The sequence below is a fragment of the Amblyomma mixtum genome, chromosome 1 (genome assembly GCF_055824585.1).
Source record: "Amblyomma mixtum isolate Tamu chromosome 1, ASM5582458v1, whole genome shotgun sequence".
NCBI classification, from domain to species: domain Eukaryota; kingdom Metazoa; phylum Arthropoda; class Arachnida; order Ixodida; family Ixodidae; genus Amblyomma; species Amblyomma mixtum.
Window position 1 is genome coordinate 121,972,246 of NC_143012.1, and position 68,298 is coordinate 122,040,543.

Sequence of the window (68,298 nt, forward strand, 5' to 3'; positions counted from 1 at the left end):
ACGTGCATTTCACGCAGTTCTGGTGATATTACGTTTTTGAGTTCACACTCACGAACACTGGTAAAACGAAGTGTTCGATTCTAGTTTGTTTTGCTCTAAAACGACGTGCCACGTCGAGTTAAGCACGAATACGTGCATTTCGCGCAGTTCTGGAGATATTACGTTTTTGAGTTCACACTCACGAACACTGGTAAAACGAAGTGTTCGAATCTAGCTTGTTTTGCTCTAAAACGACGTGCCACGTCGAGTTAAGCACGAATTTCGCGCAGTTCTGGAGATATTACGTTTTCGAGTTCACACTCACGAACACTGGTAAAACGAAGTGTTCGAATCTAGTTTGTTTTGCTCCAAAACGACGTGCCACGTCGAGTTAAGCACGAATACGTGCATTTCACGCAGTTCTGGAGATATTACGTTTTTGAGTTCACACTCACGCACACTGGTAAAACGAAGTGTTCGAATCAAGCTTGTTTTGCTCTAAAACGACGTGCCACGTCGAGTTAAGCACGAATACATGCATTTCACGCAGTTCTGGAGATATTACGTTTTCGAGTTCACACTCACGAACACTGGTAAAACGAAGTGTTCGAATCTAGTTTGTTTTGCTCTAAAACGACGTGCCACGTCGAGTTAAGCACGAATACGTGCATTGCACGCAGTTCTGGAGATATTACGTTTTCGAGTTCACACTCACGAACACTGGTAAAACGAAGTGTTCGAATCTAGTTTGTTTTGCTCTAAAACGACGTGCCGCGTCGAGTTAAGCACGAATACGTGCATTTCACGCAGTTCTGGAGATATTACGTTTTCGAGTTCACACTCACGAACACTGGTAAAACGAAGTGTTCGAATCTAGTTTGTTTTGCTCCAAAACGACGTGCCACGTCGAGTTAAGCACGAATACGTGCATTTCACGCAGTTCTGGAGATATTACGTTTTCGAGTTCACACTCACGAACACTGGTAAAACGAAGTGTTCGAATCTAGCTTGTTTTGCTCTAAAACGACGTGCCACGTCGAGTTAAGCACGAATACGTGCATTTCACGCAGTTCTGGAGATATTACGTTTTTGAGTTCACACTCACGCACACTGGTAAAACGAAGTGTTCGAATCAAGCTTGTTTTGCTCTAAAACGACGTGCCATGTCGAGTTAAGCACGAATACATGCATTTCACGCAGTTCTGGAGATATTACGTTTTCGAGTTCACACTCACGAACACTGGTAAAACGAAGTGTTCGAATCTAGTTTGTTTTGCTCTAAAACGACGTGCCACGTCGAGTTAAGCACGAATACGTGCATTGCACGCAGTTCTGGAGATATTACGTTTTCGAGTTCACACTCACGAACACTGGTAAAACGAAGTGTTCGAATCTAGTTTGTTTTGCTCTAAAACGACGTGCCACGTCGAGTTAAGCACGAATACGTGCATTTCGCGCAGTTCTGGAGATATTACGTTTTCGAGTTCACACTCACGAACACTGGTAAAACGAAGTGTTCGAATCTAGCTTGTTTTGCTCTAAAACGACGTGCCACGTCGAGTTAAGCATGAATACGTGCATTTCACGCAGTTCTGGAGATATTACGTTTTTGAGTTCACACTCACGAACACTGGTAAAACGAAGTGTTCGAATCTAGTTTGTTTTGCTCTAAAACGACGTGCCACGTCGAGTTAAGCACGAATACGTGCATTTCACGCAGTTCTGGAGATATTACGTTTTTGAGTTCACACTCACGAACGCTGGTAAAACGAAGTGTTCGAATCTAGTTTGTTTTGCTCTAAAACGACGTGCCACGTCGAGTTAAGCACGAATACGTGCATTTCGCGCAGTTCTGGAGATATTACGTTTTCGAGTTCACACTCACGAACACTGGTAAAACGAAGTGTTCGAATCTAGCTTGTTTTGCTCTAAAACGACGTGCCACGTCGAGTTAAGCACGAATACGTGCATTTCACGCAGTTCTGGAGATATTACGTTTTTGAGTTCACACTCACGAACACTGGTAAAACGAAGTGTTCGAATCTAGTTTGTTTTGCTCTAAAACGACGTGCCACGTCGAGTTAAGCACGAATACGTGCATTTCACGCAGTTCTGGAGATATTACGTTTTTGAGTTCACACTCACGAATACTGGTAAAACGAAGTGTTCGAATCTAGTTTGTTTTGCTCTAAAACGACGTGCCACGTCGAGTTAAGCACGAATACGTGCATTTCACGCAGTTCTGGAGATATTACGTTTTTGAGTTCACACGAACACTGGTAAAACGAAGTGTTCGAATCTAGCTTGTTTTGCTCTAAAACGACGTGCCACGTCGAGTTAAGCACGAATACGTGCATTTCGCGCAGTTCTGGAGATATTACGTTTTCGAGTTCACACTCACGAACACTGGTAAAACGAAGTGTTCGAATCTAGTTTGTTTTGCTCTAAAACGACGTGCCACGTCGAGTTAAGCACGAATACGTGCATTTCACGCAGTTCTGGAGATATTACGTTTTCGAGTTCACACTCACGAACACTGGTAAAACGAAGTGTTCGAATCTAGCTTGTTTTGCTCTAAAACGACGTGCCACGTCGAGTTAAGCACGCATACGTGCATTTCACGCAGTTCTGGAGATATTACGTTTTTGAGTTCACACTCACGCACACTGGTAAAACGAAGTGTTCGAATCAAGCTTGTTTTGCTCTAAAACGACGTGCCACGTCGAGTTAAGCACGAATACGTGCATTTCACGCAGTTCTGGAGATATTACGTCTTCGAGTTCACACGAACACTGGTAAAACGAAGTGTTCGATTCTAGTTTGTTTTGCTCTAAAACGACGTGCCACGTCGAGTTAAGCACGAATACGTGCATTTCGCGCAGTTCTGGAGATATTACGTTTTTGAGTTCACACTCACGAACACTGGTAAAACGAAGTGTTCGAATCTAGCTTGTTTTGCTCTAAAACGACGTGCCACGTCGAGTTAAGCACGAATTTCGCGCAGTTCTGGAGATATTACGTTTTCGAGTTCACACTCACGAACACTGGTAAAACGAAGTGTTCGAATCTAGTTTGTTTTGCTCCAAAACGACGTGCCACGTCGAGTTAAGCACGAATACGTGCATTTCACGCAGTTCTGGAGATATTACGTTTTTGAGTTCACACTCACGCACACTGGTAAAACGAAGTGTTCGAATCAAGCTTGTTTTGCTCTAAAACGACGTGCCACGTCGAGTTAAGCACGAATACATGCATTTCACGCAGTTCTGGAGATATTACGTTTTCGAGTTCACACTCACGAACACTGGTAAAACGAAGTGTTCGAATCTAGTTTGTTTTGCTCTAAAACGACGTGCCACGTCGAGTTAAGCACGAATACGTGCATTGCACGCAGTTCTGGAGATATTACGTTTTCGAGTTCACACTCACGAACACTGGTAAAACGAAGTGTTCGAATCTAGTTTGTTTTGCTCTAAAACGACGTGCCGCGTCGAGTTAAGCACGAATACGTGCATTTCACGCAGTTCTGGAGATATTACGTTTTCGAGTTCACACTCACGAACACTGGTAAAACGAAGTGTTCGAATCTAGTTTGTTTTGCTCCAAAACGACGTGCCACGTCGAGTTAAGCACGAATACGTGCATTTCACGCAGTTCTGGAGATATTACGTTTTCGAGTTCACACTCACGAACACTGGTAAAACGAAGTGTTCGAATCTAGCTTGTTTTGCTCTAAAACGACGTGCCACGTCGAGTTAAGCACGAATACGTGCATTTCACGCAGTTCTGGAGATATTACGTTTTTGAGTTCACACTCACGCACACTGGTAAAACGAAGTGTTCGAATCAAGCTTGTTTTGCTCTAAAACGACGTGCCATGTCGAGTTAAGCACGAATACATGCATTTCACGCAGTTCTGGAGATATTACGTTTTCGAGTTCACACTCACGAACACTGGTAAAACGAAGTGTTCGAATCTAGTTTGTTTTGCTCTAAAACGACGTGCCACGTCGAGTTAAGCACGAATACGTGCATTGCACGCAGTTCTGGAGATATTACGTTTTCGAGTTCACACTCACGAACACTGGTAAAACGAAGTGTTCGAATCTAGTTTGTTTTGCTCTAAAACGACGTGCCACGTCGAGTTAAGCACGAATACGTGCATTTCGCGCAGTTCTGGAGATATTACGTTTTCGAGTTCACACTCACGAACACTGGTAAAACGAAGTGTTCGAATCTAGCTTGTTTTGCTCTAAAACGACGTGCCACGTCGAGTTAAGCATGAATACGTGCATTTCACGCAGTTCTGGAGATATTACGTTTTTGAGTTCACACTCACGAACACTGGTAAAACGAAGTGTTCGAATCTAGTTTGTTTTGCTCTAAAACGACGTGCCACGTCGAGTTAAGCACGAATACGTGCATTTCACGCAGTTCTGGAGATATTACGTTTTTGAGTTCACACTCACGAACGCTGGTAAAACGAAGTGTTCGAATCTAGTTTGTTTTGCTCTAAAACGACGTGCCACGTCGAGTTAAGCACGAATACGTGCATTTCGCGCAGTTCTGGAGATATTACGTTTTCGAGTTCACACTCACGAACACTGGTAAAACGAAGTGTTCGAATCTAGCTTGTTTTGCTCTAAAACGACGTGCCACGTCGAGTTAAGCACGAATACGTGCATTTCACGCAGTTCTGGAGATATTACGTTTTTGAGTTCACACTCACGAACACTGGTAAAACGAAGTGTTCGAATCTAGTTTGTTTTGCTCTAAAACGACGTGCCACGTCGAGTTAAGCACGAATACGTGCATTTCACGCAGTTCTGGAGATATTACGTTTTTGAGTTCACACTCACGAATACTGGTAAAACGAAGTGTTCGAATCTAGTTTGTTTTGCTCTAAAACGACGTGCCACGTCGAGTTAAGCACGAATACGTGCATTTCACGCAGTTCTGGAGATATTACGTTTTTGAGTTCACACGAACACTGGTAAAACGAAGTGTTCGAATCTAGCTTGTTTTGCTCTAAAACGACGTGCCACGTCGAGTTAAGCACGAATACGTGCATTTCGCGCAGTTCTGGAGATATTACGTTTTCGAGTTCACACTCACGAACACTGGTAAAACGAAGTGTTCGAATCTAGTTTGTTTTGCTCTAAAACGACGTGCCACGTCGAGTTAAGCACGAATACGTGCATTTCACGCAGTTCTGGAGATATTACGTTTTCGAGTTCACACTCACGAACACTGGTAAAACGAAGTGTTCGAATCTAGCTTGTTTTGCTCTAAAACGACGTGCCACGTCGAGTTAAGCACGCATACGTGCATTTCACGCAGTTCTGGAGATATTACGTTTTTGAGTTCACACTCACGCACACTGGTAAAACGAAGTGTTCGAATCAAGCTTGTTTTGCTCTAAAACGACGTGCCACGTCGAGTTAAGCACGAATACGTGCATTTCACGCAGTTCTGGAGATATTACGTCTTCGAGTTCACACGAACACTGGTAAAACGAAGTGTTCGAATCTAGCTTGTTTTGCTCTAAAACGACGTGCCACGTCGAGTTAAGCACGAATACGTGCATTTCGCGCAGTTCTGGAGATATTACGTTTTCGAGTTCACACTCACGAACACTGGTAAAACGAAGTGTTCGAATCTAGTTTGTTTTGCTCTAAAACGACGTGCCACGTCGAGTTAAGCACGAATACGTGCATTTCACGCAGTTCTGGAGATATTACGTTTTCGAGTTCACACTCACGAACACTGGTAAAACGAAGTGTTCGAATCTAGCTTGTTTTGCTCTAAAACGACGTGCCACGTCGAGTTAAGCACGCATACGTGCATTTCACGCAGTTCTGGAGATATTACGTTTTTGAGTTCACACTCACGCACACTGGTAAAACGAAGTGTTCGAATCAAGCTTGTTTTGCTCTAAAACGACGTGCCACGTCGAGTTAAGCACGAATACGTGCATTTCACGCAGTTCTGGAGATATTACGTCTTCGAGTTCACACGAACACTGGTAAAACGAAGTGTTCGAATCTAGTTTGTTTTGCTCTAAAACGACGTGCCACGTCGAGTTAAGCACGAATACGTGCATTTCACGCAGTTCTGGAGATATTACGTTTTTGAGTTCACACTCACGAACACTGGTAAAACGAAGTGTTCGAATCTAGTTTGGTTTGCTCTAAAACGACGTGCCACGTCGAGTTAAGCACGAATACGTGCATTTCACGCAGTTCTGGAGATATTACGTTTTTGAGTTCACACTCACGAACACTGGTAAAACGAAGTGTTCGAATCTAGCTTGTTTTGCTCTAAAACGACGTGCCACGTCGAGTTAAGCACGAATACGTGCATTTCGCGCAGTTCTGGAGATATTACGTTTTTGAGTTCACGCTCACGAACACTGGTAAAACGAAGTGTTCGAATCTAGCTTGTTTTGCTCTAAAACGACGTGCCACGTCGAGTTAAGCACGAATACGTGCATTTCGCGCAGTTCTGGAGATGTTACGTTTTCGAGTTCACACTCACGAACACTGGTAAAACGAAGTGTTCGAATCTAGTTTGTTTTGCTCTAAAACGACGTGCCACGTCGAGTTAAGCACGAATACGTGCATTTCGCGCAGTTCTGGAGATATTACGTTTTCGAGTTCACACTCACGAACACTGGTAAAACGAAGTGTTCGAATCTAGCTTGTTTTGCTCTAAAACGACGTGCCACGTCGAGTTAAGCACGAATACGTGCATTTCGCGCAGTTCTGGAGATATTACGTTTTTGAGTTCATACTCACGCACACTGGTAAAACGAAGTGTTCGAATCAAGCTTGTTTTGCTCTAAAACGACGTGCCACGTCGAGTTAAGCACGAATACGTGCATTTCACGCAGTTCTGGAGATATTACGTTTTCGAGTTCACTCTCACGAACACTGGTAAAACGAAGTGTTCGAATCTAGTTTGTTTTCTTCTAAAACGACGTGCCACGTCGAGTTAAGCACGAATACGTGCATTTCGCGCAGTTCTGGAGATATTACGTTTTTGAGTTCACACTCACGAACACTGGTAAAACGAAGTGTTCGAATCTAGTTTGGTTTGCTCTAAAACGACGTGCCACGTCGAGTTAAGCACGAATACGTGCATTTCACGCAGTTCTGGAGATATTACGTTTTTGAGTTCACACTCACGAACACTGGTAAAACGAAGTGTTCGAATCTAGTTTGTTTTGCTCTAAAACGACGTGCCACGTCGAGTTAAGCACGAACTGCGCGAACTGCATTTCGCGCAGTTCTGGAGATATTACGTTTTCGAGTTCACACTCACGAACACTGGTAAAACGAAGTGTTCGAATCAAGCTTGTTTTGCTCTAAAACGACGTGCCACGTCGAGTTAAGCACGAATACGTGCATTTCGCGCAGTTCTGGAGATATTACGTTTTTGAGTTCACGCTCACGAACACTGGTAAAACGAAGTGTTCGAATCTAGTTTGTTTTGCTCTAAAACGACGTGCCACGTCGAGTTAAGCACGAATACGTGCATTTCGCGCAGTTCTGGAGATATTACGTTTTCGAGTTCACACTCACGAACACTGGTAAAACGAAGTGTTCGAATCTAGCTTGTTTTGCTCTAAAACGACGTGCCACGTCGAGTTAAGCACGAATACGTGCATTTCACGCAGTTCTGGAGATATTACGTTTTCGAGTTCACACTCACGAACACTGGTAAAACGAAGTGTTCGAATCTAGTTTGTTTTGCTCTAAAACGACGTGCCACGTCGAGTTAAGCACGAATACGTGCATTTCACGCAGTTCTGGAGATATTACGTTTTCGAGTTCACACTCACGAACACTGGTAAAACGAAGTGTTCGAATCTAGCTTGTTTTGCTCTAAAACGACGTGCCACGTCGAGTTAAGCACGAATACGTGCATTTCGCGCAGTTCTGGAGATATTACGTTTTCGAGTTCACACTCACGAACACTGGTAAAACGAAGTGTTCGAATCTAGCTTGTTTTGCTCTAAAACGACGTGCCACGTCGAGTTAAGCACGAATACGTGCATTTCGCGCAGTTCTGGAGATATTACGTTTTCGAGTTCACACTCACGAACACTGGTAAAACGAAGTGTTCGAATCTAGCTTGTTTTGCTCTAAAACGACGTGCCACGTCGAGTTAAGCACGAATACGTGCATTTCGCGCAGTTCTGGAGATAGTACGTTTTCGAGTTCACACTCACGAACACTGGTAAAACGAAGTGTTCGAATCTAGTTTGTTTTGCTCTAAAACGACGTGCCACGTCGAGTTAAGCACGAATACGTGCATTTCGCGCAGTTCTGGAGATATTACGTTTTCGAGTTCACACTCACGAACACTGGTAAAACGAAGTGTTCGAATCTAGCTTGTTTTGCTCTAAAACGACGTGCCACGTCGAGTTAAGCACGAATACGTGCATTTCACGCAGTTCTGGAGATATTACGTTTTCGAGTTCACACTCACGAACACTGGTAAAACGAAGTGTTCGAATCTAGTTTGTTTTGCTCTAAAACGACGTGCCACGTCGAGTTAAGCACGAATACGTGCATTTCACGCAGTTCTGGAGATATTACGTTTTTGAGTTCACACTCACGAACACTGGTAAAACGAAGTGTTCGATTCTAGTTTGTTTTGCTCTAAAACGACGTGCCACGTCGAGTTAAGCACGAATACGTGCATTTCGCGCAGTTCTGGAGATATTACGTTTTTGAGTTCACACTCACGAACACTGGTAAAACGAAGTGTTCGAATCTAGCTTGTTTTGCTCTAAAACGACGTGCCACGTCGAGTTAAGCACGAATACGTGCATTTCGCGCAGTTCTGGAGATATTACGTTTTCGAGTTCACACTCACGAACACTGGTAAAACGAAGTGTTCGAATCTAGTTTGTTTTGCTCTAAAACGACGTGCCACGTCGAGTTAAGCACGAATACGTGCATTTCACGCAGTTCTGGAGATATTACGTTTTTGAGTTCACACTCACGAATACTGGTAAAACGAAGTGTTCGAATCTAGTTTGTTTTGCTCTAAAACGACGTGCCACGTCGAGTTAAGCACGAATACGTGCATTTCACGCAGTTCTGGAGATATTACGTTTTTGAGTTCACACGAACACTGGTAAAACGAAGTGTTCGAATCTAGCTTGTTTTGCTCTAAAACGACGTGCCACGTCGAGTTAAGCACGAATACGTGCATTTCGCGCAGTTCTGGAGATATTACGTTTTCGAGTTCACACTCACGAACACTGGTAAAACGAAGTGTTCGAATCTATTTTGTTTTGCTCTAAAACGACGTGCCACGTCGAGTTAAGCACGAATACGTGCATTTCACGCAGTTCTGGAGATATTACGTTTTCGAGTTCACACTCACGAACACTGGTAAAACGAAGTGTTCGAATCTAGCTTGTTTTGCTCTAAAACGACGTGCCACGTCGAGTTAAGCATGCATACGTGCATTTCACGCAGTTCTGGAGATATTACGTTTTTGAGTTCACACTCACGCACACTGGTAAAACGAAGTGTTCGAATCAAGCTTGTTTTGCTCTAAAACGACGTGCCACGTCGAGTTAAGCACGAATACGTGCATTTCACGCAGTTCTGGAGATATTACGTTTTCGAGTTCACACGAACACTGGTAAAACGAAGTGTTCGAATCTAGTTTGTTTTGCTCTAAAACGACGTGCCACGTCGAGTTAAGCACGAATACGTGCATTTCACGCAGTTCTGGAGATATTACGTTTTCGAGTTCACACTCACGAACACTGGTAAAACGAAGTGTTCGAATCTAGTTTGTTTTGCTCTAAAACGACGTGCCACGTCGAGTTAAGCACGAATACGTGCATTTCACGCAGTTCTGGAGATATTACGTTTTCGAGTTCACACTCACGAACACTGGTAAAACGAAGTGTTCGAATCTAGCTTGTTTTGCTCTAAAACGACGTGCCACGTCGAGTTAAGCACGAATACGTGCATTTCGCGCAGTTCTGGAGATATTACGTTTTCGAGTTCACACTCACGAACACTGGTAAAACGAAGTGTTCGAATCTAGCTTGTTTTGCTCTAAAACGACGTGCCACGTCGAGTTAAGCACGAATACGTGCATTTCGCGCAGTTCTGGAGATATTACGTTTTCGAGTTCACACTCACGAACACTGGTAAAACGAAGTGTTCGAATCTAGCTTGTTTTGCTCTAAAACGACGTGCCACGTCGAGTTAAGCACGAATACGTGCATTTCGCGCAGTTCTGGAGATAGTACGTTTTCGAGTTCACACTCACGAACACTGGTAAAACGAAGTGTTCGAATCTAGTTTGTTTTGCTCTAAAACGACGTGCCACGTCGAGTTAAGCACGAATACGTGCATTTCGCGCAGTTCTGGAGATATTACGTTTTCGAGTTCACACTCACGAACACTGGTAAAACGAAGTGTTCGAATCTAGCTTGTTTTGCTCTAAAACGACGTGCCACGTCGAGTTAAGCACGAATACGTGCATTTCACGCAGTTCTGGAGATATTACGTTTTCGAGTTCACACTCACGAACACTGGTAAAACGAAGTGTTCGAATCTAGTTTGTTTTGCTCTAAAACGACGTGCCACGTCGAGTTAAGCACGAATACGTGGATTTCACGCAGTTCTGGAGATATTACGTTTTTGAGTTCACACTCACGAACACTGGTAAAACGAAGTGTTCGATTCTAGTTTGTTTTGCTCTAAAACGACGTGCCACGTCGAGTTAAGCACGAATACGTGCATTTCACGCAGTTCTGGAGATATTACGTTTTCGAGTTCACACGAACACTGGTAAAACGAAGTGTTCGAATCTAGTTTGTTTTGCTCTAAAACGACGTGCCACGTCGAGTTAAGCACGAATACGTGCATTTCACGCAGTTCTGGAGATATTACGTTTTCGAGTTCACACTCACGAACACTGGTAAAACGAAGTGTTCGAATCTAGCTTGTTTTGCCCTAAAACGACGTGCCACGTCGAGTTAAGCACGAATACGTGCATTTCGCGCAGTTCTGGAGATATTACGTTTTCGAGTTCACACTCACGAACACTGGTAAAACGAAGTGCTCGAATCTAGCTTGTTTTGCTCTAAAACGACGTGCCACGTCGAGTTAAGCACGAATACGTGCATTTCGCGCAGTTCTGGAGATATTACGTTTTCGAGTTCACACTCACGAACACTGGTAAAACGAAGTGTTCGAATCTAGCTTGTTTTGCTCTAAAACGACGTGCCACGTCGAGTTAAGCACGAATACGTGCATTTCGCGCAGTTCTGGAGATAGTACGTTTTCGAGTTCACACTCACGAACACTGGTAAAACGAAGTGTTCGAATCTAGTTTGTTTTGCTCTAAAACGACGTGCCACGTCGAGTTAAGCACGAATACGTGCATTTCGCGCAGTTCTGGAGATATTACGTTTTCGAGCTCACACTCACGAACACTGGTAAAACGAAGTGTTCGAATCTAGCTTGTTTTGCTCTAAAACGACGTGTCACGTCGAGTTAAGCACGAATACGTGCATTTCACGCAGTTCTGGAGATATTACGTTTTCGAGTTCACACTCACGAACACTGGTAAAACGAAGTGTTCGAATCTAGTTTGTTTTGCTCTAAAACGACGTGCCACGTCGAGTTAAGCACGAATACGTGGATTTCACGCAGTTCTGGAGATATTACGTTTTTGAGTTCACACTCACGAACACTGGTAAAACGAAGTGTTCGTTTCTAGTTTGTTTTGCTCTAAAACGACGTGCCACGTCGAGTTAAGCACGAATACGTGCATTTCGCGCAGTTCTGGAGATATTACGTTTTTGAGTTCACACTCACGAACACTGGTAAAACGAAGTGTTCGAATCTAGCTTGTTTTGCTCTAAAACGACGTGCCACGTCGAGTTAAGCACGAATACGTGCATTTCGCGCAGTTCTGGAGATATTACGTTTTCGAGTTCACACTCACGAACACTGGTAAAACGAAGTGTTCGAATCTATTTTGTTTTGCTCTAAAACGACGTGCCACGTCGAGTTAAGCACGAATACGTGCATTTCGCGCAGTTCTGGAGATATTACGTTTTCGAGTTCACACTCACGAACACTGGTAAAACGAAGTGTTCGAATCTAGCTTGTTTTGCTCTAAAACGACGTGCCACGTCGAGTTAAGCACGAATACGTGCATTTCGCGCAGTTCTGGAGATAGTACGTTTTCGAGTTAACACTCACGAACACTGGTAAAACGAAGTGTTCGAATCTAGTTTGTTTTGCTCTAAAACGACGTGCCACGTCGAGTTAAGCACGAATACGTGCATTTCGCGCAGTTCTGGAGATATTACGTTTTCGAGTTCACACTCACGAACACTGGTAAAACGAAGTGTTCGAATCTAGCTTGTTTTGCTCTAAAACGACGTGCCACGTCGAGTTAAGCACGAATACGTGCATTTCACGCAGTTCTGGAGATATTACGTTTTCGAGTTCACACTCACGAACACTGGTAAAACGAAGTGTTCGAATCTAGTTTGTTTTGCTCTAAAACGACGTGCCACGTCGAGTTAAGCACGAATACGTGCATTTCATGCAGTTCTGGAGATATTTCGTTTTTGAGTTCACACTCACGAACACTGGTAAAACGAAGTGTTCGATTCTAGTTTGTTTTGCTCTAAAACGACGTGCCACGTCGAGTTAAGCACGAATACGTGCATTTCGCGCAGTTCTGGAGATATTACGTTTTTGAGTTCACACTCACGAACACTGGTAAAACGAAGTGTTCGAATCTAGCTTGTTTTGCTCTAAAACGACGTGCCACGTCGAGTTAAGCACGAATACGTGCATTTCGCGCAGTTCTGGAGATAGTACGTTTTCGAGTTAACACTCACGAACACTGGTAAAACGAAGTGTTCGAATCTAGTTTGTTTTGCTCTAAAACGACGTGCCACGTCGAGTTAAGCACGAATACGTGCATTTCGCGCAGTTCTGGAGATATTACGTTTTCGAGTTCACACTCACGAACACTGGTAAAACGAAGTGTTCGAATCTAGCTTGTTTTGCTCTAAAACGACGTGCCACGTCGAGTTAAGCACGAATACGTGCATTTCACGCAGTTCTGGAGATATTACGTTTTCGAGTTCAACTCACGAACACTGGTAAAACGAAGTGTTCGAATCTAGTTTGTTTTGCTCTAAAACGACGTGCCACGTCGAGTTAAGCACGAATACGTGCATTTCATGCAGTTCTGGAGATATTTCGTTTTTGAGTTCCGAACACTGGTAAAACGAAGTGTTCGAATCTAGTTCGTTTTGCTCTAAAACGACGTGCCACGTCGAGTTAAGCACGAATACGAGCATTTCACGCAGTTCTGGAGATATTACGTTTTTGAGTTCACACTCACGAACACTGGTAAAAAGAAGTGTTCGAATCTAGTTTGTTTTGCTCTAAAACGACGTGCCACGTCGAGTTAAGCACGAATACGTGCATTTCACGCAGTTCTGGAGATATTACGTTTTCGAGTTCACACTCACGAACACTGGTAAAACGAAGTGTTCGAATCTAGCTTGTTTTTCTCTAAAACGACGTGCTACGTCGAGTTAAGCACGAATACGTGCATTTCACGCAGTTCTGGAGATATTACGTTTTTGAGTTCACACTCACGAACACTGGTAAAACGAAGTGTGCGAATCTAGCTTGTTTTGCTCTAAAACGACGTGCCAAGTCGAGTTAAGCACGAATACGTGCATTTCACGCAGTTCTGGAGATATTACGTTTTTGAGTTCACAATCACGAACACTGGTAAAACGAAGTGTTCGAATCTAGCTTGTTTTGCTCTAAAACGACGTGCCACGTCGAGTTAAGCACGAATACGTGCATTTCACGCAGTTCTGGAGATATTACGTTTTCGAGTTCACACTCACGAACACTGGTAAAACGAAGTGTTCGAATCTAGCTTGTTTTGCTCTAAAACGACGTGCGACGTCGAGTTAAGCACGAATACGTGCATTTCACGCAGTTATGCAGATATTACGTTTTGAGTTCACACTCACGAACACTGGTAAAACGAAGTGTTCGAATCTAGTTTGTTTTGCTCTAAAACGACGTGCCACCCCAAGTGAAATTGGCCGACGGCCGACCATCGGTAAGCAATTGGAGAGTGCTCGGCAGCCGGTATCCTCGGCCAACCAATGGCGGCCCCTAGACGGGCCGTGGTTGGCTGCCATTGGGCTGGTTAATAGTTGGCCAAAAACGTTCAGCCAACTACCGGCAAATGATAGGGAATTAGTCGGCACCCAACGCTCGGGCAACCACACGGGGACCATCGTAGGGCCATGGTTGGCTACCCACTGGCTTGGCCAGTGATGCCAGCCGCAAGACGCACGCGCAGTAGGCGCGTGGAAATTGCGGACGAAACGCTCGATCGACGTACGTTTCATATTATCTCAATATTCTTTTTTTACGAATACACTGCGCGCATCACTGCATGCATGGTGAGCCTAATTAAGTTATCAATCGGTGAAATGTAATGTGCAAGCAATATGCAGGTGCAGTGCTGCTGCATCAATTTCGTTTTAATGCTGAGCATTTAAATAACGGTCGGACATGTGCAGTTTCATCGAGAGATAAAAAGGAAAGTCCCGTTATTCTGACATCAAACGAAACCGAAACTCAAAAGTTTCTGTTTCGATGTTTTATTGAAACTGGCAAGTAAATTTTTTTTATGTAGACGTAGTGAAGCAGTGTAAATTTTAACTTGCATAATTTGAGAACAAAGAATAAAATAACACATTTATATTACTTTTGTTTCTTGCGAACATATTTTCGACAGCACATCTACGAAAGCGCGGTGTCAGTCACAACGACTGAATTTGCGACGCGATGCCCTTCCCGCGCTTTTCACTCTTTCGTCGCGTCGCGTCTAAAGTTCCGTATTACGCTGTAGCGGCATAGCTGGCAGAGTGCTTTGGATTTGAAGCATTGGTTGTTCCTGCAGTGCCGTGTCTTGGCCTTTCACCATGACAACACCGCCTGATCTAAACGTCGGAAGGTAAGACCTCATCATGGAGCGGTTCTTGAGGGCGAAACGTCGCCGAGAGCTTTATCTGGCGAAGGCGGGCAGCGTGCGGTGTTTGCAGCAAGTCACAGAAGACGCAGAGGCGGCAGCTTGCTCTGAGACATTCCCCCATTTGCAATCCGACAATCCATCACGTTTAGCAAGTGTTGGAAACGATAGATTTGCACCGCTCGGGGACAGCTTAGGGCAAGCATATGCAGCAGTGAATACTTTTGAATCCTCTGTCATCGCAGCAGAGGCACAGTGTTGTTCAAGTGCAGATCAAGCTGAGTCAGATGGAAGTGACTTGCGCGGCCAAAACGCTGGTCCTGTGGAGCCTGATGAACATGACTTGATTGATGTTCCCGATAATGCCGAGTGTCCAGAGGGGATAAGGAGCCAGTTGAGGGCTTGGGCTGTGAAGCATCATATCAGGAGAGCGGCAGTTAATTCACTGCTTGACATTCTTAGGCCGCACTTCACTGATCTTCCTAAGACACAGTCTGCTCTAGTGTCCACGCGACAAAGCGTGCCGCTTGAAAAACTCGGCAATGGTGAGTACGTTCATTTTGGCCTTCAGAGAGGCTTATTGCGTGCATTGGACATGTGGCATTCGGTTCCAAGTAATGTTCTCTCAATATCAGTCAACATTGATGGCCTGCCTCTGTTTAAGAGCAGTTGCACACAAGTATGGCCCATACTTGTACAGGTTCACCACCCTCACAGCAAACAATCTGATATTATTTTTCCTGTGGGGATCTTTTGCGGCACATCGAAACCGGCTTGTCTGGATGAGTACCTCAAAGCGTTCATTGAAGAAATGGGCCCTCTGCTGTCAAATGGTATTCTACACAAATCCACTGCTTATAAGGTGGTACTAAGAGCCATTCTTTGTGATGCACCAGCGAAGGCCTTTGTGAAAGCCACGAAATTATTTTCTGGCTACTATGGATGTGACAAGTGCTGCACCAAGGGCGTCTATCTTGGGCGCATTACTTACCAAAACATGGACAGCCCACTGCGCACCGATCAGTCATTTGCTGATCAAACTCAGACGGAGCATCACAAAGGCATTTCCCCATTGACATCAATTGGTATCCCGATGGTAACAAGCTTTCCATTAGACTACATGCATTTGGTGTGCCTCGGTGTTGTGCGAAAGCTTATTGGTTACTGGTTGCGAGGTCCATTAAAAGTGCGGCTGGCACACTTCTCAGTTATGCAAATATCGGGGCATCTGGCTACAATGCGACAACACATAACTAGTGATTTTGCACGAAAACCCCGAGCAGTCGACATGTTTGAGCGATGGAAGGCTACAGAGTTCAGACAGTTCTTGTTGTATTCAGGTCCTGTTGTTTTGAAGAAAATTTTGCCGAGGGCTATGTACGAGCATTTTCTACAGTTACATGTTGGCATTGCAATTCTTTCTTGTTCATCAATGGACTGTTTCATAGACTATGCTGATCAGTTGCTGCGCAGTTTTGTAAGCAAGTGCAAGTCAATTTATGGGAAAGAGTCCCTAATTTATAATGTACATGGTCTCATTCACATGGCCAATGACTGCCGGCAGCTTGGCTGCCTGGATAACTTTAGTTGTTTCGCTTTTGAGAACTACTTGAAAGATCTCAAGGCTCATGTGAGGTGTGGAAAGAAGCCTTTGGAACAGCTTTACAGCAGAATCATGGAAGAACAAGCCTGTTCAGTTGTTGGAAGTGGATCCAGTGCTGAATTTTCTGCATGTGGAGTCCTTCCCTCTTCTTGTCATTCCAGTGGTCCTGCTTTGTCATACCCTACCCTGAAGCAGTACCGTAAAGTGGTGTGGAGGGGGAGCGTTATAAGAACAAAACAGCCAGACAATTGCCTCTTACTTAGTAGAAACAGGATTGTTCTTGTCAGCAATTTTCTTTTGTCTGGGTCCGAAATTCTCATTGTTGGTAAACTGTGCAAGAACGAAGGCGACTTCTACACACGACCCTGTAGGTCATCGCTACTGTCAGTCTTTAAAGTTTCTTCTCGTGGCAGCAATCTTGAAGTATTTTTATGTTCTGACGTTGTCTGCAAAGGCCTGCTTTTGCCCTTCAAGGGAAAGGATGTTTTTTTTTCCCACTGTTTCACCTCTTCTGACTTCTTTTCATGTTGCTCAGGCATTTCAAATATCTTTGTTGTTTGAGATCATCTGCAAAAGACAGCTTTTGCCTTTAAAAGTATTTTTCTCTGTTTTACATCTTCTGATTTTTTGCATACTCCAGTTGTAGGTGCTTTTGTGGCTTTTGAAAACCCCCGTGTTTTTACTAATGCATTATGAAGATCATGTCAGTGCACTGTGTATGTGGCTGCGAACCCAAAGCTGTTGTTGTGAAGTGCTAGTGATTGTGAAGTTGGGACGTGACAATGCAAAACTGCTAATTGAAGTGTTTGCGGCTGTGACATCTGGAGTTGTCAAGATTCAGCTCCGTGTGTTTCTTCTTGCCTACGAAACACCGGCTCATTTTTCTAGAACGTAAGCACAACAATCATTTGATGCCAGCATGTTGCAGTGTTTTATATGCATGCTGTGTTGATGCATGCACACAGAAGCTGTTCTTAGCAGCCAGATGAAGCTCTTGATTTTCTTCTAACTGCTGAACTAGAGCCAAGGGATTTTCACTTTCTAAGCCACAGTGACAGGCACTACACTGCCCTTGGGTGAATGAAGCATGCGAGTACATATAGTCTTGCTTGCATTTGATGCTGATTTCTGAATACCCCAGGATCAGGTTAATTGTGAAGTAGCTCTGTAGCTCTTAGAAGTGCATTCGGCTCCTGTGCCACACTATACTGTCCATCTCTCATTTGGTTTTTGTTTTATGTGCCATGTCTTGTTCACACATATTGTAATACTTCTCCCTGCAGGTTTCACATTGTGGAATTTACTGACGAAGGTAGCACGTATGTGGTGCCCGAAAGCTGGGTGAGAAGGGAAGGTGGTAGTGCAACTTGCTATTGGCCACCAACGACAGCAAAAAAGGAAGTTGACCGCATGATTTCATTAGAAGTACCTGTAGAGGACAACTGGCAAGGCTACAAGGCAAGAATTCTTGCAACTAAAAGTGAGCACCATTTTGTTTCATTTTTATAGTGATAATATAGCACAAGGCTGTCTATGTCTGGTCTTTTGTAATGGACATGCATCGCTTTAGTACTGGAACTTTTATTATTTGGTGTAAGGTTAGGAAGAATGTGTTTAGCAACAATTCTCTTTTAAAGATGATGCAACATAACAGTACTCTTTGTATGAAGTTGCCACCTACTGCACAAAAATGCTTCTGAAATATTGTTTATATGCAGTTATTAAAATTTGAAAACTTTCTCACGGGTGCTCTAAAACTGTTTCTTGACCCAGGCACATATGAGCGCGCCAAAGAGTGTCTTCCACATGCGCTTATAACTTCACATCTGGACTCGGAAGGCTCAGTTTCTGAAAAGAAGCGCCGGAGAAAGCGAAAGGCAGTGCTTCTTTCGGACAGCGAAAGTGGTGACGACATTCTCGTGGTTCGGTCACCAAGCACTAGGATGAAAAGTTAGTGCTTGTTGCATTTCGCTCATTTCTTGTGACTTGTTTGTTAATTTTCTCAATTGCACTATTGCTGAATACATGATTTTTCTTCTGTGGGGCAGTTATTTTCCTTTGTTGTTATATTTCTTTCATGCAGGAAGGAAAATATCTGGCATGAGCCAGGATGTCCAAGAACATACCCCCTTCAGAGGCAACTCTTCACAACAAGTCCACATTCAAGGTATAACACTGCTGTGTGCTGCCATATTTTTATGTGAAAGTAATTAGGCATAATCATATTGTTTAGTCTATATTGACCTTAAACTGCTTCATTGAATCAAACATTGAAGAGCATATTGCAACAAAGTATGTCTCTGAAAACTTTATAGATGGCTTCGTGGCTTCAAGGGAAAGACCTGTTCAGAGGGTGTATTCTAAGTCACCTATGACAAAAAACAGGCACATGAAAGAGCTTCCAGGAATGTCTCGCCTAGCAGAGAGATTTGCCATACATGGTGGTATGGAGTTATTTCTATATATTTTACTGTTTCATTTTGTCTGTAGTTCATTTCAAGCTGGCTGTACGTCATTTAGTAGTGATTTTAATTACTGTCAGTAACCAAATAATTTCTCTTGCTTTCGAGGGTCTTAGATTCAGCAATGTATTGTGCTTACGACTGAAACATTTGCATCTAAAAATTATATGCTTCTGCAATGAAATTGCAGGTCTTCAAGACAAAGCCACCACACCCTCATGGGGTCACGACAGCAGCACTGACTGTGAAGCAGGTGTGATATCGGCTGCGTTTTTTAACAACCTTATCTTTCGATTTTTATTATTTATTGTGTGATCTTATGCTGCACACATACTGAAATGAGTCGAATAAGATTAAAAATTCCGAATACCATTGACTTGTGTAAACTGTACATTGCTCCATGATGGTTTCCAAAGGCAGTTGAAAGGTTCAAAATCTGGCATACTACAGTGACGCTGCTGCTGCCTAGTTTAGTTTTGATAACCTTAGTTCAATGTTTGAAGCTTATGAGGCTGGACTCTGAGGATACATAGTTATCAGTAATAAAATGTGCTGTATAGAATTGGGGGCTTTTGTTTACTGGGTGCAACTTGTATCTAAAAGCCTTGCTGTGGGCTGAGTGCTTTACTTTTATTGTGTGACATTTTTTGTGTTGTGTATGTTTACTTGGTGTCATTTCACTCCCTTTATGTGTTGCGCTTCCGATGAACATGGACTTCAAAACTAAGCTGGTAAAGGCCAAACCACACCTCCAAGCCACCACATTGAGTAGCGCATTTCTTACAGTAAATAAAAAGGCATTTCATGTGGGGTCAGCTCACATTTATTCACTTAGAAGCAGGTATTCACTTGTAAATTTTCATTTTACAAATTATAGCTTGAATACATCGTGCACTGGGGTACACAAACTTGCATTTCGAAGGCATTTGAAACTGTCGAATGTTTCTGTGGTGCTCTTTCGACTGTAATGGCATTTCAACTTAATGCTCTGTAACAGCACAGCTGTTAATGCTTACAGCACGGGTATGAGATGCTCCTTATGGGAAATGTGTATAAAAATAGGTACCATATTTTTTGTTTGTTACAGCTCCTGCAAACACAAGTGTCCCGAAAGAGGCCGGTAGCCTGCCTGCATGGTTCACAGGTATGAGTGCACCTACAGCTTTTTTTCTTTAGTACCAGTTTATTTGCTATCCAAACAATATATGATGCACTGTGCCTTTGACAATACTTTAGATGTTGATGTACGAGTTATTCGGGCCTGTAAAGAGGAACAGTATATAAGTTTGAAGTTCTAAATACTCGACTGTAGTGCATAGAGGGCTGATGCTCTGCTTAGTACTTAGCAGAAGTCAAATTCCCTTTTTCTGGATTTTGCCTCAAAGTTGTTCTTATTTTGCTTGTAGCCTTCGAAAAGAAAGTTTTTGACAACCAGATGAAAATAATCATCGAGCTGAAGAGTTTGAGATCACTGCTAACTGCAAGCAAAGCAACAAGAGCTTTAGTTTTGCCCCAAGATTGCCCAAAGCTACCTGCATCAACAGTGGAAGATGTCCAAGCAATTGAAGAGTATCTTTCCTCGGAAGGGAACATGGAAGTACTTGTAAGTCTAATTTTTGCTCTTTAAACTTTTCCTCGGCTTTTCTTTAATGTTTGGTATGATGTATCTGCAGACAAACTAATGCTCAAGGTTTGGCGGCACGGATTTTCAAGACACAGTGCGAATTTTGATGCGAAACTTGATGAGCAAAGCAGCATCACTGCGATTCAGCTGGAAAGGGTCTCACGGCTGCAAGCACGCGTTTGCTGAGATGAAGAACATCAATAACATGATCCTGGGTAAGTGATTGTTTACACTGGTGAAGAATTGTCATACTGTGCTAAACATGCTGGTCATTTTACCAGCCATATATTCTTCAGTACAATACATTTGTCCCAGGTGGTGGAAATTCCTGGAGCCCTCCACTAAGGTGTCCCTCATAGTCCATGTGTTGCTTCTGGGACATTAAATCCCGCAATGTTTTCCCAGGAAAAAAATAATTTTAAGTGCTTCGAGATTCTATTCTATTTAGTCTACTTTGTCATGAAAAAATTTCGTGTACATTCTTAATTTTGGCACTGCAGTGACGTGGACGTAATGAAATGCAGGTTGTAAATGATTTGCCTGTATATAAGGGTAAATATGCATGTTGGCGGCAGTGTAGCTGTTTTATTGTTGGCTTAGATTGCCTCATTAAAGCAACTTGTTAAAACAATTGCTACTGTATACTGCATCAGGTTTCATGCAATTGTAAAAATATTGAATTTATAATGCTGCTTGCAATTGTTTAGTGCTATTTACAATGGTACACACAATGCCTAATTTTTCAGTATATAAGGCCCTGATTTTAGCTAAAACATTTATAGTACTGTTGTGAAGACATTGAACACTGCCCACAAATATATCATAATGGATGCTATGTACAAAGGACAGCTATTCTAGGTTATTGCATTTTGCCCTCATTGCTGCATGTTATTTTGGGTTTAAAGTGAATATTGCAATGATTATAGAATATAGTGCTGACTACTGTTATATCCGAGTCTGGACTACAAAGCACCGGATTATTTGGTTGGAATATCACTGCTGAGCTGGTTTGAGCCTTTTTGAAGTGGTGGCATTTGTTTTTGCTCTCTTCTTTTATCGTAGCCTGCCTGAGAGCACACTACCCTGAAGAAGCAACCCTGCAGAAAAGCAGCGCTGTTATAAAGCGCTGGCTGATTGGCGCGCAGGATCGGGAGGGTGGCCGCAGCCAGAGGCGCCAGCCGACTCGTGCAAGGGAGGCAGTGGGCACAGAAGAATAAGACTTCACTTCACTTCTCTTTCTTCACTTTAAAGACCCCCTTCAGGGAGTATTACATAAGGGGTTGGTTAATATATTCAACAATCATAAATGTGCGGCAATCATAAACAATCATATTGAACAATCATTGCAGTATCATACAAATGGTTACAGTGGATAAGAATGAAGGTGGGCAAGTGATGGCGGCAACATCGGCAGGGAGGGCATTCTAGTCAACAATGGTGCGGGAAAAAAAAGAACCCGAAAAAGTTGCAGTACGCGATAGAGGCCGGGCGATCTGAAATGGGTGTTACACAATACTTGTGGAGCCAGATCGTTATATATATTAGGAATAAAAGCGGACCGAGCACAGATCCCTGTGGAACACTCGATGTTATGGGGAGAGTGCCTGAGTTGTGATTGTTAATAGATCGAAACAAACTGAGAACAGTTAGCTAGGAATTCTTTAATTCAGTCAAGAATATTAGGGTGCAAATTTATAAAAGGCTAGTTTAAGTGATAGGCATTGGTGTGGTACCTTGTCAAATCCTTCGCGAAATCTAGAAATAATTAATCGGTCTGTATGTTACGGTCGAGGTTAGCATGCAGGTCGAAAGTGAAGATTGCCAATTGGGTCTCGCAGGAAAGTCCCCTACGAAACCCGTGCTGAGCCGGATGAAGAAAGTTGTTAGAATCTAGTCATCCTTCCAGTCACCCCGTAGCATTCCTGGTGAAAGTTATTTTGAATACAATAATAAAAGATATATATGGCTGAAATGAGTTTGATGTTTTTCAGTATTTTGTAAGATTTCACCGTACACATGCGTTTACAACAAGTGGAACTGCTTATATACTGATGTCTGCATAAAGGAACCCATTAATAATTGCTGCAAGTTCGTCTTCATTGTTTGTGTCTCCTCAAGATGCCTGTGCATACAGGTCAGATTCCTCATGGCCAAAATTTAGTTTTCAAACGTCATATATAGATAAGGTAACCATGATTTGTCATTGATTCACAATCTAGCAGGGCACTGGCTGGCGACGGCAAGGTCGGCATACGGCCTCGGCCCTATGTTGGCAGTCAAAGGTCGGCCGGTGTGAGGCCAATAACCAATCCCGACCTCGGCCCAACCTAGTTTGCCAAGCTAGGGCCAAGGTCGGCCAGGCCGGCTACCGACTTTGGCCCAACATAGGGCCGAGGTCGTTTTTTCAGTTGGGTTGGAGTTTCGGAATTTTGTAGTTTTGGAGTTTTGGAGTGTCGGAGTTTCGGAGTGTTGGAGTTTTGGAGTTTTGGAGTTTTGGAGATTCGGGGTCTTGGAGTTTCGGAATTTTGTAGTTTTGTAGTTTTGTAGTTTTGGAGTGTCGGAGTTTCGGAGTGTTGGAGTTTTGGAGTTTTAGAGTTTTGGTGTTTTGGAGTTTTGGAGTTCTAAATTATCGGAGTTTCGGAGTTTTGGTGTTTTGGAGTATCGAATTTTCAGAGTTTCGGATTTTTGGAGTTTTGGAGTTTCGGAGATTTGGAGTTTTGGCGTTTTGGAGATTCGGGGTCTTGGAGTTTCGGAATTTTGTAGTTTTGTAGTTTTGCAGTTTTGGAGTTTTGGAGTGTCGGAGTTTCGGAGTGTTGGAGTTTTGGAGTTTTAGAGTTTTGGAGTTTTGGAGTTCTAAATTATCGGAGTTTCGGAGTTTTGGAGTTTTGGAGTATCGAACTTTCAGAGTTTCGGATTTTTGGAGTTTTGGAGTTTCGGAGATTTGGAATTTCGGCGTTTTGGCGATTCGGAGTCTTGGAGTTTCGGAATTTTGTAGTTTTGTAGTTTTGGAGTGTCGGAGTTTCGGAGTGTTGGAGTTTTGGAGTTTGAGTTTTAGAATTTTGGAGTTTGAAATTTTTGAGTGTCGGATTTTTGGATTTTTGGAGTTTTGGAGTTTTTGAGTTTTGGAGTTTTGGATTTTTGCACTTTTGGAGTTTTGGAGTTTAGGAGTTTTGGATTTTTGGAGTTTTGGAGGTATGGATTTTTGGATATTCAGGGTTTTGTTGTTCCAGAATTTTGGAGTTTTGGAGTTTCGGAGTTTTGGAGTTTCGGAGTTTTGGAGAGTCAGGGTTGTGGAGTTTTGCAGTCTCGGGAGTTTTGGAGTTCTGGAGTTTCGGAGTTTCGGAGTTTTGGAGGTTCAGGGTTGTGGAGTTTCGGAGTTTTGGAGTTTTGGAGTTTCAGAGTTTTGGAGTTTTGCAGTTTTGGAGTTTTGGAGTTTCGAAGTTTCGGAGTTTTGAGAGTCAGGGTTGTGGAGTTTCGGAATTTTTGAGTTTTGGAGTTTTGGAGTTTCGGAGTTCCGGAGTTTCGGAGTTTCGGAGTTTTGGAGTTTTGCAGTATCGGAGTTTTGGAATTTTGGAGTTTCGGAGTTTCGGAGTTTTGGAGTTTCAGAGTTTTCGAGGTTCAGGGTTGTGGAGTTTCGGAATTTTTGAGTTTGGGAGTTTCGGAGTTTTGGAGTTTTGGAGTTTTAGAGTTTCGAATTTTCAGAGTTTCGGATTTTTGGAGTTTTGGAGTTTCGGAGATTTGGAGTTTTGGCGTTTTGGAGATTCGGGGTCTTGGAGTTTCGGAATTTTGTAGTTTTGTAGTTTTGCAGTTTTGGAGTTTTGGAGTGTCGGAGTGTCGGAGTTTCGGAGTGTTGGAGTTTTGGAGTTTTAGAGTTTTGGAGTTTTGGAGTTCTAAATTATCGGAGTTTCGGAGTTTTGGAGTATCGAATTTTCAGAGTTTCGGATTTTTGGAGTTTTGGAGTTTCGGAGATTTGGAATTTCGGCGTTTTGGAGATTCGGAGTCTTGGAGTTTCGGAATTTTGTAGTTTTGGAGTTTTGGAGTGTCGGAGTTTCGGAGTGTTGGAGTTTTGGAGTTTCGGAGTTTGAGTTTTAGAATTTTGGAGTTTGAAATTTTTGAGTGTCGGATTTTTGGATTTTTGGAGTTTTGGAGTTTTTGAGTTTTGGAGTTTTGGATTTTTGCACTTTTGGAGTTTTGGAGTTTAGGAGTTTTGGATTTTTGGAGTTTTGGAGGTATGGATTTTTGGATATTCAGGGTTTTGTTGTTCCAGAATTTTGGAGTTTTGGAGTTTCGGAGTTTTGGAGTTTCGGAGTTTTGGAGAGTCAGGGTTGTGGAGTTTCGGAATTTTTGAGTTTTGGAGTTTTGGAGTTTCGGAGTTCCGGAGTTTCGGAGTTTCGGAATATTGGAGTTTTGCAGTCTCGGGAGTTTAGGAGTTCTGGAGTTTCGGAGTTTCGGAGTTTTGGAGGTTCAGGGTTGTGGAGTTTCGGAATTTTTGAGTTTTGGAGTTTCAGAGTTTTGGAGTTTTGCAGTTTTGGAGTTTTGGAGTTTCGAAGTTTCGGAGTTTTGGAGAGTCAGGGTTGTGGAGTTTCGGAATTTTTGAGTTTTGGAGTTTTGGAGTTTTGGAGTTTTGGAGTTCCGGAGTTTCGGAGTTTCGGAGTTTTGGAGTTTTGCAGTATCGGAGTTTTGGAATTTTGGAGTTTCGGAGTTTCGGAGTTTTGGAGTTTCAGAGTTTTCGAGGTTCAGGGTTGTGGAGTTTCGGAATTTTTGAGTTTGGTAGTTTCGGATTTTTGGAGTTTTGGAGTTTCGGAGATTTGGAGTTTTGGCGTTTTGGAGATTCGGGGTCTTGGAGTTTCGGAATTTTGTAGTTTTGTAGTTTTGCAGTTTTGGAGTTTTGGAGTGTCGGAGTTTCGGAGTGTTGGAGTTTTGGAGTTTTAGAGTTTTGGAGTTTTGGAGTTCTAAATTATCGGAGTTTCGGAGTTTTGGAGTATCGAATTTTCAGAGTTTCGGATTTTTGGAGTTTTGGAGTTTCGGAGATTTGGAATTTCGGCGTTTTGGAGATTCGGAGTCTTGGAGTTTCGGAATTTTGTAGTTTTGGAGTTTTGGAGTGTCGGAGTTTCGGAGTGTTGGAGTTCTGGAGTTTTGGAGTTTTAGAGTTTTAGAGTTTTGGATTTTTGCACTTTTGGAGTTTTGGAGTTTAGGAGTTTTGGATTTTTGGAGTTTTGGAGGTATGGATTTTTGGATATTCAGGGTTTTGTTGTTCTAGAATTTTGGAGTTTTGGAGTTTCGGAGTTTTGGAGTTTCGGAGTTTTGGAGAGTCAGGGTTGTGGAGTTTCGGAATTTTTGAGTTTTGGAGTTTTGGAGTTTCGGAGTTCCGGAGTTTCGGAGTTTCGGAATTTTGGAGTTTTGCAGTCTCGGGAGTTTTGGAGTTCTGGAGTTTCGGAGTTTCGGAGTTTTGGAGGTTCAGGGTTGTGGAGTTTCGGAATTTTTGAGTTTTGGAGTTTCGGAGATTTGGAGTTTTGCAGTTTTGGAGTTTTGGAGTTTCGAATTTTCAGAGTTTCGGATTTTTGGAGTTTTGGAGTCGGTGATTTGGAGTTTCGGCGTTTTAAAGATTCGGGGTCTTGGAGTTTCGGAATTTTGTAGTTTTGTAGTTTTGGAGTGTCGGAGTTTTGGAGTGTTGGAGTTTTGGAGTTTTAGAGTTTTGGAGTTTTTGAGTTTTTGAGTTTTTGAGTTTTGGATTTTTGCACTTTTGGAGTTTTGGAGTTATGGAGTTTTGGAGTTTTGGAGGTTCAGGGTTGTGGAGTTTCGGAATTTTTGAGTTTTGGAGTTTCGGATTTTTGGAGTTTTGGAGTTTCGGAGATTTGGAGTTTAGGCGTTTTGGAGATTCGGGGTCTTGGAGTTTCGGAATTTTGTAGTTTTGTAGTTTTGGAGTGTCGGAGTTTCGGAGTGTTGGAGTTTTGGAGTTTCAGAGTTTTGGAGTTTTGGAGTTCTGGAGTATCGGAGTTTTGGAGTTTCGGAGTTTGGGAGCTTTGGATTTTCGGAGTTTTGGAGATTCGGGGTTGTGGAGTTTCGGAAATTTGGAGTTCTGGAGTTTTGGAGCTTTGGAGCTTTGGAGTTTTTAAGTTTTCGATTTTCGGAGTTTTGGATTTTTGGAGTTTTGGATTTTTGGAGCATTGGAGTTTTGGTGTTTTGGATATTTGGAGTTTCGGAGTTTCGAATTATGGAGTTTTCGAGTTTTAGAATTTTTGATTTTTGGAGGTATGGATTTTTGGAGTTTCGGAGTTGTGGAGATTCGGGGTTGTGGAGTTTTGGAGTTTTGGAGGTTCGGAGTTTTGGAGTTTTGGAGTTTTGGAGTTTCGGAGTTTTGAAGTTTCGGAGTTTTGGAGAGTCAGGGTTGTGGAGTTTCGGAATTTTTGAGTTTTGGAGTGTTGGAGTTCCGGAGTTCCGGAGTTTCGGAGTTTCGGAGTTTTTGAGTTTTTGAGTTTTGGATTTTTGCACTTTTGGAGTTTTGGAGTTATGGAGGTTTGGAGTTTTGGAGTTTTGGAGTTTCGGAGTTTTGGAGTTTCAGAGTTTTCGAGGTTCAGGGTTGTGGAGTTTCGGAATTTTTGAGTTTGGGAGTTTCGGAGTGTCGGAGTTTTGGAGTTTTGGAGTTTTAGAGTTTCGAATTTCCAGAGTTTCGGATTTTTGGAGTTTTGGAGTTTCGGAGATTTGGAGTTTTGGCGTTTTGGAGATTCGGGGTCTTGGATTTTGGGAATATTGTAGTTTTGTAGTTTTGGAGTTTTGGAGTGTCGGAGTTTCGGAGTGTTGGAGTTTTGGAGTTTTAGAGTTTTGGAGTTTTGGAGTTCTAAATTATCGGAGTTTCGGAGTTTTGGTGTTTTGGAGTATCGAATTTTCAGAGTTTCGGATTTTTGGAGTTTTGGAGTTTCGGAGATTTGGAATTTCGGCGTTTTGGAGATTCGGGGTCTTGGAGTTTCGGAATTTTGTAGTTTTGTAGTTTTGGAGTTTTGGAGTGTCGGAGTTTCGGAGTGTTGGAGTTTTGGAGTTTTAGAGTTTTAGAGTTTTGGAGTTTGAAATTTTTGAGTTTCGTATTTTTGGAGTTTGGAGTTTTTAAGTTTTGGATTTTTGAGTTTTGGATTTTTGGAGTTTTGGTGTTTTTGAGTTTTGGAGTTTTGGATTTTTGCACTTTTGGAGTTTTGGAGTTTCGGAGTTTCGGAGTTTCGGAGTGTTGGAGTTTTGGAGTTTTAGAGTTTTGGAGTTTTGGAGGTCTAAATTATCGGAGTTTCGGAGTTTTGGAGTTTTGGAGTATCGAATTTTCAGAGTTTCGGATTTTTGGAGTTTTGGAGTTTCGGAGATTTGGAATTTCGGCGTTTTGGAGATTCGGAGTCTTGGAGTTTCGGAATTTTGTAGTTTTGGAGTTTTGGAGTGTCGGAGTTTCGGAGTGTTGGAGTTTTGGAGTTTTGAAGTTTTAGAGTTTTGGAGTTTGAAATTTTTGAGTGTCGGATTTTTGGATTTTTGGAGTTTTTGAGTTTTGGAGTTTTGGAGTTTCGGAGTTCCGGAGTTTCGGAGTTTCGGAATTTTGGAGTTTTGCAGTCTCGGGAGTTTTGGAGTTCTGGAGTTTCGTAGTTTCGGAGTTTTGGAGGTTCAGGGTTGTGGAGTTTCGGAATTTTTGAGTTTTGGAGTTTCGGAGTTTTGGAGTTTTGCAGTTTTGGAGTTTTGGAGTTTCGAAGTTTCGGAGTTTTGAGAGTCAGGGTTGTGGAGTTTCGGAATTTTTGAGTTTTGGAGTTTTGGAGTTTCGGAGTTCCGGAGTTTCGGAGTTTCGGAGTTTTGGAGTTTTGCAGTATCGGAGTTTTGGAATTTTGGAGTTTCGGTGTTTCGGAGTTTTGGAGTTTCAGAGTTTTCGAGGTTCAGGGTTGTGGAGTTTCGGAATTTTTGAGTTTGGGAGTTTCGGAGTTTTGGAGTTTTGGAGTTTTAGAGTTTCGAATTTTCAGAGTTTCGGATTTTTGGAGTTTTGGAGTTTCGGAGATTTGGAGTTTTGGCGTTTTGGAGATTCGGGGTCTTGGAGTTTCGGAATTTTGTAGTTTTGTAGTTTTGCAGTTTTGGAGTTTTGGAGTGTCGGAGTGTCGGAGTTTCGGAGTGTTGGTGTTTCGGAGTTTTAGAGTTTTGGAGTTTTGGAGTTCTAAATTATCGGAGTTTCGGAGTTTTGGAGTATCGAATTTTCAGAGTTTCGGATTTTTGGAGTTTTGGAGTTTCGGAGATTTGGAATTTCGGCGTTTTGGAGATTCGGAGTCTTGGAGTTTCGGAATTTTGTAGTTTTGGAGTTTTGGAGTGTCGGAGTTTCGGAGTGTTGGAGTTTTGGAGTTTTGGAGTTTGAGTTTTAGAATTTTGGAGTTTGAAATTTTTGAGTGTCGGATTTTTGGATTTTTGGAGTTTTGGAGTTTTTGAGTTTTGGAGTTTTGGATTTTTGCACTTTTGGAGTTTTGGAGTTTAGGAGTTTTGGATTTTTGGAGTTTTGGAGGTATGGATTTTTGGATATTCAGGGTTTTGTTGTTCCAGAATTTTGGAGTTTTGGAGTTTCGGAGTTTTGGAGAGTCAGGGTTGTGGAGTTTCGGAATTTTTGAGTTTTGGAGTTTTGGAGTTTCGGAGTTCCGGAGTTTCGGAGTTTCGGAATTTTGGAGTTTTGCAGTCTCGGGAGTTTAGGAGTTCTGGAGTTTCGGAGTTTCGGAGTTTTGGAGGTTCAGGGTTGTGGAGTTTCGGAATTTTTGAGTTTTGGAGTTTCAGAGTTTTGGAGTTTTGCAGTTTTGGAGTTTTGGAGTTTCGAAGTTTCGGAGTTTTGGAGAGTCAGGGTTGTGGAGTTTCGGAATTTTTGAGTTTTGGAGTTTTGGAGTTTTGGAGTTCCGGAGTTTCGGAGTTTCGGAGTTTTGGAGTTTTGCAGTATCGGAGTTTTGGAATTTTGGAGTTTCGGAGTTTCGGAGTTTTGGAGTTTCAGAGTTTTCGAGGTTCAGGGTTGTGGAGTTTCGGAATTTTTGAGTTTGGGAGTTTCGGATTTTTGGAGTTTTGGAGTTTCGGAGATTTGGAGTTTTGGCGTTTTGGAGATTCGGGGTCTTGGAGTTTCGGAATTTTGTAGTTTTGTAGTTTTGCAGTTTTGGAGTTTTGGAGTGTCGGAGTTTCGGAGTGTTGGAGTTTTGGAGTTTTAGAGTTTTGGAGTTTTGGAGTTCTAAATTATCGGAGTTTCGGAGTTTTGGAGTATCGAATTTTCAGAGTTTCGGATTTTTGGAGTTTTGGAGTTTCGGAGATTTGGAATTTCGGCGTTTTGGAGATTCGGAGTCTTGGAGTTTCGGAATTTTGTAGTTTTGGAGTTTTGGAGTGTCGGAGTTTCGGAGTGTTGGAGTTCTGGAGTTTTGGAGTTTTAGAGTTTTAGAGTTTTGGATTTTTGCACTTTTGGAGTTTTGGAGTTTAGGAGTTTTGGATTTTTGGAGTTTTGGAGGTATGGATTTTTGGATATTCAGGGTGTTGTTGTTCTAGAATTTTGGAGTTTTGGAGTTTCGGAGTTTTGGAGTTTCGGAGTTTTGGAGAGTCAGGGTTGTGGAGTTTCGGAATTTTTGAGTTTTGGAGTTTTGGAGTTTCGGAGTTCCAGAGTTTCGGAGTTTCGGAATTTTGGAGTTTTGCAGTCTCGGGAGTTTTGGAGTTCTGGAGTTTCGGAGTTTCGGAGTTTTGGAGGTTCAGGGTTGTGGAGTTTCGGAATTTTTGAGTTTTGGAGTTTCGGAGATTTGGAGTTTTGCAGTTTTGGAGTTTTGGAGTTTCGAATTTTCAGAGTTTCGGATTTTTGGAGTTTTGGAGTCGGTGATTTGGAGTTTCGGCGTTTTAAAGATTCGGGGTCTTGGAGTTTCGGAATTTTGTAGTTTTGTAGTTTTGGAGTGTCGGAGTTTTGGAGTGTTGGAGTTTTGGAGTTTTAGAGTTTTGGAGTTTTTGAGTTTTTGAGTTTTTGAGTTTTGGATTTTTGCACTTTTGGAGTTTTGGAGTTATGGAGTTTTGGAGTTTTGGAGGTTCAGGGTTGTGGAGTTTCGGAATTTTTGAGTTTTGGAGTTTCGGATTTTTGGAGTTTTGGAGTTTCGGAGATTTGGAGTTTAGGCGTTTTGGAGATTCGGGGTCTTGGAGTTTCGGAATTTTGTAGTTTTGTAGTTTTGGAGTGTCGGAGTTTCGGAGTGTTGGAGTTTTGGAGTTTCAGAGTTTTGGAGTTTTGGAGTTCTGGAGTATCGGAGTTTTGGAGTTTCGGAGTTTGGGAGCTTTGGATTTTCGGAGTTTTGGAGATTCGGGGTTGTGGAGTTTCGGAAATTTGGAGTTCTGGAGTTTTGGAGCTTTGGAGCCTTGGAGTTTTTAAGTTTTCGATTTTCGGAGTTTTGGATTTTTGGAGTTTTGGATTTTTGGAGCATTGGAGTTTTGGTGTTTTGGATATTTGGAGTTTCGGAGTTTCGAATTATGGAGTTTTCGAGTTTTAGAATTTTTGATTTTTGGAGGTATGGATTTTTGGAGTTTCGGAGTTGTGGAGATTCGGGGTTGTGGAGTTTTGGAGTTTTGGAGGTTCGGAGTTTTGGAGTTTTGGAGTTTTGGAGTTTCGGAGTTTTGAAGTTTCGGAGTTTTGGAGAGTCAGGGTTGTGGAGTTTCGGAATTTTTGAGTTTTGGAGTTTTGGAGTTCCGGAGTTCCGGAGTTTCGGAGTTTCGGAGTTTTTGAGTTTTTGAGTTTTGGATTTTTGCACTTTTGGAGTTTTGGAGTTATGGAGGTTTGGAGTTTTGGAGTTTTGGAGTTTCGGAGTTTTGGAGTTTCAGAGTTTTCGAGGTTCAGGGTTGTGGAGTTTCGGAATTTTTGAGTTTGGGAGTTTCGGAGTGTCGGAGTTTTGGAGTTTTGGAGTTTTAGAGTTTCGAATTTCCAGAGTTTCGGATTTTTGGAGTTTTGGAGTTTCGGAGATTTGGAGTTTTGGCGTTTTGGAGATTCGGGGTCTTGGATTTTGGGAATATTGTAGTTTTGTAGTTTTGGAGTTTTGGAGTGTCGGAGTTTCGGAGTGTTGGAGTTTTGGAGTTTTAGAGTTTTGGAGTTTTGGAGTTCTAAATTATCGGAGTTTCGGAGTTTTGGTGTTTTGGAGTATCGAATTTTCAGAGTTTCGGATTTTTGGAGTTTTGGAGTTTCGGAGATTTGGAATTTCGGCGTTTTGGAGATTCGGGGTCTTGGAGTTTCGGAATTTTGTAGTTTTGTAGTTTTGGAGTTTTGGAGTGTCGGAGTTTCGGAGTGTTGGAGTTTTGGAGTTTTAGAGTTTTAGAGTTTTGGAGTTTGAAATTTTTGAGTTTCGTATTTTTGGAGTTTGGAGTTTTTAAGTTTTGGATTTTTGAGTTTTGGATTTTTGGAGTTTTGGTGTTTTTGAGTTTTGGAGTTTTGGATTTTTGCACTTTTGGAGTTTTGGAGTTTCGGAGTTTCGGAGTTTCGGAGTGTTGGAGTTTTGGAGTTTTAGAGTTTTGGAGTTTTGGAGGTCTAAATTATCGGAGTTTCGGAGTTTTGGAGTTTTGGAGTATCGAATTTTCAGAGTTTCGGATTTTTGGAGTTTTGGAGTTTCGGAGATTTGGAATTTCGGCGTTTTGGAGATTCGGAGTCTTGGAGTTTCGGAATTTTGTAGTTTTGGAGTTTTGGAGTGTCGGAGTTTCGGAGTGTTGGAGTTTTGGAGTTTTGGAGTTTTAGAGTTTTGGAGTTTGAAATTTTTGAGTGTCGGATTTTTGGATTTTTGGAGTTTTTGAGTTTTGGAGTTTTGGAGTTTCGGAGTTCCGGAGTTTCGGAGTTTCGGAATTTTGGAGTTTTGCAGTCTCGGGAGTTTTGGAGTTCTGGAGTTTCGTAGTTTCGGAGTTTTGGAGGTTCAGGGTTGTGGAGTTTCGGAATTTTTGAGTTTTGGAGTTTCGGAGTTTTGGAGTTTTGCAGTTTTGGAGTTTTGGAGTTTCGAAGTTTCGGAGTTTTGAGAGTCAGGGTTGTGGAGTTTCGGAATTTTTGAGTTTTGGAGTTTTGGAGTTTCGGAGTTCCGGAGTTTCGGAGTTTCGGAGTTTTGGAGTTTTGCAGTATCGGAGTTTTGGAATTTTGGAGTTTCGGTGTTTCGGAGTTTTGGAGTTTCAGAGTTTTCGAGGTTCAGGGTTGTGGAGTTTCGGAATTTTTGAGTTTGGGAGTTTCGGAGTTTTGGAGTTTTGGAGTTTTAGAGTTTCGAATTTTCAGAGTTTCGGATTTTTGGAGTTTTGGAGTTTCGGAGATTTGGAGTTTTGGCGTTTTGGAGATTCGGGGTCTTGGAGTTTCGGAATTTTGTAGTTTTGTAGTTTTGCAGTTTTGGAGTTTTGGAGTGTCGGAGTGTCGGAGTTTCGGAGTGTTGGTGTTTTGGAGTTTTAGAGTTTTGGAGTTTTGGAGTTCTAAATTATCGGAGTTTCGGAGTTTTGGAGTATCGAATTTTCAGAGTTTCGGATTTTTGGAGTTTTGGAGTTTCGGAGATTTGGAATTTCGGCGTTTTGGAGATTCGGAGTCTTGGAGTTTCGGAATTTTGTAGTTTTGGAGTTTTGGAGTGTCGGAGTTTCGGAGTGTTGGAGTTTTGGAGTTTTGGAGTTTGAGTTTTAGAATTTTGGAGTTTGAAATTTTTGAGTGTCGGATTTTTGGATTTTTGGAGTTTTGGAGTTTTTGAGTTTTGGAGTTTTGGATTTTTGCACTTTTGGAGTTTTGGAGTTTAGGAGTTTTGGATTTTTGGAGTTTTGGAGGTATGGATTTTTGGATATTCAGGGTTTTGTTGTTCCAGAATTTTGGAGTTTTGGAGTTTCGGAGTTTTGGAGAGTCAGGGTTGTGGAGTTTCGGAATTTTTGAGTTTTGGAGTTTTGGAGTTTCGGAGTTCCGGAGTTTCGGAGTTTCGGAATTTTGGAGTTTTGCAGTCTCGGGAGTTTAGGAGTTCTGGAGTTTCGGAGTTTCGGAGTTTTGGAGGTTCAGGGTTGTGGAGTTTCGGAATTTTTGAGTTTTGGAGTTTCAGAGTTTTGGAGTTTTGCAGTTTTGGAGTTTTGGAGTTTCGAAGTTTCGGAGTTTTGGAGAGTCAGGGTTGTGGAGTTTCGGAATTTTTGAGTTTTGGAGTTTTGGAGTTTTGGAGTTTTGGAGTTCCGGAGTTTCGGAGTTTCGGAGTTTTGGAGTTTTGCAGTATCGGAGTTTTGGAATTTTGGAGTTTCGGAGTTTCGGAGTTTTGGAGTTTCAGAGTTTTCGAGGTTCAGGGTTGTGGAGTTTCGGAATTTTTGAGTTTGGGAGTTTCGGATTTTTGGAGTTTTGGAGTTTCGGAGATTTGGAGTTTTGGCGTTTTGGAGATTCGGGGTCTTGGAGTTTCGGAATTTTGTAGTTTTGTAGTTTTGCAGTTTTGGAGTTTTGGAGTGTCGGAGTTTCGGAGTGTTGGAGTTTTGGAGTTTTAGAGTTTTGGAGTTTTGGAGTTCTAAATTATCGGAGTTTCGGAGTTTTGGAGTATCGAATTTTCAGAGTTTCGGATTTTTGGAGTTTTGTAGTTTCGGAGATTTGGAATTTCGGCGTTTTGGAGATTCGGAGTCTTGGAGTTTCGGAATTTTGTAGTTTTGGAGTTTTGGAGTGTCGGAGTTTCGGAGTGTTGGAGTTCTGGAGTTTTGGAGTTTTAGAGTTTTAGAGTTTTGGATTTTTGCACTTTTGGAGTTTTGGAGTTTAGGAGTTTTGGATTTTTGGAGTTTTGGAGGTATGGATTTTTGGATATTCAGGGTTTTGTTGTTCTAGAATTTTGGAGTTTTGGAGTTTCGGAGTTTTGGAGTTTCGGAGTTTTGGAGAGTCAGGGTTGTGGAGTTTCGGAATTTTTGAGTTTTGGAGTTTTGGAGTTTCGGAGTTCCGGAGTTTCGGAGTTTCGGAATTTTGGAGTTTTGCAGTCTCGGGAGTTTTGGAGTTCTGGAGTTTCGGAGTTTCGGAGTTTTGGAGGTTCAGGGTTGTGGAGTTTCGGAATTTTTGAGTTTTGGAGTTTCGGAGATTTGGAGTTTTGCAGTTTTGGAGTTTTGGAGTTTCGAATTTTCAGAGTTTCGGATTTTTGGAGTTTTGGAGTCGGTGATTTGGAGTTTCGGCGTTTTAAAGATTCGGGGTCTTGGAGTTTCGGAATTTTGTAGTTTTGTAGTTTTGGAGTGTCGGAGTTTTGGAGTGTTGGAGTTTTGGAGTTTTAGAGTTTTGGAGTTTTTGAGTTTTTGAGTTTTTGAGTTTTGGATTTTTGCACTTTTGGAGTTTTGGAGTTATGGAGTTTTGGAGTTTTGGAGGTTCAGGGTTGTGGAGTTTCGGAATTTTTGAGTTTTGGAGTTTCGGATTTTTGGAGTTTTGGAGTTTCGGAGATTTGGAGTTTAGGCGTTTTGGAGATTCGGGGTCTTGGAGTTTCGGAATTTTGTAGTTTTGTAGTTTTGGAGTGTCGGAGTTTCGGAGTGTTGGAGTTTTGGAGTTTCAGAGTTTTGGAGTTTTGGAGTTCTGGAGTATCGGAGTTTTGGAGTTTCGGAGTTTGGGAGCTTTGGATTTTCGGAGTTTTGGAGATTCGGGGTTGTGGAGTTTCGGAAATTTGGAGTTCTGGAGTTTTGGAGCTTTGGAGCCTTGGAGTTTTTAAGTTTTCGATTTTCGGAGTTTTGGATTTTTGGAGTTTTGGATTTTTGGAGCATTGGAGTTTTGGTGTTTTGGATATTTGGAGTTTCGGAGTTTCGAATTATGGAGTTTTCGAGTTTTAGAATTTTTGATTTTTGGAGGTATGGATTTTTGGAGTTTCGGAGTTGTGGAGATTCGGGGTTGTGGAGTTTTGGAGTTTTGGAGGTTCGGAGTTTTGGAGTTTTGGAGTTTTGGAGTTTCGGAGTTTTGAAGTTTCGGAGTTTTGGAGAGTCAGGGTTGTGGAGTTTCGGAATTTTTGAGTTTTGGAGTTTTGGAGTTCCGGAGTTCCGGAGTTTCGGAGTTTCGGAGTTTTTGAGTTTTTGAGTTTTGGATTTTTGCACTTTTGGAGTTTTGGAGTTATGGAGGTTTGGAGTTTTGGAGTTTTGGAGTTTCGGAGTTTTGGAGTTTCAGAGTTTTCGAGGTTCAGGGTTGTGGAGTTTCGGAATTTTTGAGTTTGGGAGTTTCGGAGTGTCGGAGTTTTGGAGTTTTGGAGTTTTAGAGTTTCGAATTTCCAGAGTTTCGGATTTTTGGAGTTTTGGAGTTTCGGAGATTTGGAGTTTTGGCGTTTTGGAGATTCGGGGTCTTGGATTTTGGGAATATTGTAGTTTTGTAGTTTTGGAGTTTTGGAGTGTCGGAGTTTCGGAGTGTTGGAGTTTTGGAGTTTTAGAGTTTTGGAGTTTTGGAGTTCTAAATTATCGGAGTTTCGGAGTTTCGGTGTTTTGGAGTATCGAATTTTCAGAGTTTCGGATTTTTGGAGTTTTGGAGTTTCGGAGATTTGGAATTTCGGCGTTTTGGAGATTCGGGGTCTTGGAGTTTCGGAATTTTGTAGTTTTGTAGTTTTGGAGTTTTGGAGTGTCGGAGTTTCGGAGTGTTGGAGTTTTGGAGTTTTAGAGTTTTAGAGTTTTGGAGTTTGAAATTTTTGAGTTTCGTATTTTTGGAGTTTGGAGTTTTTAAGTTTTGGATTTTTGAGTTTTGGATTTTTGGAGTTTTGGTGTTTTTGAGTTTTGGAGTTTTGGATTTTTGCACTTTTGGAGTTTTGGAGTTTCGGAGTTTCGGAGTTTCGGAGTGTTGGAGTTTTGGAGTTTTAGAGTTTTGGAGTTTTGGAGTTCTAAATTATCGGAGTTTCGGAGTTTTGGAGTTTTGGAGTATCGAATTTTCAGAGTTTCGGATTTTTGGAGTTTTGGAGTTTCGGAGATTTGGAATTTCGGCGTTTTGGAGATTCGGAGTCTTGGAGTTTCGGAATTTTGTAGTTTTGGAGTTTTGGAGTGTCGGAGTTTCGGAGTGTTGGAGTTTTGGAGTTTTGGAGTTTTAGAGTTTTGGAGTTTGAAATTTTTGAGTGTCGGATTTTTTGGATTTTTGGAGTTTTTGAGTTTTGGAGTTTTGGAGTTTCGGAGTTCCGGAGTTTCGGAGTTTCGGAATTTTGGAGTTTTGCAGTCTCGGGAGTTTTGGAGTTCTGGAGTTTCGTAGTTTCGGAGTTTTGGAGGTTCAGGGTTGTGGAGTTTCGGAATTTTTGAGTTTTGGAGTTTCGGAGTTTTGGAGTTTTGCAGTTTTGGAGTTTTGGAGTTTCGAAGTTTCGGAGTTTTGAGAGTCAGGGTTGTGGAGTTTCGGAATTTTTGAGTTTTGGAGTTTTGGAGTTTCGGAGTTCCGGAGTTTCGGAGTTTCGGAGTTTTGGAGTTTTGCAGTATCGGAGTTTTGGAATTTTGGAGTTTCGGAGTTTCGGAGTTTTGGAGTTTCAGAGTTTTCGAGGTTCAGGGTTGTGGAGTTTCGGAATTTTTGAGTTTGGGAGTTTCGGAGTTTTGGAGTTTTGGAGTTTTAGAGTTTCGAATTTTCAGAGTTTCGGATTTTTGGAGTTTTGGAGTTTCGGAGATTTGGAGTTTTGGCGTTTTGGAGATTCGGGGTCTTGGAGTTTCGGAATTTTGTAGTTTTGTAGTTTTGCAGTTTTGGAGTTTTGGAGTGTCGGAGTGTCGGAGTTTCGGAGTGTTGGAGTTTTGGAGTTTTAGAGTTTTGGAGTTTTGGAGTTCTAAATTATCGGAGTTTCGGAGTTTTGGAGTATCGAATTTTCAGAGTTTCGGATTTTTGGAGTTTTGGAGTTTCGGAGATTTGGAATTTCGGCGTTTTGGAGATTCGGAGTCTTGGAGTTTCGGAATTTTGTAGTTTTGGAGTTTTGGAGTGTCGGAGTTTCGGAGTGTTGGAGTTTTGGAGTTTTGGAGTTTGAGTTTTAGAATTTTGGAGTTTGAAATTTTTGAGTGTCGGATTTTTGGATTTTTGGAGTTTTGGAGTTTTTGAGTTTTGGAGTTTTGGATTTTTGCACTTTTGGAGTTTTGGAGTTTAGGAGTTTTGGATTTTTGGAGTTTTGGAGGTATGGATTTTTGGATATTCAGGGTTTTGTTGTTCCAGAATTTTGGAGTTTTGGAGTTTCGGAGTTTTGGAGAGTCAGGGTTGTGGAGTTTCGGAATTTTTGAGTTTTGGAGTTTTGGAGTTTCGGAGTTCCGGAGTTTCGGAGTTTCGGAATTTTGGAGTTTTGCAGTCTCGGGAGTTTAGGAGTTCTGGAGTTTCGGAGTTTCGGAGTTTTGGAGGTTCAGGGTTGTGGAGTTTCGGAATTTTTGAGTTTTGGAGTTTCAGAGTTTTGGAGTTTTGCAGTTTTGGAGTTTTGGAGTTTCGAAGTTTCGGAGTTTTGGAGAGTCAGGGTTGTGGAGTTTCGGAATTTTTGAGTTTTGGAGTTTTGGAGTTTTGGAGTTTTGGAGTTCCGGAGTTTCGGAGTTTCGGAGTTTTGGAGTTTTGCAGTATCGGAGTTTTGGAATTTTGGAGTTTCGGAGTTTCGGAGTTTTGGAGTTTCAGAGTTTTCGAGGTTCAGGGTTGTGGAGTTTCGGAATTTTTGAGTTTGGGAGTTTCGGATTTTTGGAGTTTTGGAGTTTCGGAGATTTGGAGTTTTGGCGTTTTGGAGATTCGGGGTCTTGGAGTTTCGGAATTTTGTAGTTTTGTAGTTTTGCAGTTTTGGAGTTTTGGAGTGTCGGAGTTTCGGAGTGTTGGAGTTTTGGAGTTTTAGAGTTTTGGAGTTTTGGAGTTCTAAATTATCGGAGTTTCGGAGTTTTGGAGTATCGAATTTTCAGAGTTTCGGATTTTTGGAGTTTTGGAGTTTCGGAGATTTGGAATTTCGGCGTTTTGGAGATTCGGAGTCTTGGAGTTTCGGAATTTTGTAGTTTTGGAGTTTTGGAGTGTCGGAGTTTCGGAGTGTTGGAGTTCTGGAGTTTTGGAGTTTTAGAGTTTTAGAGTTTTGGATTTTTGCACTTTTGGAGTTTTGGAGTTTAGGAGTTTTGGATTTTTGGAGTTTTGGAGGTATGGATTTTTGGATATTCAGGGTTTTGTTGTTCTAGAATTTTGGAGTTTTGGAGTTTCGGAGTTTTGGAGTTTCGGAGTTTTGGAGAGTCAGGGTTGTGGAGTTTCGGAATTTTTGAGTTTTGGAGTTTTGGAGTTTCGGAGTTCCGGAGTTTCGGAGTTTCGGAATTTTGGAGTTTTGCAGTCTCGGGAGTTTTGGAGTTCTGGAGTTTCGGAGTTTCGGAGTTTTGGAGGTTCAGGGTTGTGGAGTTTCGGAATTTTTGAGTTTTGGAGTTTCGGAGATTTGGAGTTTTGCAGTTTTGGAGTTTTGGAGTTTCGAATTTTCAGAGTTTCGGATTTTTGGAGTTTTGGAGTCGGTGATTTGGAGTTTCGGCGTTTTAAAGATTCGGGGTCTTGGAGTTTCGGAATTTTGTAGTTTTGTAGTTTTGGAGTGTCGGAGTTTTGGAGTGTTGGAGTTTTGGAGTTTTAGAGTTTTGGAGTTTTTGAGTTTTTGAGTTTTTGAGTTTTGGATTTTTGCACTTTTGGAGTTTTGGAGTTATGGAGTTTTGGAGTTTTGGAGGTTCAGGGTTGTGGAGTTTCGGAATTTTTGAGTTTTGGAGTTTCGGATTTTTGGAGTTTTGGAGTTTCGGAGATTTGGAGTTTAGGCGTTTTGGAGATTCGGGGTCTTGGAGTTTCGGAATTTTGTAGTTTTGTAGTTTTGGAGTGTCGGAGTTTCGGAGTGTTGGAGTTTTGGAGTTTCAGAGTTTTGGAGTTTTGGAGTTCTGGAGTATCGGAGTTTTGGAGTTTCGGAGTTTGGGAGCTTTGGATTTTCGGAGTTTTGGAGATTCGGGGTTGTGGAGTTTCGGAAATTTGGAGTTCTGGAGTTTTGGAGCTTTGGAGCTTTGGAGTTTTTAAGTTTTCGATTTTCGGAGTTTTGGATTTTTGGAGTTTTGGATTTTTGGAGCATTGGAGTTTTGGTGTTTTGGATATTTGGAGTTTCGGAGTTTCGAATTATGGAGTTTTCGAGTTTTAGAATTTTTGATTTTTGGAGGTATGGATTTTTGGAGTTTCGGAGTTGTGGAGATTCGGGGTTGTGGAGTTTTGGAGTTTTGGAGGTTCGGAGTTTTGGAGTTTTGGAGTTTTGGAGTTTCGGAGTTTTGAAGTTTCGGAGTTTTGGAGAGTCAGGGTTGTGGAGTTTCGGAATTTTTGAGTTTTGGAGTTTTGGAGTTCCGGAGTTCCGGAGTTTCGGAGTTTCGGAGTTTTTGAGTTTTTGAGTTTTGGATTTTTGCACTTTTGGAGTTTTGGAGTTATGGAGGTTTGGAGTTTTGGAGTTTTGGAGTTTCGGAGTTTTGGAGTTTCAGAGTTTTCGAGGTTCAGGGTTGTGGAGTTTCGGAATTTTTGAGTTTGGGAGTTTCGGAGTGTCGGAGTTTTGGAGTTTTGGAGTTTTAGAGTTTCGAATTTCCAGAGTTTCGGATTTTTGGAGTTTTGGAGTTTCGGAGATTTGGAGTTTTGGCGTTTTGGAGATTCGGGGTCTTGGATTTTGGGAATATTGTAGTTTTGTAGTTTTGGAGTTTTGGAGTGTCGGAGTTTCGGAGTGTTGGAGTTTTGGAGTTTTAGAGTTTTGGAGTTTTGGAGTTCTAAATTATCGGAGTTTCGGAGTTTTGGTGTTTTGGAGTATCGAATTTTCAGAGTTTCGGATTTTTGGAGTTTTGGAGTTTCGGAGATTTGGAATTTCGGCGTTTTGGAGATTCGGGGTCTTGGAGTTTCGGAATTTTGTAGTTTTGTAGTTTTGGAGTTTTGGAGTGTCGGAGTTTCGGAGTGTTGGAGTTTTGGAGTTTTAGAGTTTTGGAGTTTGAAATTTTTGAGTTTCGTATTTTTGGAGTTTGGAGTTTTTAAGTTTTGGATTTTTGAGTTTTGGATTTTTGGAGTTTTGGTGTTTTTGAGTTTTGGAATTTTGGATTTTTGCACTTTTGGAGTTTTGGAGTTTCGGAGTTTCGGAGTTTCGGAGTGTTGGAGTTTTGGAGTTTTAGAGTTTTGGAGTTTTGGAGTTCTAAATTATCGGAGTTTCGGAGTTTTGGAGTTTTGGAGTATCGAATTTTCAGAGTTTCGGATTTTTGGAGTTTTGGAGTTTCGGAGATTTGGAATTTCGGCGTTTTGGAGATTCGGAGTCTTGGAGTTTCGGAATTTTGTAGTTTTGGAGTTTTGGAGTGTCGGAGTTTCGGAGTGTTGGAGTTTTGGAGTTTTGGAGTTTTAGAGTTTTGGAGTTTGAAATTTTTGAGTGTCGGATTTTTGGATTTTTGGAGTTTTTGAGTTTTGGAGTTTTGGAGTTTCGGAGTTCCGGAGTTTCGGAGTTTCGGAATTTTGGAGTTTTGCAGTCTCGGGAGTTTTGGAGTTCTGGAGTTTCGTAGTTTCGGAGTTTTGGAGGTTCAGGGTTGTGGAGTTTCGGAATTTTTGAGTTTTGGAGTTTCGGAGTTTTGGAGTTTTGCAGTTTTGGAGTTTTGGAGTTTCGAAGTTTCGGAGTTTTGGAGAGTCAGGGTTGTGGAGTTTCGGAATTTTTGAGTTTTGGAGTTTTGGAGTTTCGGAGTTCCGGAGTTTCGGAGTTTCGGAGTTTTGGAGTTTTGCAGTATCGGAGTTTTGGACTTTTGGAGTTTCGGAGTTTCGGAGTTTTGGAGTTTCAGAGTTTTCGAGGTTCAGGGTTGTGGAGTTTCGGAATTTTTGAGTTTGGGAGTTTCGGAGTTTTGGAGTTTTGGAGTTTTAGAGTTTCGAATTTTCAGAGTTTCGGATTTTTGGAGTTTTGGAGTTTCGGAGATTTGGAGTTTTGGCGTTTTGGAGATTCGGGGTCTTGGAGTTTCGGAATTTCGTAGTTTTGTAGTTTTGCAGTTTTGGAGTTTTGGAGTGTCGGAGTTTCGGAGTTTCGGAGTGTTGGAGTTTTGGAGTTTTAGAGTTTTGGAGTTTTGGAGTTCTAAATTATCGGAGTTTCGGAGTTTTGGAGATTTGGAGTATCGAATTTTCAGAGTTTCGGATTTTTGGAGTTTTGGAGTTTCGGAGATTTGGAATTTCGGCGTTTTGGAGATTCGGAGTCTTGGAGTTTCGGAATTTTGGAGTTTTAGAGTTTTAGAGTTTTGGAGTTTGAAATTTTTGAGTGTCGGATTTTTGGATTTTTGGAGTTTTGGAGTTTTTGAGTTTTGGAGTTTTGGATTTTTGCACTTTTGGAGTTTTGGAGTTTAGGAGTTTTGGATTTTTGGAGTTTTGGAGGTATGGATTTTTGGATATTCAGGGTTTTGTTGTTCCAGAATTTTGGAGTTTTGGAGTTTTGGAGTTTCGGAGTTTTGGAGTTTCGGAGTTTTGGAGAGTCAGGGTTGTGGAGTTTCGGAATTTTTGAGTTTTGGAGTTTTGGAGTTTCGGAGTTCCGGAGTTTCGGAGTTTCGGAATTTTGGAGTTTTGCAGTCTCGGGAGTTTTGGGGTTCTGGAGTTTCGGAGTTTCGGAGTTTTGGAGGTTCAGGGTTGTGGAGTTTCGGAATTTTTGAGTTTTGGAGTTTCGGAGTTTTGGAGTTTTGCAGTTTTGGAGTTTTGGAGTTTCGAATTTTCAGTTTCGGATTTTTGGAGTTTTGGAGTTTCGAAGATTTGGAGTTTCGGCGTTTTAAAGATTCGGGGTCTTGGAGTTTCGGAATTTTGTAGTTTTGTAGTTTTGGAGTGTCAGAGTTTTGGAGTGTTGGAGTTTTGGAGTTATAGAGTTTTGGAGTTTTTGAGTTTTTGAGTTTTTGAGTTTTTGAGTTTTGGATTTTTGAACTTTTGCAGTTTTGGAGTTATGGAGTTTTGGAGTTTTGGAGTTTTGGAGTTTCGGAGTTTCGGAGTTTCGGAGTTGTGGAGATTCGGGGTTGTGGAGTTTTGGAGTTTTGGAGGTTCGGAGTTTTGGAGTTTTGGAGTTTTGGAGTTTCGGAGTTTTGAAGTTTCGGAGTTTTGGAGAGTCAGGGTTGTGGAGTTTCGGAATTTTTGAGTTTTGGAGTTTTGGAGTTTCGGAGTTCCGGAGTTTCGGAGTTTCGGAGTTTTGGAGTTTTGCAGTATCGGAGTTTTGGAGTTTTGGAGTTTCGGAGTTTTGGAGTTTCAGAGTTTTCGAGGTTCAGGGTTGTGGAGTTTCGGAATTTTTGAGTTTGGGAGTTTCGGAGTTTTGGAGTTTTGGAGTTTTAGAGTTTCGAATTTTCAGAGTTTCGGATTTTTGGAGTTTTGGAGGTTCGGAGATTTGGAGTTTTGGCGTTTTGGAGATTCGGGGTCTTGGAGTTTCGGAATTTTGTAGTTTTGTAGTTTTGGAGTTCTGGAGTGTCGGAGTTTCGGAGTGTTGGAGTTTTGGAGTTTTAGAGTTTTGATGTTTTGGAGTTTTGGAGTTCTAAATTATCGGAGTTTCGGAGTTTTGGTGTTTTGGAGTATCGAATTTTCAGAGTTTCGGATTTTTGGAGTTTTGGAGTTTCGGAGATTTGGAATTTCGGCGTTTTGGAGATTCGGGGTCTTGGAGTTTCGGAATTTTGTAGTTTTGTAGTTTTGGAGTTTTGGAGTGTCGGAGTTTCGGAGTGTTGGAGTTTTGGAGTTTTAGAGTTTTAGAGTTTTGGAGTTTGAAATTTTTGAGTTTTGGATTTTTGGAGTTTTGGAGTTTTTGAGTTTTGGAGTTTTGGATTTTTGCACTTTTGGAGTTTTGGAGTTTCGGAGTTTCGGGGTTTTGGATTTTTGGAGTTTTGGAGGTATGGATTTTTGGATATTCAGGGTTTTGTTGTTCCAGAATTTTGTAGTTTTGGAGTTTTTGAGTGTCGGTGTTTCGGAGTTTCGAATTAATGGAGTTTTCGAGTTTTAGAATTTTTGATTTTCGGAGGTATGGATTTTTGGAGTTTCGGAGTTGTGGAGATTCGGGGTTGTGGAGTTTTGGAGTTTTGGAGGTTCGGAGTTTTGGAGTTTTGGAGTGTTGGAGTTTCGGAGTTTTGAAGTTTCGGAGTTTTGGAGAGTCAGGGTTGTGGAGTTTCGGAAATTTTGAGTTTTGGAGTTTTGGAGTTTCGGAGTTCCGGAGTTTCTGAGTTTTGGAGTTTTGCAGTATCGGAGTTTTGGAGTTTTGGAGTTTCGGAGTTTTGGAGGTATGGATTTTTGGATATTCAGGGTTTTGTTGTTCCAGAATTTTGTAGTTTTGGAGTTTTGGAGTGTCCGAGTTTCGGAGTTTCGAATTAATGGAGTTTTCGAGTTTTACAATTTTTGATTTTTGGAGGTATGGATTTTTAGAGTTTCGGAGTTGTGGAGATTCGGGATTGTGGAGTTTTGGAGTTTTGGAGGTTCGGAGTTTTGGAGTTTTGGAGTGTTGGAGTTTCGGAGTTTTGAAGTTTCGGAGTTTTGGAGAGTCAGGGTTGTGGAGTTTCGGAATTTTTGAGTTTTGGAGTTTTGGAGTTTTTGGAGTTCCGGAGTTTCGGAGTTTCGGAGTTTTGGAGTATTGCAGTATCGGAGTTTTGGAGTTTTGGAGTTTCGGAGTTTCGGAGTTTCGGAGTTTTGGAGTTTTGCAGTCTCGGGAGTTTTGGAGTTCTGGAGTTTCGGAGTTTCGGAGTTTTGGAGGTTCAGGGTTGTGGAGTTTCGGAATTTTTGAGTTTTGGAGTTTCGAATTTTCAGAGTTTCGGATTTTTGGAGTTTTGGAGTTTCGGAGATTTGGAGTTTCGGCGTTTTAAAGATTCGGGGTCTTGGAGTTTCGGAATTTTGTAGTTTTGTAGTTTTGGAGTTTTGGAGTTTTGGAGTTTTTGAGTTTTGGATTTTTGCACTTTTGGAGTTTTGGAGTTATGGAGGTTTGGAGTTTTGGAGTTTTGGAGTTTTGGAGTTTCGGAGTTTCGGAGTTTCAGAGTTTTGGAGGTTCAGGGTTGTGGAGTTTCGGAATTTTTGAGTTTTGGAGTTTCGAATTTTCAGAGTTTCGGATTTTTGGAGTTTTGGAGTTTCGGAGATTTGGAGTTTCGGCGCTTTAAAGATTCGGGGTCTTGGAGTTTCGGAATTTTGTAGTTTTGTAGTTTTGGAGTGTCGGAGTTTTGGAGTGTTGGAGTTTTGGAGTTAGAGTTTTTGAGTTTTTGAGTTTTTGAGTTTTTGAGTTTTTGAATTTTGGATTTTTGAACTTTTGCAGTTTTGGAGTTATGGAGTTTTGGAGTTTTGGAGTTTCGGAGTTGTGGAGATTCGGGGTTGTGGAGTTTTGGAGTTTTGGAGGTTCGGAGTTTTGGAGTTTTGGAGTTTCGGAGTTTTGAAGTTTCGGAGTTTTGGAGAGTCAGGGTTGTGGAGTTTCGGAATTTTTGAGTTTTGGAGTTTTGGAGTTTCGGAGTTCCGGAGTTTCGGAGTTTCGGAGTTTTGGAGTTTTGCAGTATCGGAGTTTTGGAGTTTTGGAGTTTCGGACTTTTGGAGTTTTGGAGTTTTGGAGTTTTAGAGCTTCGAATTTTCAGAGTTTCGGATTTTTGGAGTTTTGGAGTTTCGGAGATTTGGAGTTTTGGCGTTTTGAAGATTCGGGGTCTTGGAGTTTCGGAATTTTGTAGTTTTGTAGTTTTGGAGTTTTGGAGTGTCGGAGTTTTGCAGTTTCGGAGTTTTGGAGTTTTGGAGTTTCGGAGTTTTGGAGTTTCAGAGTTTTCGAGGTTCAGGGTTGTGGAGTTTCGAAATTTTTGAGTTTGGGAGTTTCGGAGTTTTGGAGTTTTGGAGTTTTAGAGTTTCGAATTTTCAGAGTTTCGGATTTTTGGAGTTTTGGAGTTTCGGAGATTTGGAGTTTTGGCGTTTTGGGGATTCGGTGTCTTTGGAGTTTCGGAATTTTGTAGTTTTATAGTTTTGGAGTTTTGGAGTGTCGGAGTTTCGGAGTGTTGGAGTTTTGGAGTTTTAGAGTTTTGGAGTTTTGGAGTTCTAAATTATCGGAGTTTCGGAGTTTTGGAGATTTGGAGTATTGAATTTTCAGAGTTTCGGATTTTTGGAGTTTTGGAGTTTCGGAGATTTGGAATTTCGGCGTTTTGGAGATTCGGAGTCTTGGAGTTTCGGAATTTTGGAGTTTTAGAGTTTTAGAGTTTTGGAGTTTGAAATTTTTGAGTGTCGGATTTTTGGATTTTTGGAGTTTTGGAGTTTTTGAGTTTTGGAGTTTTGGATTTTTGCACTTTTGGAGTTTCGGAGTTTCGGAGTTTTGGATTTTTGGAGTTTTGGAGGTATGGATTTTTGGATATTCAGGGTTTTGTTGTTCCAGAATTTTGTAGTTTTGGAGTTTTGGAGTGTCGGAGTTTCGGAGTTTCGAATTAATGGAGTTTTCGAGTTTTAGAATTTTTGATTTTTGGAGGTATGGATTTTTGGAGTTTCGGAGTTGTGGAGATTCGGGGTTGTGGAGTTTTGGAGTTTTGGTGGTTCGGAGTTTTGGAGTTTTGGAGTGTTGGAGTTTCGGAGTTTTGAAGTTTCGGAGTTTTGGAGAGTCAGGGTTGTGGAGTTTCGGAATTTTTGAGTTTTGGAGTTTTGGAGTTTCGGAGTTCCGGAGTTTCGGAGTTTCGGAGTTTTGGAGTTTTGCAGTATCGGAGTTTTGGAGTTTTGGAGTTTCGGAGTTTCGGAGTTTCGGAGTTTTGGAGTTTTGCAGTCTCGGGAGTTTTGGAGTTCTGGAGTTTCGGAGTTTCGGAGTTTTGTAGTTTTGGAGTGTCGGAGTTTTGGAGTGTTGGAGTTTTGGAGTTATAGGGTTTTGGAGTTTTGGAGTTCTAAATTATCGGAGTTTCGGAGTTTTGGAGTTTTGGAGTATCGAATTTTCAGAGTTTCGGATTTTTGGAGTTTTGGAGTTTCGGAGATTTGGAATTTCGGCGTTTTAAAGATTCGGGGTCTTGGAGTTTCGGAATTTTGTAGTTTTGTAGTTTTGGAGTTTTGGAGTTTTGGAGTTTTTGAGTTTTGGATTTTTGCACTTTTGGAGTTTTGGAGTTATGGAGGTTTGGAGTTTTGGAGTTTTGGAGTTTTGGAGTTTCGGAGTTTCGGAGTTTCAGAGTTTTGGAGGTTCAGGGTTGTGGAGTTTCGGAATTTTTGAGTTTTGGAGTTTTGGAGTTTTGGAGTGTCGGAGTTTCGGAGTGTTGGAGTTTTGGAGTTTTAGAGTTTTAGAGTTTTGGAGTTTGAAATTTTTGAGTTTCGTATTTTTGGAGTTTGGAGTTTTTAAGTTTTGGATTTTTGAGTTTTGGATTTTTGGAGTTTTGGTGTTTTTGAGTTTTGGAGTTTTGGATTTTTGCACTTTTGGAGTTTTGGAGTTTCGGAGTTTCGGAGTTTCGGAGTGTTGGAGTTTTGGAGTTTTAGAGTTTTGGAGTTTTGGAGTTCTAAATTATCGGAGTTTCGGAGTTTTGGAGTTTTGGAGTATCGAATTTTCAGAGTTTCGGATTTTTGGAGTTTTGGAGTTTCGGAGATTTGGAATTTCGGCGTTTTGGAGATTCGGAGTCTTGGAGTTTCGGAATTTTGTAGTTTTGGAGTTTTGGAGTGTCGGAGTTTCGGAGTGTTGGAGTTTTGGAGTTTTGGAGTTTTAGAGTTTTAGAGTTTTGGAGTTTGAAATTTTTGAGTGTCGGATTTTTGGATTTTTGGAGTTTTTGAGTTTTGGAGTTTTGGAGTTTCGGAGTTCCGGAGTTTCGGAGTTTCGGAATTTTGGAGTTTTGCAGTCTCGGGAGTTTTGGAGTTCTGGAGTTTCGTAGTTTCGGAGTTTTGGAGGTTCAGGGTTGTGGAGTTTCGGAATTTTTGAGTTTTGGAGTTTCGGAGTTTTGGAGTTTTGCAGTTTTGGAGTTTCGAAGTTTCGGAGTTTTGGAGAGTCAGGGTTGTGGAGTTTCGGAATTTTTGAGTTTTGGAGTTTTGGAGATTCGGAGTTCCGGAGTTTCGGAGTTTCGGAGTTTTGGAGTTTTGCAGTATCGGAGTTTTGGACTTTTGGAGTTTCGGAGTTTCGGAGTTTTGGAGTTTCAGAGTTTTCGAGGTTCAGGGTTGTGGAGTTTCGGAATTTTTGAGTTTGGGAGTTTCGGAGTTTTGGAGTTTTGGAGTTTTAGAGTTTCGAATTTTCAGAGTTTCGGATTTTTGGAGTTTTGGAGTTTCGGAGATTTGGAGTTTTGGCGTTTTGGAGATTCGGGGTCTTGGAGTTTCGGAATTTTGTAGTTTTGTAGTTTTGCAGTTTTGGAGTTTTGGAGTGTCGGAGTTTCGGAGTTTCGGAGTGTTGGAGTTTTGGAGTGTTAGAGTTTTGGAGTTTTGGAGTTCTAAATTATCGGAGTTTCGGAGTTTTGGAGATTTGGAGTATCGAATTTTCAGAGTTTCGGATTTTTGGAGTTTTGGAGTTTCGGAGATTTGGAATTTCGGCGTTTTGGAGATTCGGAGTCTTGGAGTTTCGGAATTTTGGAGTTTTAGAGTTTTAGAGTTTTGGAGTTTGAAATTTTTGAGTGTCGGATTTTTGGATTTTTGGAGTTTTGGAGTTTTTGAGTTTTGGAGTTTCGGATTTTTGCACTTTTGGAGTTTTGGAGTTTAGGAGTTTTGGATTTTTGGAGTTTTGGAGGTATGGATTTTTGGATATTCAGGGTTTTGTTGTTCCAGAATTTTGGAGTTTTGGAGTTTTGGAGTTTCGGAGTTTTGGAGTTTCGGAGTTTTGGAGAGTCAGGGTTGTGGAGTTTCGGAATTTTTGAGTTTTGGAGTTTTGGAGTTTCGGAGTTCCGGAGTTTCGGAGTTTCGGAATTTTGGAGTTTTGCAGTCTCGGGAGTTTTGGGGTTCTGGAGTTTCGGAGTTTCGGAGTTTTGGAGGTTCAGGGTTGTGGAGTTTCGGAATTTTTGAGTTTTGGAGTTTCGGAGTTTTGGAGTTTTGCAGTTTTGGAGTTTTGGAGTTTCGAATTTTCAGTTTCGGATTTTTGGAGTTTTGGAGTTTCGAAGATTTGGAGTTTCGGCGTTTTAAAGATTCGGGGTCTTGGAGTTTCGGAATTTTGTAGTTTTGTAGTTTTGGAGTGTCAGAGTTTTGGAGTGTTGGAGTTTTGGAGTTATAGAGTTTTTGAGTTTTTGAGTTTTTGAGTTTTTGAGTTTTGGATTTTTGAACTTTTGCAGTTTTGGAGTTATGGAGTTTTGGAGTTTTGGAGTTTTGGAGTTTCGGAGTTTCGGAGTTGTGGAGATTCGGGGTTGTGGAGTTTTGGAGTTTTGGAGGTTCGGAGTTTTGGAGTTTTGGAGTTTTGGAGTTTCGGAGTTTTGAAGTTTCGGAGTTTTGGAGAGTCAGGGTTGTGGAGTTTCGGAATTTTTGAGTTTTGGAGTTTTGGAGTTTCGGAGTTCCGGAGTTTCGGAGTTTCGGAGTTTTGGAGTTTTGCAGTATCGGAGTTTTGGAGTTTTGGAGTTTCGGAGTTTTGGAGTTTCAGAGTTTTCGAGGTTCAGGGTTGTGGAGTTTCGGAATTTTTGAGTTTGGGAGTTTCGGAGTTTTGGAGTTTTGGAGTTTTAGAGTTTCGAATTTTCAGAGTTTCGGATTTTTGGAGTTTTGGAGGTTCGGAGATTTGGAGTTTTGGCGTTTTGGAGATTCGGGGTCTTGGAGTTTCGGAATTTTGTAGTTTTGTAGTTTTGGAGTTTTGGAGTGTCGGAGTTTCGGAGTGTTGGAGTTTTGGAGTTTTAGAGTTTTGATGTTTTGGAGATTTGGAGTTCTAAATTATCGGAGTTTCGGAGTTTTGGTGTTTTGGAGTATCGAATTTTCAGAGTTTCGGATTTTTGGAGTTTTGGAGTTTCGGAGATTTGGAATTTCGGCGTTTTGGAGATTCGGGGTCTTGGAGTTTCGGAATTTTGTAGTTTTGTAGTTTTGGAGTTTTGGAGTGTCGGAGTTTCGGAGTGTTGGAGTTTTGGAGTTTTAGAGTTTTAGAGTTTTGGAGTTTGAAATTTTTGAGTTTTGGATTTTTGGAGTTTTGGAGTTTTTGAGTTTTGGAGTTTTGGATTTTTGCACTTTTGGAGTTTTGGAGTTTCGGAGTTTCGGAGTTTTGGATTTTTGGAGTTTTGGAGGTATGGATTTTTGGATATTCAGGGTTTTGTTGTTCCAGAATTTTGTAGTTTTGGAGTTTTTGAGTGTCGGAGTTTCGGAGTTTCGAATTAATGGAGTTTTCGAGTTTTAGAATTTTTGATTTTCGGAGGTATGGATTTTTGGAGTTTCGGAGTTGTGGAGATTCGGGGTTGTGGAGTTTTGGAGTTTTGGAGGTTCGGAGTTTTGGAGTTTTGGAGTGTTGGAGTTTCGGAGTTTTGAAGTTTCGGAGTTTTGGAGAGTCAGGGTTGTGGAGTTTCGGAAATTTTGAGTTTTGGAGTTTTGGAGTTTCGGAGTTCCGGAGTTTCTGAGTTTTGGAGTTTTGCAGTATCGGAGTTTTGGAGTTTTGGAGTTTCGGAGTTTCGGAGTTTTGGAGTTTTGCAGTCTCGGGAGTTTTGGAGTTCTGGAGTTTCGGAGTTTCGGAGTGTTGGAGTTTTGGAGTTTTAGAGTTTTGGAGTTTTGGAGTTCTAAATTATCGGAGTTTCGGAGTTTTGGTGTTTTGGAGTATCGAATTTTCAGAGTTTCGGATTTTTGGAGTTTTGGAGTTTCGGAGATTTGGAATTTCGGCGTTTTGGAGATTCGGGGTCTTGGAGTTTCGGAATTTTGTAGTTTTGTAGTTTTGGAGTTTTGGAGTGTCGGAGTTTCGGAGTGTTGGAGCTTTGGAGTTTTAGAGTTTAAGAGTTTTGGAGTTTGAAATTTTTGAGTTTCGTATTTTTGGAGTTTCGAGTTTTTAAGTTTTGGATTTTTGAGTTTTGGATTTTTGGAGTTTTGGAGTTTTTGAGTTTTGGAGTTTTGGATTTTGACACTTTTGGAGTTTTGGAGTTTCGGAGTTTCGGAGTTTTGGATTTTTGGAGTTTTGGAGGTATGGATTTTTGGATATTCAGGGTTTTGTTGTTCCAGAATTTTGTAGTTTTGGAGTTTTGGAGTTTTGGAGTGTCGGAGTTTCGGAGTTTCGAATTAATGGAGTTTTCGAGTTTTAGAATTTTTGATTTTTGGAGGTATGGATTTTTGGAGTTTCGGAGTTGTGGAGATTCGGGGTTGTGGAGTTTTGGAGTTTTGGTGGTTCGGAGTTTTGGAGTTTTGGAGTGTTGGTGTTTCGGAGTTTTGAAGTTTCGGAGTTTTGGAGAGTCAGGGTTGTGGAGTTTCGGAATTTTTGAGTTTTGGAGTTTTGGAGTTTCGGAGTTCCGGAGTTTCGGAGTTTCGGAGTTTTGGAGTTTTGCAGTATCGGAGTTTTGGAGTTTTGGAGTTTCGGAGTTTCGGAGTTTTGGAGTTTTGCAGTCTCGGGAGTTTTGGAGTTCTGGAGTTTCGGAGTTTCGGAGTTTTGTAGTTTTGGAGTGTCGGAGTTTTGGAGTGTTGGAGTTTTGGAGTTATAGAGTTTTGGAGTTTTGGAGTTCTAAATTATCGGAGTTTCGGAGTTTTGGAGTTTTGGAGTATCGAATTTTCAGAGTTTCGGATTTTTGGAGTTTTGGAGTTTCGGAGATTTGGAATTTCGGCGTTTTGGAGATACGGAGTCTTGGAGTTTCGGAATTTTGTAGTTTTGGAGTTTTGGAGTGTCGGAGTTTCGGAGTGTTGGAGTTTTGGAGTTTTGGAGTTTTAGAGTTTTAGAGTTTTGGAGTTTGAAATTTTTGAGTGTCGGATTTTTGGATTTTTGCAGTTTTTGAGTTTTGGAGTTTTGGATTTTTGCACTTTTGGAGTTTTGGAGTTTAGGAGTTTTGGATTTTTGGAGTTTTGGAGGTATGGAGTTTCGGAGTTTTGAAGTTTCGGAGTTTTGGAGAGTCAGGGTTGTGGAGTTTCGGAATTTTTGAGTTTTGGAGTTTTGGAGTTTCGGAGTTCCGGAGTTTCGGAGTTTCGGAGTTTTGGAGTTTTGCAGTATCGGAGTTTTGGAGTTTTGGAGTTTCGGAATTTTGGAGTTTTGCAGTCTCGGGAGTTTTGGAGTTCTGGAGCTTCGGAGTTTCGGAGATTTGGAGGTTCAGGGTTGTGGAGTTTCGGAATTTTTGAGTTTTGGAGTTTCGGAGTTTTGGAGTTTTGCAGTTTTGGAGTTTTGGAGTTTCGAAGTTTCGGAGTTTTGGAGAGTCAGGGTTGTGGAGTTTCGGAATTTTTGAGTTTTGGAGTTTTGGAGTTTCGGAGTTCCGGAGTTTCGGAGTTTCGGAGTTTTGGAGTTTTGCAGTATGGGAGTATGGAATTTTGGAGTTTCGGAGTTTCGGAGTTTCAGAGTTTTCGAGGTTCAGGGTTGTGGAGTTTCGGAATTTTTGAGTTTGGGAGTTTCGGAGTTTTGGAGTTTTGGAGTTATGGAGTTTTAGAGTTTCGAATTTTCAGAGTTTCGGATTTTTGGAGTTTTGGAGTTTCGGAGATTTGGAGTTTTGGCGTTTTGGAGATTCTGGGTCTTGGAGTTTCGGAATTTTGTAGTTTTGTAGTTTTGCAGTTTTGGAGTTTTGGAGTGTCGGAGTTTCGGAGTGTTGGAGTTTTGGAGTTTTAGAGTTTTGGAGTTTTGGAGTTTCGGAGATTTGGAGTTTCTGCGTTTTAAAGATTCGGGGTCTTGGAGTTTCGGAATTTTGTAGTTTTGTAGTTTTGGAGTTTTGGAGTTTTTGAGTTTTGGATTTTTGCACTTTTGGAGTTTTGGAGTTATGGAGGTTTGGAGTTTTGGAGTTTTGGAGTTTTGGAGTTTCGGAGTTTCGGAGTTTCAGAGTTTTGGAGGTTCAGGGTTGTGGAGTTTCGGAATTTTTGAGTTTTGGAGTTTCGAATTTTCAGAGTTTCGGATTTTTGGAGTTTTGGAGTTTCGGAGATTTGGAGTTTCGGCGCTTTAAAGATTCGGGGCCTTGGAGTTTCGGAATTTTGTAGTTTTGTAGTTTTGGAGTGTCGGAGTTTTGGAGTGTTGGAGTTTTGGAGTTAGAGTTTTTGAGTTTTTGAGTTTTTGAGTTTTTGAATTTTGGATTTTTGAACTTTTGCAGTTTTGGAGTTATGGAGTTTTGGAGTTTTGGAGTTTTGGAGTTTCGGAGTTGTGGAGATTCGGGGTTGTGGAGTTTTGGAGTTTTGGAGGTTCGGTGTTTTGGAGTTTTGGAGTTTCGGAGTTTTGAAGTTTCGGAGTTTTGGAGAGTCAGGGTTGTGGAGTTTCGGAATTTTTGAGTTTTGGAGTTTTGGAGTTTCGGAGTTCCGGAGTTTCGGAGTTTCGGAGTTTTGGAGTTTTGCAGTATCGGAGTTTTGGAGTTTTGGAGTTTCGGACTTTTGGAGTTTTGGAGTTTTGGAGTTTTAGAGCTTCGAATTTTCAGAGTTTTGGATTTTTGGAGTTTTGGAGTTTCGGAGATTTGGAGTTTTGGCGTTTTGGAGATTCGGGGTCTTGGAGTTTCGGAATTTTGTAGTTTTGTAGTTTTGGAGTTTTGGAGTGTCGGAGTTTTGCAGTATCGGAGTTTTGGAGTTTTGGAGTTTCGGAGTTTTGGAGTTTCAGAGTTTTCGAGGTTCAGGGTTGTGGAGTTTCGGAATTTTTGAGTTTGGGAGTTTCGGAGTTTTGGAGTTTTGGAGTTTTGGAGTTTTAGAGTTTCGAATTTTCAGAGTTTCGGATTTTTGGAGTTTTGGAGTTTCGGAGATTTGGAGTTTTGGCGTTTTGGGGATTCGGTGTCTTTGGAGTTTCGGAATTTTGTAGTTTTATAGTTTTGGAGTTTTGGAGTGTCGGAGTTTCGGAGTGTTGGAGTTTTGGAGTTTTAGAGTTTTGGAGTTTTGGAGTTCTAAATTATGGAGTTTCGGAGTTTTGGTGTTTTGGAGTATCGAATTTTCAGAGTTTCGGATTTTTGGAGTTTTGGAGTTTCGGAGATTTGGAATTTCGGCGTTTTGGAGATTCGGGGTCTTGGAGTTTCGGAATTTTGTAGTTTTGTAGTTTTGGAGTTTTGGAGTGTCGGAGTTTCGGAGTGTTGGAGCTTTGGAGTTTTAGAGTTTAAGAGTTTTGGAGTTTGAAATTTTTGAGTTTAGTATTTTTGGAGTTTCGAGTTTTTAAGTTTTGGATTTTTGAGTTTTGGATTTTTGGAGTTTTGGAGTTTTTGAGTTTTGGAGTTTTGGATTTTGACACTTTTGGAGTTTTGGTGTTTCGGAGTTTCGGAGTTTTGGATTTTTGGAGTTTTGGAGGTATGGATTTTTGGATATTCAGGGTTTTGTTGTTCCAGAATTTTGTAGTTTTGGAGTTTTGGAGTGTCGGAGTTTCGGAGTTTCGAATTAATGGAGTTTTCGAGTTTTAGAATTTTTGATTTTTGGAGGTATGGATTTTTGGAGTTTCGGAGTTGTGGAGATTCGGGGTTGTGGAGTTTTGGAGTTTTGGTGGTTCGGAGTTTTGGAGTTTTGGAGTGTTGGAGTTTCGGAGTTTTGAAGTTTCGGAGTTTTGGAGAGTCAGGGTTGTGGAGTTTCGGAATTTTTGAGTTTTGGAGTTTCGGAGTTCCGGAGTTTCGGAGTTTCGGAGTTTTGGAGTTTTGCAGTATCGGAGTTTTGGAGTTTTGGAGTTTCGGAGTTTCGGAGTTTTGGAGTTTTGCAGTCTCGGGAGTTTTGGAGTTCTGGAGTTTCGGAGTTTCGGAGTTTTGTAGTTTTGGAGTGTCGGAGTTTTGGAGTGTTGGAGTTTTGGAGTTATAGAGTTTTGGAGTTTTGGAGTTCTAAATTATCGGAGTTTCGGAGTTTTGGAGTTTTGGAGTATCGAATTTTCAGAGTTTCGGATTTTTGGAGTTTTGGAGTTTCGGAGATTTGGAATTTCGGCGTTTTGGAGATACGGAGTCTTGGAGTTTCGGAATTTTGTAGTTTTGGAGTTTTGGAGTGTCGGAGTTTCGGAGTGTTGGAGTTTTGGAGTTTTGGAGTTTTAGAGTTTTAGAGTTTTGGAGTTTGAAATTTTTGAGTGTCGGATTTTTGGATTTTTGCAGTTTTTGAGTTTTGGAGTTTTGGATTTTTGCACTTTTGGAGTTTTGGAGTTTAGGAGTTTTGGATTTTTGGAGTTTTGGAGGTATGGATTTTTGGATATTCAGGGTTTTGTAGTTCCAGAATTTTGGAGTTTTGGAGTTTTGGAGTTTCGGAGTTTTGGAGTTTCGGAGTTTTGGAGAGTCAGGTTTGTGGAGTTTCGGAATTTTTGAGTTTTGGAGTTTTGGAGTTTCGGAGTTCCGGAGTTTCGGAGTTTCGGAATTTTGGAGTTTTGCAGTCTCGGGAGTTTTGGAGTTCTGGAGTTTCGGAGTTTCGGAGATTTGGAGGTTCAGGGTTGTGGAGTTTCGGAATTTTTGAGTTTTGGAGTTTCGGAGTTTTGGAGTTTTGCAGTTTTGGAGTTTTGGAGTTTCGAAGTTTCGGAGTTTTGGAGAGTCAGGGTTGTGGAGTTTCGGAATTTTTGAGTTTTGGAGTTTTGGAGTTTCGGAGTTTCGGAGTTTTGGAGTTTTGCAGTATGGGAGTATGGAATTTTGGAGTTTCGGAGTTTCGGAGTTTTGGAGTTTCAGAGTTTTCGAGGTTCAGGGTTGTGGAGTTTCGGAATTTTTGAGTTTGGGAGTTTCGGAGTTTTGGAGTTTTGGAGTTATGGAGTTTTAGAGTTTCGAATTTTCAGAGTTTCGGATTTTTGGAGTTTTGGAGTTTCGGAGATTTGGAGTTTTGGCGTTTTGGAGATTCGGGGTCTTGGAGTTTCGGAATTTTGTAGTTTTGTAGTTTTGCAGTTTTGGAGTTTTGGAGTGTCGGAGTTTCGGAGTGTTGGAGTTTTGGAGTTTTAGAGTTTTGGAGTTTTGGAGTTCTAAATTATCGGAGTTTCGGAGTTTTGGAGATTTGGAGTATCGAATTTTCAGAGTTTCGGATTTTTGGAGTTTTGGAGTTTCGGAGATTTGGAATTTCGGCGTTTTGGAGATTCGGAGTCTTGGAGTTTCGGAATTTTGGAGTTTTAGAGTTTTAGAGTTTTGGAGTTTGAAATTTTTGAGTGTCGGATTTTTGGATTTTTGGAGTTTTGGAGTTTTTGAGTTTTGGAGTTTTGGATTTTTGCACTTTTGGAGTTTCGGAGTTTAGGAGTTTTGGATTTTTGGAGTTTTGGAGGTATGGATTTTTGGATATTCAGGGTTTTGTTGTTCCAGAATTTTGGAGTTTTGGAGTTTTGGAGTTTCGGAGTTTTGGAGTTTCGGAGTTTTGGAGTTTCGGAGATTTGGAGAGTCAGGGTTGTGGAGTTTCGGAATTTTTGAGTTTTGGAGTTTTGGAGTTTCGGAGTTTCGGAATTTTGGAGTTTTGCAGTGTCGGGAGTTTTGGAGTTCTGGAGTTTCGGAGTTTTGGAGGTTCAGGGTTGTGGAGTTTCGGAATTTTTGAGTTTTGGAGTTTCGGAGTTTTGGAGTTTTGCAGTTTTGGAGTTTTGGAGTTTCGAATTTTCAGAGTTTCGGATTTTTGGAGTTTTGGAGTTTCGGAGATTTGGAGTTTCGGCGTTTTAAAGATTCGGGGTCTTGGAGTTTCGGAATTTTGTAGTTTTGTAGTTTTGGAGTGTCGGAGTTTTGGAGTGTTGGAGTTTTGGAGTTTTAGAGTTTTTGAGTTTTTGAGTTTTTGAGTTTTGGATTTTTGCACTTTTGGAGTTTTGGAGTTTCGGAGTTTCGGAGTTTCGGAGTTCTGGAGTTTCAGAGTTTTGGAGGTTCAGGGTTGTGGAGTTTCGGAATTTTTGAGTTTTGGAGTTTTGGATTTTTGAGTTTTGGATTTTTGGAGTTTTGGAGTTTTTTAGTTTTGGAGTTTTGGATTTTTGCACTTTTGGAGTTTTGGAGTTTCGGAGTTTCGGAGTTTTGGATTTTTGGAGTTTTGGAGGTATGGATTTTTGGATATTCAGGGTTTTGTTGTTCCAGAATTTTGTAGTTGTGGAGTTTTGGAGTGTCGGAGTTTCGGAGTTTCGAATTAATGGAGTTTTCGAGTTTTAGAATTTTTGATTTTTGGAGGTATGGGTTTTTGGAGTCTCGGAGTTGTGGAGATTCGGGGTTCTGGAGTTTTGGAGTTTTGGAGGTTCGGAGTTTTGGAGTTTTGGAGTTTTGGAGTTTCGGAGTTTTGAAGTTTCGGAGTTTTGGAAAGTCAGGGTTGTGGAGTTTCGGAATTTTTGAGTTTTGGAGTTTCGGAGTTCCTGAGTTTCGGAGTTTCGGAGTTTTGGAGTTTTGCAGTATCGGAGTTTTGGAATTTTGGAGTTTCGGAGTTTCGGAGTTTTGGAGTTTCAGAGTTTTCGAGGTTCAGGGTTGTGGAGTTTCGGAATTTTTGAGTTTGGGAGTTTCGGAGTTTCGTAGTTTTGGAGTTTTGGAGTTTTGGAGTTTTAGAGTTTCGGAGTGTTGGAGTTTTGGAGTTTTAGAGTTTTGGAGTTTTGGAGTTTTGGAGTTCTAAATTATCGGAGTTTCGGAGTTTTGGTGTTTTGGAGTATCGAATTTTCAGAGTTTCGGATTTTTGGAGTTTTGGAGTTTCGGAGATTTGGAATTTCGGCGTTTTGGAGATTCGGGGTCTTGGAGTTTCGGAATTTTGTAGTTTTGTAGTTTTGGAGTTTTGGAGTGTCGGAGTTTCGGAGTGTTGGAGTTTTGGTGTTTTAGAGTTTTAGAGTTGGAGTTTGAAATTTTTGAGTTTCGTATTTTTGGAGTTTGGAGTTTTTAAGTTTTGGATTTTTGAGTTTTGGATTTTTCGAGTTTTGGAGTTTTTTAGTATTGGAGTTTTGGATTTTTGCACTTTTGGAGTTTTGGAGTTTCGGAGTTTCGGAGTTTTGGATTTTTGGAGTTTTGGAGGTATGGATTTTTGGATATTCAGGGTTTTGTTGTTCCAGAATTTTGTAGTTTTGGAGTTTTGGAGTGTCGGAGTTTCGGAGTTTCGAATTAATGGAGTTTTCGAGTTTTAGAATTTTTGATTTTTGGAGGTATGGATTTTTGGAGTTCCGGAGTTGTGGAGATTCGGGGTTGTGGAGTTTTGGAGTTTTGGAGGTTCGGAGTTTTGGAGTTTTGGAGTGTTGGAGTTTCGGAGTTTTGAAGTTTCGGAGTTTTGGAGAGTCAGGGTTGTGGAGTTTCGGAATTTTTGAGTTTTGGAGTTTTGGAGTTTCGGAGTTCCGGAGTTTCGGAGTTTCGGAGTTTTGGAGTTTTGCAGTATCGGATTTTTGGAGTTTTGGAGTTTCGGAGTTCCGGCTTTTTCGGAGTTTTGGAGTTTTGCAGTCTCGGGAGTTTTGGAGTGTCGGAGTTTCGGAGTGTTGGAGTTTTGGTGTTTTAGAGTTTTGGAGTTTTAGAGTTTTTGAGTTTTTGAGTTTTTGAGTTTTGGATTTTTGCACTTTTGGAGTTTTGGAGTTATGGAGGTTTGGAGTTTTGGAGTTTTGGAGTTTCGGAGTTTCGGAGTTTCAGAGTTTTGGAGGTTCAGGGATGTGGAGTTTCGGAATTTTTGAGTTTTGGAGTTTCGAATTTTAAGAGTTTCGGATTTTTGGAGTTTTGGAGTTTCGAATTTTCAGAGTTTCGGATTTTTGGAGTTTTGGTGTTTCGGAGATTTGGAGTTTCGGCGTTTTGGAGATTCGGCGTCTAGGAGTTTTGGAATTTTGTAGTTTTGTAGTTTTGGAGTGTCGGAGTTTCGGAGTTTTGGATTTTTGGAGTTTTGGAGGTATGGAATTTTGGATATTCAGGGTTTTGTTGTTCCAGAATTTTGTAGTTTTGGAGTTTTGGAGTGTCGGAGTTTCGGAGTTTCGAATTAATGGAGTTTTCGAGTTTTAGAATTTTTGATTTTTGGAGGTATGGATTTTTAGAGTTTCGGAGTTGTGGAGATTCGGGGTTGTGGAGTTTTGGAGTTTTGGAGGTTCGGAGTTTTGGAGTTTTGGAGTGTTGGAGTTTCGGAGTTTTGAAGTTTCGGAGTTTTGGAGAGTCAGGGTTGTGGAGTTTCGGAATTTTTGAGTTTTGGAGTTTTGGAGTTTCGGAGTTCCGGAGTTTCGGAGTTTCGGAGTTTTGGAGTTTTGCAGTATCGGAGTTTTGGAGTTTCGGAGTTTCGGAGTTTTGGAGTTTTGCAGTCTCGGGAGTTTTGGAGTTCTGGAGTTTCGGAGTTTCGGAGTTTTGGAGGTTCAGGGTTTTGGAGTTTCGGAATTTTTGAGTTTTGGAGTTTCGAATTTTCAGAGTTTCGGATTTTTGGAGTTTTGGAGTTTCGGAGATTTGGAGTTTCGGCGTTTTAAAGATTCGGGGTCTTGGAGTTTCGGAATTTTGTAGTTTTGTAGTTTTGGAGTGTCGGAGTTTTGGAGTGTTGGAGTTTTGGAGTTATAGAGTTTTGGAGTTTTTGAGTTTTTGAGTTTTTGAGTTTTGGATTTTTGAACTTTTGCAATTTTGGAGTTATGGAGTTTTGGAGTTTTGGAGTTTTGGAGTTTCGGAGTTTCGGAGTTGTGGAGATTCGGGGTTGTGGAGTTTTGGAGTTTTGGAGGTTCGGAGTTTTGGAGTTTTGGAGTTTTGGAGTTTCGGAGTTTTGAAGTTTCGGAGTTTTGGAGAGTCAGGGTTGTGGAGTTTCGGAATTTTTGAGTTTTGGAGATTCGGGGTCTTGGAGTTTCGGAATTTTGTAGTTTCGGAGTTTTGGAGTTTTGCAGTATCGGAGTTTTGGAGTTTTGGAGTTTTGGAGTTTCGGAGTTTTGGAGTTTTGGAGTTTCAGAGTTTTCGAGGTTCAGGGTTGTGGAGTTTAGGAATTTTTGAGTTTGGGAGTTTGGGAGTTTCGGAGTTTTGGAGTTTTGGAGTTTTAGAGTTTCGAATTTTCAGTTTCGGATTTTTGGAGTTTTGGAGGTTCGGAGATTTGGAGTTTTGGCGTTTTGGAGATTCGGGGTCTTGGAGTTTCGGAATTTTGTAGTTTTGTAGTTTTGGAGTTTTGGAGTGTCGGAGTGTTGGAGTTTTGGAGTTTTAGAGTTTTGGAGTTTTGGAGTTCTAAATTATCGGAGTTTCGGAGTTTTGGTGTTTTGGAGTATCGAATTTTCAGAGTTTCGGATTTTTGGAGTTTTGGAGTTTCGGAGATTTGGAATTTCGGCGTTTTGGAGATTCGGGGTCTTGGAGTTTCGGAATTTTGTAGTTTTGTAGTTTTGGAGTTTTGAAGTGTCGGAGTTTCGGAGTGTTGGAGTTTTGGAGTTTTAGACTTTAGAGTTTTGGAGTTTGTAATTTTTGAGTTTTGGATTTTTAGAGTTTTGGAGTTTTTGAGTTTTGGAGTTTTGGATTTTTGCACTTTTGGAGTTTTGGAGTTTCGGAGTTTCGGAGTTTTGGATTTTTGGAGTTTTGGAGGTATGGATTTTTGGATATTCAGGGTTTTGTTGTTCCAGAATTTTGTAGTTTTGGAGTTTTGGAGTGTCGGAGTTTCGGAGTTTCGAATTAATGGAGTTTTCGAGTTTTAGAATTTTTGATTTGTGGAGGTATGGATTTTTGGAGTTTCGGAGTTGTGGAGATTCGGGGTTGTGGAGTTTTGGAGTTTTGGAGGTTCGGAGTTTTGGAGTGTTGGAGTTTCTGAGTTTTGAAGTTTCGTAGTTTTGGAGAGTCAGGGTTGTGGAGTTTCGGAATTTTTGAGTTTTGGAGTTTTGGAGTTTCGGAGTTCCGGAGTTTCGGAGTTTTGGAGTTTTGCAGTATCGGAGTTTTGGAGTTTTGGAGTTTCGGAGTTTCGGAGTTTTGGAGTTTTGCAGTCTCGGGAGTTTTGAAGTTTCGGAGATTTGGAGTTTCGGCGTTTTAAAGATTCGGGGTCTTGGAGTTTCGGAATTTTGTAGTTTTGGAGTTTCGAATTTTCAGAGTTTCGGATTTTTGGAGTTTTGGAGTTTCGAATTTTCAGAGTTTCGGATTTTTGGAGTTTTGGAGTTCCGGAGATTTGGAGTTTCGGCGTTTTGGAGATTCGGGGTCTAGGAGTTTTGGAATTTTGTAGTTTTGTAGTTTTGCAGTGTTGGAGTTTTGGAGTGTCGGAGTTTCGGAGTTTCGGAGTGTTGGAGTTTTGGAGTTTTAGAGTTTTGGAGTTTTGGAGTTCTAAATTATCGGAGTTTCGGAGTTTTGGAGATTTGGAGTATCGAATTTTCAGAGTTTCGGATTTTTGGAGTTTTGGAGTTTCGGAGATTTGGAATTTCGGCGTTTTGGAGATTCGGAGTCTTGGAGTTTCGGAATTTTGGAGTTTTAGAGTTTTAGAGTTTTGGAGTTTGAAATTTTTGAGTGTCGGATTTTGGGATTTTTGGAGTTTTGGAGTTTTTGAGTTTTGGAGTTTTGGATTTTTGCACTTTTGGAGTTTTGGAGTTTAGGAGTTTTGGATTTTTGGAGTTTTGGAGGTATGGATTTTTGGATATTCAGGGTTTTGTTGTTCCAGAATTTTGGAGTTTTGGAGTTTTGGAGTTTCGGAGTTTTGGAGTTTCGGAGTTTTGGAGAGTCAGGGTTGTGGAGTTTCGGAATTTTTGAGTTTTGGAGTTTTGGAGTTTCGGAGTTCCGGAGTTTCGGAGTTTCGGAATTTTGGAGTTTTGCAGTCTCGGGAGTTTTGGAGTTCTGGAGTTTCGGAGTTTCGGAGTTTTGGAGGTTCAGGGTTGTGGAGTTTCGGAATTTTTGAGTTTTGGAGTTTCGGAGTTTCGGAGTTTTGGAGTTTTGCAGTTTTGGAGTTTCGAATTTTCAGTTTCGGATTTTTGGAGTTTTGGAGTTTCGAAGATTTGGAGTTTCGGCGTTTTAAAGATTCGGGGTCTTGGAGTTTCGGAATTTTGTAGTTTTGTAGTTTTGGAGTGTCAGAGTTTTGGAGGGTTGGAGTTTTGGAGTTATAGAGTTTTGGAAATTTTGAGTTTTTGAGTTTTTGAGTTTTTGAGTTTTGGATTTTTGAACTTTTGCAGTTTTGGAGTTATGGAGTTTTGGAGTTTTGGAGTTTTGGAGTTTTGGAGTTTCGGAGTTTCGGAGTTTCGGAGTTGTGGAGATTCGGGGTTGTGGAGTTTTGGAGTTTTGGAGGTTCGGAGTTTTGGAGTTTTGGAGTTTCGGAGTTTTGAAGTTTCGGAGTTTTGGAAGTCAGGGTTGTGGAGTTTCGGAATTTTTGAGTTTTGGAGTTTTGGAGTTTCGGAGTTCCGGAGTTTTGGAGTTTTGCAGTATCGGAGTTTTGGAGTTTTGGAGTTTCGGAGTTTTGGAGTTTCAGAGTTTTCGAGGTTCAGGGTTGTGGAGTTTCGGAATTTTTGAGTTTGGGAGTTTCGGAGTTTTGGAGTTTTGGAGTTTTAGAGTTTCGAATTTTCAGAGTTTCGGATTTTTGGAGTTTTGGAGGTTCGGAGATTTGGAGTTTTGGCGTTTTGGAGATTCGGGGTCTTGGAGTTTCGGAATTTTGTAGTTTTGTAGTTTTGGAGTTTTGGAGTGTCGGAGTTTCGGAGTGTTGGAGTTTTGGAGTTTTAGAGTTTTGATGTTTTGGAGTTTTGGAGTTCTAAATTATCGGAGTTTCGGAGTTTTGGTGTTTTGGAGTATCGAATTTTCAGTTTCGGATTTTTGGAGTTTTGGAGTTTCGGAGATTTCGAATTTCGGCGTTTTGGAGATTCGGGGTCTTGGAGTTTCGGAATTTTGTAGTTTTGTAGTTTTGGAGTTTTGGAGTGTCGGGGTTTCGGAGTGTTGGAGTTTTGGAGTTTTAGAGTTTTAGAGTTTTGGAGTTTGAAATTTTTGAGTTTTGGATTTTTGGAGTTTTGGAGTTTTTGAGTTTTGGAGTTTTGGATTTTTGCACTTTTGGAGTTTTGGAGTTTCGGAGTTTCGGAGTTTTGGATTTTTGGAGTTTTGGAGGTATGGATTTTTGGATATTCAGGGTTTTGTTCCAGAATTTTGTAGTTTTGGAGTTTTTGAGTGTCGGAGTTTCGGAGTTTCGAATTAATGGAGTTTTCGAGTTTTAGAATTTTTGATTTTCGGAGGTATGGATTTTTGGAGTTTCGGAGTTGTGGAGATTCGGGGTTGTGGAGTTTTGGAGTTTTGGAGGTTCGGAGTTTTGGAGTTTTGGAGTGTTGGAGTTTCGGAGTTTTGAAGTTTCGGAGTTTTGGAGAGTCAGGGTTGTGGAGTTTCGGAAATTTTGAGTTTTGGAGTTTCGGAGTTCCGGAGTTTCTGAGTTTTGGAGTTTTGCAGTATCGGAGTTTTGGAGTTTTGGAGTTTCGGAGTTTCGGAGTTTTGGAGTTTTGCAGTCTCGGGAGTTTTGGAGTTTCGGAGATTTGGAGTTTCGGCGTTTTAAAGATTCGGGGTCTTGGAGTTTCGGAATTTTGTAGTTTTGTAGTTTTGGAGTGTCGGAGTTTTGGAGTGTTGGAGTTTTGGAGTTATAGAGTTTTTGAGTTTTTGAGTTTTTGAGTTTTGGATTTTTGAACTTTTGCAGTTTTGGAGTTATGGAGTTTTGGAGTTTTGGAGGCATGGATTTTTGGATATTCAGGGTTTTGTTGTTCCAGAATTTTGTAGTTTTGGAGTTTTGGAGTGTCGGAGTTTCGGAGTTTCGAATTAATGGAGTTTTCGAGTTTTAGAATTTTTGATTTTTGGAGGTATGGATTTTTAGAGTTTCGGAGTTGTGGAGATTCGGGATTGTGGAGTTTTGGAGTTTTGGAGGTTCGGAGTTTTGGAGTTTTGGAGTGTTGGAGTTTCGGAGTTTTGAAGTTTCGGAGTTTTGGAGAGTCAGGGTTGTGGAGTTTCGGAATTTTTGAGTTTTGGAGTTTTGGAGTTTCGGAGTTCCGGAGTTTCGGAGTTTCGGAGTTTTGGAGTTTTGCAGTATCGGAGTTTTGGAGTTTTGGAGTTTTGGAGTTTCGGAGTTTCGGAGTTTCGGAGTTTTGGAGTTTTGCAGTCTCGGGAGTTTTGGAGTTCTGGAGTTTCGGAGTTTCGGAGTTTTGGAGGTTCAGGGTTGTGGAGTTTCGGAATTTTTGAGTTTTGGAGTTTCGAATTTTCAGAGTTTCGGATTTTTGGAGTTTTGGAGTTTCGGAGATTTGGAGTTTCGGCGTTTTAAAGATTCGGGGTCTTGGAGTTTCGGAATTTTGTAGTTTTGTAGTTTTGGAGTTTTGGAGTTTTTGAGTTTTGGATTTTTGCACTTTTGGAGTTTTGGAGTTATGGAGGTTTGGAGTTTTGGAGTTTTGGAGTTTTGGAGTTTCGGAGTTTCGGAGTTTCAGAGTTTTGGAGGTTCAGGGTTGTGGAGTTTCGGAATTTTTGAGTTTTGGAGTTTCGAATTTTCAGAGTTTCGGATTTTTGGAGTTTTGGAGTTTCGGAGATTTGGAGTTTCGGCGCTTTAAAGATTCGGGGTCTTGGAGTTTCGGAATTTTGTAGTTTTGTAGTTTTGGAGTGTCGGAGTTTTGGAGTGTTGGAGTTTTGGAGTTAGAGTTTTTGAGTTTTTGAGTTTTTGAGTTTTTGAATTTTGGATTTTTGAACTTTTGCAGTTTTGGAGTTATGGAGTTTTGGAGTTTTGGAGTTTTGGAGTTTTGGAGTTTCGGAGTTGTGGAGATTCGGGGTTGTGGAGTTTTGGAGTTTTGGAGGTTCGGAGTTTTGGAGTTTTGGAGTTTCGGAGTTTTGAAGTTTCGGAGTTTTGGAGAGTCAGGGTTGTGGAGTTTCGGAATTTTTGAGTTTTGGAGTTTTGGAGTTTCGGAGTTCCGGAGTTTCGGAGTTTCGGAGTTTTGGAGTTTTGCAGTATCGGAGTTTTGGAGTTTTGGAGTTTCGGACTTTTGGAGTTTTGGAGTTTTGGAGTTTTAGAGCTTCGAATTTTCAGAGTTTCGGATTTTTGGAGTTTTGGAGTTTCGGAGATTTGGAGTTTTGGCGTTTTGGAGATTCGGGGTCTTGGAGTTTCGGAATTTTGTAGTTTTGTAGTTTTGGAGTTTTGGAGTGTCGGAGTTTTGCAGTATCGGAGTTTTGGAGTTTTGGAGTTTCGGAGTTTTGGAGTTTCAGAGTTTTCGAGGTTCAGGGTTGTGGAGTTTCGGAATTTTTGAGTTTGGGAGTTTCGGAGTTTTGGAGTTTTGGAGTTTTGGAGTTTTAGAGTTTCGAATTTTCAGAGTTTCGGATTTTTGGAGTTTTGGAGTTTCGGAGATTTGGAGTTTTGGCGTTTTGGGGATTCGGTGTCTTTGGAGTTTCGGAATTTTGTAGTTTTGTAGTTTTGGAGTGTCGGAGTTTCGGAGTGTTGGAGTTTTGGAGTTTTAGAGTTTTGGAGTTTTGGAGTTCTAAATTATCGGAGTTTCGGAGTTTTGGTGTTTTGGAGTATCGAATTTTCAGAGTTTCGGATTTTTGGAGTTTTGGAGTTTCGGAGATTTGGAATTTCGGCGTTTTGGAGATTCGGGGTCTTGGAGTTTCGGAATTTTGTAGTTTTGTAGTTTTGGAGTTTTGGAGTGTCGGAGTTTCGGAGTGTTGGAGCTTTGGAGTTTTAGAGTTTAAGAGTTTTGGAGTTTGAAATTTTTGAGTTTCGTATTTTTGGAGTTTCGAGTTTTTAAGTTTTGGATTTTTGAGTTTTGGATTTTTGGAGTTTTGGAGTTTTTGAGTTTTGGAGTTTTGGATTTTGACACTTTTGGAGTTTTGGAGTTTCGGAGTTTCGGAGTTTTGGATTTTTGGAGTTTTGGAGGTATGGATTTTTGGATATTCAGGGTTTTGTTGTTCCAGAATTTTGTAGTTTTGGAGTTTTGGAGTGTCGGAGTTTCGGAGTTTCGAATTAATGGAGTTTTCGAGTTTTAGAATTTTTGATTTTTGGAGGTATGGATTTTTGGAGTTTCGGAGTTGTGGAGATTCGGGGTTGTGGAGTTTTGGAGTTTTGGTGGTTCGGAGTTTTGGAGTTTTGGAGTGTTGGAGTTTCGGAGTTTTGAAGTTTCGGAGTTTTGGAGAGTCAGGGTTGTGGAGTTTCGGAATTTTTGAGTTTTGGAGTTTTGGAGTTTCGGAGTTCCGGAGTTTCGGAGTTTCGGAGTTTTGGAGTTTTGCAGTATCGGAGTTTTGGAGTTTTGGAGTTTCGGAGTTTCGGAGTTTCGGAGTTTTGGAGTTTTGCAGTCTCGGGAGTTTTGGAGTTCTGGAGTTTCGGAGTTTCGGAGTTTTGTAGTTTTGGAGTGTCGGAGTTTTGGAGTGTTGGAGTTTTGGAGTTATAGAGTTTTGGAGTTTTGGAGTTCTAAATTATCGGAGTTTCGGAGTTTTGGAGTTTTGGAGTATCGAATTTTCAGAGTTTCGGATTTTTGGAGTTTTGGAGTTTCGGAGATTTGGAATTTCGGCGTTTTGGAGATACGGAGTCTTGGAGTTTCGGAATTTTGTAGTTTTGGAGTTTTGGAGTGTCGGAGTTTCGGAGTGTTGGAGTTTTGGAGTTTTGGAGTTTTGGAGTTTGAAATTTTTGAGTGTCGGATTTTTGGATTTTTGCAGTTTTTGAGTTTTGGAGTTTTGGATTTTTGCACTTTTGGAGTTTTGGAGTTTAGGAGTTTTGGATTTTTGGAGTTTTGGAGGTATGGATTTTTGGATATTCAGGGTTTTGTAGTTCCAGAATTTTGGAGGTTTGGAGTTTTGGAGTTTCGGAGTTTTGGAGTTTCGGAGTTTTGGAGAGTCAGGGTTGTGGAGTTTCGGAATTTTTGAGTTTTGGAGTTTTGGAGTTTCGGAGTTCCGGAGTTTCGGAGTTTCGGAATTTTGGAGTTTTGCAGTCTCGGGAGTTTTGGAGTTCTGGAGTTTCGGAGTTTCGGAGATTTGGAGGTTCAGGGTTGTGGAGTTTCGGAATTTTTGAGTTTTGGAGTTTCGGAGTTTTGGAGTTTTGCAGTTTTGGAGTTTCGAAGTTTCGGAGTTTTGGAGAGTCAGGGTTGTGGAGTTTCGGAATTTTTGAGTTTTGGAGTTTTGGAGTTTCGGAGTTCCGGAGTTTCGGAGTTTTGGAGTTTTGCAGTATGGGAGTATGGAATTTTGGAGTTTCGGAGTTTCGGAGTTTTGGAGTTTCAGAGTTTTCGAGGTTCAGGGTTGTGGAGTTTCGGAATTTTTGAGTTTGGGAGTTTCGGAGTTTTGGAGGTTTGGAGTTTTAGAGTTTCGAATTTTCAGTTTCGGATTTTTGGAGTTTTGGAGGTTCGGAGATTTGGAGTTTTGGCGTTTTGGAGATTCGGGGTCTTGGAGTTTCGGAATTTTGTAGTTTTGTAGTTTTGGAGTTTTGGAGTGTCGGAGTGTTGGAGTTTTGGAGTTTTAGAGTTTTGGAGTTTTGGAGTTCTAAATTATCGGAGTTTCGGAGTTTTGGTGTTTTGGAGTATCGAATTTTCAGAGTTTCGGATTTTTGGAGTTTTGGAGTTTCGGAGATTTGGAATTTCGGCGTTTTGGAGATTCGGGGTCTTGGAGTTTCGGAATTTTGTAGTTTTGTAGTTTTGGAGTTTTGGAGTGTCGGAGTTTCGGAGTGTTGGAGTTTTGGAGTTTTAGACTTTAGAGTTTTGGAGTTTGAAATTTTTGAGTTTTGGATTTTTAGAGTTTTGGAGTTTTTGAGTTTTGGAGTTTTGGATTTTTGCACTTTTGGAGTTTTGGAGTTTCGGAGTTTCGGAGTTTTGGATTTTTGGAGTTTTGGAGGTATGGATTTTTGGATATTCAGGGTTTTGTTGTTCCAGAATTTTGTAGTTTTGGAGTTTTGGAGTGTCGGAGTTTCGGAGTTTCGAATTAATGGAGTTTTCGAGTTTTAGAATTTTTGATTTGTGGAGGTATGGATTTTTGGAGTTTCGGAGTTGTGGAGATTCGGGGTTGTGGAGTTTTGGAGTTTTGGAGGTTCGGAGTTTTGGAGTTTTGGAGTGTTGGAGTTTCTGAGTTTTGAAGTTTCGGAGTTTTGGAGAGTCAGGGTTGTGGAGTTTCGGAATTTTTGAGTTTTGGAGTTTCGGAGTTCCGGAGTTTCGGAGTTTTGGAGTTTTGCAGTATCGGAGTTTTGGAGTTTTGGAGTTTCGGAGTTTCGGAGTTTTGGAGTTTTGCAGTCTCGGGAGTTTTGGAGTTTCGGAGATTTGGAGTTTTGGCGTTTTGGAGATTCGGGGTCTTGGAGTTTCGGAATTTTGTAGTTTTGTAGTTTTGGAGTTTTGGAGTGTCGGAGTTTCGGAGTGTTGGAGTTTTGGAGTTTTAGAGTTTTGATGTTTTGGAGTTTTGGAGTTCTAAATTATCGGAGTTTCGGAGTTTTGGTGTTTTGGAGTATCGAATTTTCAGAGTTTCGGATTTTTGGAGTTTTGGAGTTTCGGAGATTTCGAATTTCGGCGTTTTGGAGATTCGGGGTCTTGGAGTTTCGGAATTTTGTAGTTTTGTAGTTTTGGAGTTTTGGAGTGTCGGAGTTTCGGAGTGTTGGAGTTTTGGAGTTTTAGAGTTTTAGAGTTTTGGAGTTTGAAATTTTTGAGTTTTGGATTTTTGGAGTTTTGGAGTTTTTGAGTTTTGGAGTTTTGGATTTTTGCACTTTTGGAGTTTTGGAGTTTCGGAGTTTCGGAGTTTTGGATTTTTGGAGTTTTGGAGGTATGGATTTTTGTATATTCAGGGTTTTGTTGTTCCAGAATTTTGTAGTTTTGGAGTTTTTGAGTGTCGGAGTTTCGGAGTTTCGAATTAATGGAGTTTTCGAGTTTTAGAATTTTTGATTTTCGGAGGTATGGATTTTTGGAGTTTCGGAGTTGTGGAGATTCGGGGTTGTGGAGTTTTGGAGTTTTGGAGGTTCGGAGTTTTGGAGTTTTGGAGTTTTGGAGTGTTGGAGTTTCGGAGTTTTGAAGTTTCGGAGTTTTGGAGAGTCA

General features: G+C 41.1%; 1 protein-coding gene and 1 pseudogene across 1 annotated transcript; both read left to right on the top strand.

Annotated features, from left to right (window-relative positions):
- The first annotated feature begins 15,007 nt into the window (after nucleotides 1-15,007).
- Nucleotides 15,008-22,227, top strand: LOC149367534 (uncharacterized; annotated as a pseudogene).
- On the top strand, nucleotides 15,027-17,218 carry LOC149367535 (uncharacterized). The gene has a single exon (XM_089574110.1). The coding sequence runs from the start codon at nucleotides 15,053-15,055 to the stop codon at nucleotides 17,216-17,218; it is 2,166 nt and encodes a 721-aa protein (XP_089430236.1). The 5' UTR covers nucleotides 15,027-15,052.
- Nucleotides 22,228-68,298: the final 46,071 nt, after the last annotated feature.

What these genes read in the sequence shown, in the direction of transcription:
- LOC149367535 (XM_089574110.1), top strand. Translation starts at nt 15,053, where the DNA reads ATGGAGCGGTTCTTGAGGGCGAAACGTCGCCGAGAGCTTTATCTGGCG.